The sequence below is a fragment of the Lutra lutra genome, chromosome 4 (assembly GCF_902655055.1).
Source record: "Lutra lutra chromosome 4, mLutLut1.2, whole genome shotgun sequence".
NCBI classification, from domain to species: domain Eukaryota; kingdom Metazoa; phylum Chordata; class Mammalia; order Carnivora; family Mustelidae; genus Lutra; species Lutra lutra.
Window position 1 is genome coordinate 188,308,925 of NC_062281.1, and position 68,836 is coordinate 188,377,760.

The following is a 68,836-nucleotide window of genomic DNA, read 5'->3' on the forward strand; positions in this document are numbered from 1 at the left end:
TTACATGTATTAAATTTAAGGACCCAGGATCTACGACACAGCCTAACCGCATGTTAAGCTTCAGGAAGAGGACAGAGAAGTGCCATCTCTTAGGGAAAGCAAGTCTTCTGACACACAAGCGGACAACCGTGTGTTCCAAGTAGGTGCCCAATCCAGCCATGTTCTGGGGAACTGCTTCCCTCACTTCCACTGGACTTTTAATTATTAAAAAAAAAAAAAATGTTTCATGTCCGCTTACACAATTTTCCCCATGGAAGCTTTTGTCCCAAGCAGCCCCATGCCCTGAATACAAAGTAAATACGAGTGAAAATGCAGATAGACGCAGCCAGGAATCCAGTGGCTTGTTCTCTCCCCGGTCATTAAGGTGCCACATGAGGCAGAACTAAGTCCTGGTTTGCAACTGGCTCTCCCTGCTTGAAACAAAGAAGGGGGCGGGGCAGGGGTAAAACCAGGCTTTCATGGGCGGCGGTTCACTGAAGCCTGCCTTGCTCCCAGGCACCTCTGATGGGAGAATGGACGCGGTTCCCTTGAACTTCCAGCAGCCCCGGCAGCTCTGTGAGTGGGCGTTTCTCCTGTGCCAGGAGCGGGTAAGGGACTGTGACTGCACACTTGAGCTAGCCAAGAGCCCTCCCTGTTCTCTTCCTCTGTCTCTGGGGCTAGGTGGACATCGCTAGTTTTCTGTCAGAAAAGGAATGCTCTCTTAACCATCTCATGGCCATTCTTAGTTAGAAACTGTAGCCCGAAGAGGTTAACTGACTCACCCAAGGGATGACTGCTGTAAACTAGAGAATGGCACTCAAATCCTGTTTATATATATGTAAATTTCTGCTATGCTCCACCAGTTACGAGACAGGCAATTCCTGACGTCTGCCAAATTCAACAATCCTGACTTAACAGAAATGGAGCACTATGGGGACAGCATGCTGCTAAGGGCTCTCCTGCTCCTGGCATCCAACATTTAGGAGCAGGGATGGGGTTGGCTGGGAGAAGACGGAGGGTGTGGCACGGGAGTCCATGTGGAACAGTGTAGGTGGGGAAGCCGCAGGTAGACTGCCAGAGAGGGACAGAGGGGCAAAGGCTGAGTGCCTGCCTGGCCACTACGGTCTCCAGACCAGGCAGAGCTCTTGTAGCCAAGGGCCGTGGAGCAGCGAGATGTCCTAGGAGCAGGAATTCCGGAAGGACAGGCTACCAGGACTGGCAGGAGCAGATGTAATGGCTCCCTGCCCCGGCTCCCATCCAGGGCAGGGAAATCAGGAGCCAGGCAGGACCTTGTTCACCCTTGGTCACCAGAGAGCAAAAGAAGTACCAAGGTGCCACCTTATCTCATCCCATGCCTCAGCTTGACTTTCACCTCTCCACTCAGGCAGAGCCCTACATGAAAGACATAGTTGTATATCTTTCCAGTGGATCTATTTCCTGTAACCACTTATAATTCGCTCCCCATCAAGTGAAGAGGCAGAGGTTTCCACGACTGATAAGATTCTCTAGAAATGTTCGAAAGCGTGACCCAGAAGGGATCTTTCCAATCAAAGGTCGGACTCATGGTTATACGCAATCATCTGTTTTATTTCAAAACACGTCTATACTGCGTGGAGCACCAACGCAGATGTGACCAAGAAACCCACGGTCCTGTCCCAGCAGGCAGCGGGTCCAGTGTATGACTTGGGGTGGACGGTTGTTGTTCACAGTGAGAGGAGAAAAGAAAGGACACGCAAGACAAAACGGACTTTGTCCCCGACTCCCGTTCAGGAGTCTGAGCGTTGAAACAGACAGATACGTAAGCACACAAAGCCCTTCTAAAGCCCCTTCTCTCCATCAGCAGATGTTCAAATACGGACCCTGGGTTGGTGACCAGCCGGACTTGGGTAACAGAAGGGCATGCTGTTTAAGATAACATCACTGCGTTACTGCAAGAAAGAGGGGAATGGGAGCTGCTTTTCCAAAGGACAGTTTACTTTTCCATACAAGTGGAGAGGATAGAGGCCTGCACAGCCACCATCATGACTGAGCTCGTCAGCTCAGTATAAAAACTTTGTGTTTAGGGGGGAAAGAAGGCAGCTGACCTATGGGAAGAAATGTACTGAGCAAATGGTGCCCACCCCAGATGGCAACGTGGGCTCCTTTACCTTGAGGACCTTTTCAGTGATGACCCCACGGAAATGCGTGGTATGTGTCACAAAGAATGGGAATTTCTTTTATTTTTACGTCCAGTCTTTAAACCCACATGCTTTCTTAAAATCACTATCTTACGGTATTATTTTCGTGTCCCACATGTTTCCTCTGAAGCAGAAGGTAATGAGGCCAGAGGCATGCACAGGGTTTCCTTCTGTTTGGGGACCATGGTTCTTGGCTTCTGGAACATCTGAGCCTCAGGCACCACTGGGCCTCCATCAGTCTCCACGGTTTGGACTTCCATATTCCAGAACAAAGCAGCCAATCTGGAGGGCTTAGGTCATGGGAAGAGAAAAGTCTGCTCCGGGAGCTCTGGCTCCTCGTCCTCTGAGGGAAGAGAAGATGGCAGGTAGGAGCAAATCTCTGAGTCACCAAGTCATTGCTGGAGAAGGCAATACGCCAGCCTAGAGCCTGCCCGATGAACTTATTGTGAGAAACAAAAATCTCTTCTCCAGACTATAGACTTCCTGTTTATAACCTAACATGGGTACCTTTGAAATGATTCGTCTGGGCCAGTGAAAGGCAGTTGCTCATGACATTAAACAAGTTAAGATTTTCTACTTGATTATTCACATGAAATTAAGGCTTTTAAAACAGACCAGACTAGACTGGAATGTGTACATTTCAACAGAGCGGAAATTGCACAATGCTTATGCTACTGACGAGCATGGCACCCACAGATCTCAAGGACTCCATTGGTATAAATATTCCCAGACTTGATTGCATTTTAACAATACCAGAGAATGGTCAGAACGGAGACAGGATTATAATTTCTAACATCGATTAAATTATATTGCCTTAGTTAAAAATCAGTTTACATGGCTTTTCTCCATTTTCTATGCATTTTGTCTTTTTAATCATCTTTTACAAAATTTGTATTTAAAAATATTTTCAGAAGACAAATGCCTAGAGGAGCGAGTCTCGTGAATTGTCTTTCCTTGGGTTACTTTTGGTAAGCGGAGGGATCACCATGGATTTGGAATGGGACCGCCAAGTGATTTCCATGGGTCATCTTCTCCCACATGCCCGGGGACGGGGAAGTCGGAAATTCTCTTTCAAACATTTTGGTAGAAGGGCACAACTCTTCAGCTCTTTAGGGCCTGTGAAAACAAAGAAAAAGGTGACTGTCACTTCTCTTACTGGCACTGTAAATAGTAATCCTGTGAGTCATGGTCCTATTGTCCTTTTGTATAAATCTGGGAGTTCTGGAACCTGGAGCTGTTCTCCTGTCCCTGCTCATTCCTCTTGCATGCCTGGCCCTCACACCATCAGGGGCAGGTTCCCAGGCATTTCCAAGCATGTCAGTCTGAGACTATATTGTGGGATATGTCCCTCAACCCTTACTTGTCCTCTCTGCCACCCCCATCCCCCATTATATATCATCTCCCCAACAGAAATAAGAAAAAGTGTTCCCCTGGTTATGAGTTTGAATCTTCTGAATTTTCATAGAGAGACAGAACTCCTACCCTTCACCCATAATCACTGCTAGGAGTTCACTACCACGTGTGGGTATGTGCAGGGCAGAAGTGGAGGGAGGGGGACCCCTACAGCAGAAGAATTCTCGTCTGAATGGTGCCTGGGCTCTGCAGTGCCCATTCTTCTGAAAGCCACCTCCCTCCCTCTGATGACTGGGGCAAGGCAATTAGGTATCAAGTTGAAACTTGGCTGGGGTTTTCTTTCAAGTTCAGTTTGTTGAGAAACTAGGACAAGAGGCCAAATTTGGTTAGATCTCAATAGGAGTCAATTAAATAGCCATCTTTGACTCTAACTCTCTTTTCTTGGAAACTTAGAAGGGCCAAGTAGATGCCTGTTCTCCTGGGGAAACTTCAGATGTAGTCCTCACGGAGGTAAGGGGCTGCTGAAATTGACTTTTTTTAAAAGTAAACTCTACACCCCATGTGGGGCTCAAACTCACAACCCTGGGATCAAGAGTTGTCTCCAACCACTGGGCAGCTAGACATCCCCGAACATGACCTCTAGTTAGAGATTTCAATTAGCTCTAAGGTTGGAGATCTGGATATGCCCGCTCTCATTTACCTACCACAGGCCTGTAAGATATTTACTTACGAGTACCTTCCTGACATTTTTCGAGCAACCACAATGATGATCCCACCAATGAATCCAATGGCTAGTAAGACTCCAACTATAATTCCAACCAGGGTCACTGTCGCCAGACCATCTGAATGAGGAGAGGGAAAAAAAAAGCACGAGACCCAGATAAATGATAGGCCTGTGATAAAATGTGTCATTTATAGACAATACCACCGCCCCACTGAAGACAGCAAATGAAGCACTAATTTGCTTCTGCTTTTTCAGTGGGAATTCACCTGAAGGAGATGAAACTCTGGGCTACTTTCATTCCCCCATATGAACGGAAAGATTCCTAGGTCTCATCTGTCCAGCATACCGTTCATACTGGGTGGCTTCACTGTGAATTATTAGGTAGCGTTGGTACTCAATGAGCCCCTACTTTCATTCTTCATCACAATAAATTGTGATATGACACCATTCTCCACGGTTGTCCTTAAGTGATGAGACTCATTTGTGGTTTGCGTGTTTTCAAATACAGGCAATTTTCTTTTCTCCCTTTAAAGAAGTTTGAAACCTATTCTCAGAGGGTTCTGTATTCCTCTCTCTCTCTTTTTTAAAAGATTTATTTGACAGACAGAGATCACAAGTAGGCAGAGAAGCAGGCAGAGAGAGAGAGAGGAAGGGAAGCAGGCTCCCCGCTGAGCAGAGCTCCGGATGCGGGGCTTGATCCCAGGACCCTGGGATCGCGACCTGAGCAGAAGGCAGTCTTTAACCCACTGAGCCACCCAGGCACCCCCTGTATTCCTCTCTTGTTGACTACAATCTAGGAAAGAATGTAATTCATCACAAGATTTGTTTCAGAGAAGTTTCTTTTTAAAAACCCCTATAAAAATATTTTGATAACAAAATCTCACCTACCTTTTTCAACTGTTGTCTCTGTGTGAACTGTTGTCTCTGTGCCTACTTTCTCTGTAAAGAAAGAGATGTAATGATACAGAATTATTAGGATATAATAACTATAATTTAACAATTGGCAAAAGATGAATTTACCTTAAGTGGAAGGTAGCACAACAGAAGCGAAGAATGTAATTTCTTAAATAAATTGGATCAGAGGATTTTTAAGCACGTTCTGACACGATCTTGTCTTCAAAACTGTTATTACTGAATTTATGAACGCTCTTCACACCTATGTGTGCATAGTACTTTGGTGTAACTTACTGTTTTCTCATCGACTTTAGAGAACAGAGTCAGGGAAATTGGCCCACAGAAATGGGCTTTGGGTAACCAAAGAAACCAAAGCTGTTGATTCTTGGTCTAATATCAAGACCATAGAAAACTCATCCATTGTTATAAAGTTTATTTTGAAGGATTTTGAGAGCGATAGACTCTAGTTCTAGAAGGTGGGATTCTTCTAGTTCTAGAAGACTGATTTGTCTTATGACAGCAATTCCCTGTTTTTATCTTTAGTAGCAAAATCCGTGCTTTATAGGGCAGCAACATGCCCAGCCAAGTTTAATTAGGGAATATACTCTTTGTGTTTATGTCACTATTATGTTAGGATTTCTCTCTGCAGCCAGACCTAGTTCAATAGTTAAAACGTAACTACTCCCATTTACCTATGGCATCGGTCTGAGTTAACTCACAGCAAGTAAACAATTAGGTTGTGAGTTTCTCTCAGATAATTTTACACAATGCCTAATTTAAGAGTAAACGTTTTTGGTTTGGTTTTGTTTTTCCCATCACCTTCTTTTCATACCAAGTCTTTAACTCTTTTGGGTGGTGGTCGTTTACCAGGTTTGCCAACAGAGGAAAAGTCAAAGGGCTTTCGTTTACTGAGACAAGGGAGAGAAGTCAATCAATCAGGTCCCACCTTAGAACTATAGTTCATAACTTGCAAATACCGCAGATAACCAAGAGCTTTTCCAATCAAAGGTGAAAGCATCATCTACAAATGCTTACTTTTTCTAATGTGTGGGTTTGAAAGAAGTCTTTGTACCAAGACCCTTAAAAAAAGGGCACCTTTTCAAGATGGCCCTAGGACAAGGGTCTCTGAACCCACTTCTGCCAGCATGAGCTGAAGCCATGGCTCTGGGGCATTTACATGGAGCTCAAGCTGATGGTGTTGTCCCAACACACACACACACACACACACACACACACACACACACACACACACACACAGATGGCTCAAAGACTGGTGGGTCTGAGGCCAGCCTGAAACAAATGTATCACAGAATCGCTCCTAAAAGGTCATCCGTTTAGCTGCCAACTACCAGTAGAAAAAGTCAATTGTTTGTTTATCGTGTCCTAACATGGTGGCTGTTGAGTTCCAGAATTCTCTAACACATCATTCTCACCATCAGTGACACCATTGGTCAGAAAACATATTACCAAAAAGTGTGGAAGATTCATTACCAAATTAGAACTTATTAGTTCTATCCTCCCTAACACCACCCCAATTATACTGACTGTAGTCATGAGAGTGTGTCATGTATGTGAACATCATCGTACTTGGGTGTTTCATGGGAAAGACATCTGCTGCCCTAATAAAATCACCTCTTAAAAAACCAAGTGCTTATAATGACATTTTAACTCATATGTGAAAATTTCTTGGGACACTGATGTATTATGTGGAAATGGGCCATAAGTCATACTTTTTGTGACAGGGTGGGGCAGGAGACAGGATAGGAGGGGAATCATGAGTATTTTCCAGAAAACTGAGGATTTTGTTTTAAAGGATAGGAGAGGTATCCTCATGTGATGGGAAGAATACTCAACTTGGGACACTCCATTTTCAGCAGTTGATGCGCTGTCAACTTATTTAACAAATGATCAATTCTTCTCCAAAATTTTGAAATGTTTTCCAATGACAAATTTTATCAATGATTCTTTCTTTGCTTAGCCCTATTTGGCTCTATTGGGTGTTTAAATGTTCACCGTTTCTTTGTCATTTCAGAGTGACCTTTATTTAGGCTTTATTTTCAAAGTACTTCATAAAGATCCCCCCCCACTCCCGCCATTGTGGTAAAAGACACGTAACATAAAACTTACTGTCCTCATCATTTTTTAAATAGACGTTAAGTGGCATTAAATACATTCAGTCTTGGGCAACCATCACCACCATCCATCTCCAGGACTCTTCCTGTCTCACAAAATTGACACCCCATCCCCATTAAACACCAAGTCCCCAGCCATTTCTCCCTGGCCCCTGGCACCCACCATCCTACTTTCTGTCTCTATGAATTTGACTCTTCTAAGTGGAATTCTACAGTAGTTTTCTTTGGGTGACAGGTTTATTCCACTTAGCATAATGTCCTCAAGGTTCATCCATATCCTAGCAGGTGTCAGGATGTGCTTCCTTTTAAGGGCTGAATGAAATAAATATACCACATTTTGTTTACTCATGTCTCTGTTGATGGACATCTGAGATGCTCTTATGTTTTAGCTAATGTGAATGATGCTGCTATGGACACTGTGTGTACAAATGTGACACAATTTAAAAAAAATTTTAAATAGGCTCCATGTCCAATGCAGGACTCGAACTCATGACCCTGAGATCAAGAGTCTCATGCTCCACCAACTGAACCAGCCAGGTGCCCCAAATATAAAGCAATTCTTAAAAAATCCTCAGAAGTGCAATAGAGTTTTTAAAACCAAAGTGGTGGGGCACCTGGGTGGCTCAGTGAGTTAAAGCCTCTGCCTTTGGCTCAGGTCATGATCCCAGGGTCCTGGGATAGAGCCCTGCATTGGGCTGTCTGCTCAGTGGGGAGCCTGCTTCCTCCTCTCTCTCTCTCTCTCTCTCTCTCTCTGCCTGCCTCTCTGCCTACTTGTGATCTCTGTCTGTCAAATAAATAAATAAAATCTTTAAAAAAAAAAAAACCCAGAGTGGTGGTTGGGTCTAGAAATGTGTATTGAGCAATAAAGTAACTTTCTAGGTGTTTAAATGTGCCACTGATTTGAGGAACCATCAATTTAGGCAAGGTCTTTATGTTTACTAACATTAAAAATGGAAATTCCTACCTAGGGGCACTGGGTGGCTCAGTCATTAAGGGTCTGCCTTCAGCTCAGGTCATGATCTCGGGATCCTGGGGTTGAGCCCCATATCGGGCTCCCCACCACTTCTCCCCCTCCCTCCACCCTTCCACGACTCATGCCCTTTCTGGCTCTCTCTCTCTCTCTCTCAGGTAAATAAATAAAATCTTTAAAATTACTCATTAACAAGCATTCATTGCAGTTATAGAAGGATTAGTTTATTCCCTCTCCCTCTCCCACACTATTTATTACAAAATAAGGCAATTTTAAATTTTAATTAAAAAAATTTAAAATAAAAATCCCAAACAGCCACATTTCTCATAAGAAAGCTCTAGAAATAGAAGGCTCTCTCTCTTTCCATTGCTAAGTTGTAACGGCAATGATTTTTCCTCATTCTCAGTGATGGTCTACACCTCAAATAATGACAAATACCCAAGGCAGTGGTCTTTGACACAGCTGGAGGTGCCAACTATGAATCAAAGTGCAGCCCCCAAGAATAGATTCTTCTTCCGTGTGTGCAGACATGAACTCAGGGTGAGATGGTGAATATTAGTATAGAATCTATTACAACATAAGTAGGTTGGTCAAGGTTCCTGCTCTTGAGTATCAACAACAAGTTCTTAATGTAACATTGTATCAATTTACTATCCCCAACATGATGCCAGTAGCTAACTTGTCCTTGTGGGGACATGATCACTAGCTGTCATTGAAAGGGGAGAGCTTTGTTCAGCAACTCAATAAACCAAATTCAATTTAGCAACCCTATACATTGAATCTGAACCTAGCACATAAGGCTTGGTTCAGAACTCGCTCTTGGCATTCCAATACTACTAATAAATAGCTTTGTTCGTGGATATTTGTATGTACTGATTATACAAAAGTAGATCAACCTATAGAGTTGACCTACTGAGTTTCTTACCTATGGAGTGACTAGTCACTACATTCAATACAGTTGTGGTACTCTGGCTTTCTTCTTTGGCATGGACTGTGCTTTCTTGAGTTGGCCCATCCTCTATGCGTACGTCTGTTACGCTCTCTGTATTTACTGGCACCTATTAGAGAAGGAAATGAGACAAAAGAGAAATAAGATCTAATGTTTTCAAATATATACTCAACCTTATAATATAAGATTTAAAGCGGCATGAATATATAAAATATATGAGGACATAAATTTAAAGTGGAAACAAGAAAACAAACAAACAGAAATGAGAGACTGGGGACAAGAATGAAACCAAATGTACTCCAGAAATAAATACTAAATATTTAGCATGACTAAATTGACTAATCTAATCTAATCTAAAAAGATGACTTCCTAGGGTTTTAATTATTCAAAAAATACCAATTCACTGGGCTTTAATTCTTTCTCTCCCTTGAACGTGAATGGCATTTTTTCCCCTGTAAGATTTATTTGGTACATATTATGTTGTATCATCTTTCAGTGCCCTCCCTCCTCCAGTTAGCACAATAACTTGCCTTTATGAAGAGCTTACTGTGTGCTAGGCCCTTTAAAGACCTTCTCCTCTAGTCTATAAACAATCCTGTAACATAAATCCTATTAATAGTTCTATAGTCTGAATGAGGCCTAGAGAGATCAGACAACATGCCCAAAATCACACAGCCAACAAGCAAGAAGACTTGGAAGTGATTCTGTTGACTCCAAAGTTCATGCCGATGTAACATTCAACAAATATGTCAGTGAGCACAGGCAACAAAACCAAAATTAGATGAATGGGACCACATTAAACTTAAAAACTTTGTGCCTCACAGGACACAATCAGCAGAGTCAAAAAGCAATCTATGGAATGGGAGATAGTATCTGCCTATCATATACCTGATAAGGTTATGAACAACTCCCACAACTTACAAGGGTATGAACAACTCCTACAACTTACAAGGGTATGAACAACTCTTACAACTTAACAACAAAGAATCGAATAGTCTGATTCAAAAATGGGCAAAAAGGAGACACCTGGGTGGCTCAGTTGGTTAAGTTGGTCCAACTCTTGGTTTTGGCTCAGGTCATGATCTCAGGGTCATGAGATCAAGCCCTGCATTGGGCTGCATGCTAAGAGTGGAGCCTGCTTGAGATTCTCTCCCTCTCCCTCTGCCCCTCCCCCCAGCTTGTACACGTGCACGCTCACTCGCTTGCTCTCTCTCTCTCTCTCTCTCAAAAAAACAAACAAACAAAAAAAACCCCCAAAACAAAACAAACTAAAAACCAAAAATGAGCAAAAGGACTGGCCTAGACCTTTCCCCAAAGATGATATCCAGTCAATAAGCATATGAAAGATGCTCAGTACCTCCAGTCATCAGAGAAATACACATTAAAACCACAATGAGATTATCACCTCATACCTGTTAGGATGGCTAGTCTCAAAAGAACAGAAAATAAAGTATTGGCAAGAAGGTAGAGAAACCGAAAGCTTGTGCACTGTGTGATTATAAAATGGTGCACCACTATGGAAAACAAGATGGAGGTTCCTCAAAATGATTAAAAATAAAACTACCATAGGACACATCCATCCCCATTCTGGGTATATACCCGACTGAAAGCAAGGTCTGGGAGAGGTATTTGCACACCCATTTTTACCGTAGCACTATTCACAAGAGTCAAGAGTTGGAAGAAACTCAAACATCTAATGACCAATGAACGGATACACATCATGTGCTTGGGACATACCATGGAACTACCAGCCTTGAAAAGGAAGGACATTGTCACAGGTGTTACAACACGGATAAACTGTAAGGATATTATGCTAAGTGAAATAAGACAGTCATAACAATCCTTGCATATGATCGCATGCCTATAGAGCAAACTCCACTCTTCTTGGAACACTCACCAGAGCTGTTAAGCCAGACTCATAAGGCTCCTCGCTGGTGCCTGTGGTCATCACGTTATCTTCAGCACCTAGGGTCACCATGCCGTCTTCTACACCTGTTGTTATGTCATCTTCTGGCCGGACTGTGCTGGCTGAAAAAGAAAGACTGGGTCAGGGCTTAAGGTAGAAATTGTGTGGCCAGACCTAACTGGCCAGCTACAATCAGATTATTTTCTTTACCATTTCTTTTGGGGATTTTTTTTGGGGGGAGGGTCACCTTTGCAGCTTACCACAAACCATTCTCCTTGCTGTACCTCCATCGCATAAAATGGCCTGGTGGTCTCCATAGAAAAGCAAAGAGGGATAAAAATGCAAAACAATGAAGCTTCCCCCATCCCCCGCCTCTGCCGTGGCAGGGTGACAAAGGGATGTATACTTTGCCTTTTCGGTAAGGAACCAGATTTTTCCTAATGCCATTTCGCACAACTCATACAATAGTGCATTCAGGTTAATAGAACACCATTGAAGGACACCTAGGGGCTCAGTAGGTTGAGCGTCTGCCTTCGGCTCAGGTCATGATCCCAGGGTTCTGGGATCAAGTCCCACATGGGGCTCTCTGATCAGCAGGGAGTCTGTTTCTCCCTCTGCCCCTCCCCAGTGCCCTGTCCCGTTTGTGCTCGCTCTTTCTCTTTCACAAAAATATTTTAGTATATGTGCTGCTGAAGCGAGCACATCTCTCTCACAAAAATAAATAAATAAAATCTTAAAAGAAAATATCATTTACACCTGGAAACATTCTAAATTAGAGTCCCTGGAAAGATTTCTAAAAATTCTGATTTGCTGGCTCCATCTTAAACATACCAAATCGGAATGTCCAAAAGCAGATCCCATCTCTTAAAAATCAAGCTTGCTTTCCATTTAATTTTGAACCTGATGTTTTCTTGAATGATGAGAACCGTTGGCTCTAACCATAGACCTCACAGGTACAGTCAACCTCTGATTTTATAGTTGAGGTTACTATCTATGGGGGAAAGTCAGTCATGTACATAACGGTGCTGAGATATCCAACAGAAGTCTTAGTACGTGGAGAGCTATGCTAATAAGGGACCTCAGTGTCCCTTGCCTGGGCTTTTCTGCATTAATACTGAATGAATGACCCTGTTGTACCCATGAGAAAGGTTTCCAGAGGATCAGGGGATGGCTGGAGTTGAAGTGGCAGGTTGAATTCCACACGAAGCTTAGAGTGAGGGAAGCGGGACAGAGAGCAACAGTGGCCTTTTCTTTCACCTCTGTTGCAACGATCCAAATGATTCACGACCAAGCAGGAGCATCATCTCGGCTCATCAAATAACCTTTTTCACGAATTAAAAATCTGAGTCATTGGCCATGGGCCCCCTCCCCATCCTCTGGAAATTCCATGACTAAATACACTTGCAAACTAAGCAAGCATACACATACCAGGGGCGAGACTGGGGGAGGTGGGGTCATGCTTGGAGACTTAGTTGTGTAATTGAAAAGTAGATGTTTGTGTCCGGGCAGTGCTCAAGTCAGCAATCCAGTCCTCGCCTTACGATACCGTATTTCTCCCTGTGCTTAAAAAGCCCAGCCAAAGGCACAGCTAATAAATATTTGATCACAACTTCTTTGCTGATGCACAGAGAGAGAAAATCTTAAGAGTAAATTCACTGGTTCTGGGAGCCTTCTCTTTGCATCTGAAGTCCTAATCCAGTGATATCAATCAACGGCTTTGGATGAGCTCCCTAAGCAAATGCATTTCTTTTTTCTTCTGGGGGAAAATGGCTTTCACCAGTTAGCAATAACTGAATACTTTCAGTGCATGCAAAGTGTTGGCTCCCCTCCTAGCAGCTGGCTGGGGTGGGGGTGGGTAGCGAGGGGCTCGCATCAGGATTTATGACCGCGATGTTAGGCAAATGTTGAATGTATTTACCGCGCTCAAGGGGGAAATATTCCTTTGCTAGGGAAGTAGTCCTTATTAAACAGACAGACAGACAGACAGACACACACACACACACACACACACACACACACACACAACCTACATCCCGTTTTTCTTTTCTTCCCCTCCTGGTTTGAACCGTTAACAAATCATCAATTTTAGCAACATTTTCTGGAGGCTGCTCAGCGAAACCATGTATTACATGGCCTTCTCCAACTTTACAAAATGAAACAAAACACCCTTGCTTAAAAAAAAAAAAAAATCAAGTGCTGAGTAAAGCTGGTCTGAATTATTTCAAACAGCATTCAGCTCATCGATAACGTAACTTGATAAAAATTCCTTCCTGCACTTGGCCCCCTGAGCCAAGGACTAACATCACTGAGAGTAGACAAAGGGTGTTTTAAGGAAGAATGGCACTCATGATTAAGATGCATAACTTTTGTCACACTGCCTTGGCATTCTTTTTGCTCCATGGGAAAGTTGATCTCTAACAAGAGATCTTCAATTGTCCGTCTTATTTTTTTGGTTGAAGGCTTTCCCGGGTGAAGAGCTCCTTCCTACCAGCCCAGCTGCCTGAGTTTCCAGCCACCGATGGACGCCCTGTTCCTTTGACCGGTGAAATTAAAATTGTGCATTGATGCCTCCGTCCTCTGATTCTTTTTCCCTCTGAAGACACGTGCGTGTGCACAGGGCACACACGCAGCTGTTTACATAAGCACAATGACGAACCTACAATAACAGTGTCCCTTCTGGCCCCGGTGCCCTCATCATGCTCACGTGAACACCTTTTCCTGTCTCAACCAGCCTCACCCAGCCTGGGGGTTAGAACCAATGGAAGTTTCCAAATAAGGTGTCAATCCATCCATCTGCTTTGGAATTTGTGTGTAGGTGTTATTCTTTCAAAAGCTGGGCCAACCTCTTCGTTAACTGTGAAAAGATGGGGCAAATCAATTTTACCTTCAGCTTCTCAAGCTTAAGAACACGTAAGAACTGAAGAGATGTTTATCGTCTGAAAGTGCTAATTGGGAACTACTTTCCTCTTTGCACTGAAGCCTGATCTCTCTAAAGAAACTATTCCAGTTTACCTATTTTTATGGGATCCCTTCCTTTTAAAATATTTTAGAGTTTAGAACTGTTACTAGAATAGTAATAGTCCCAAGGTCTCGATAAAAAAAAATTTTTTTTAAAGATTTTATTTATGCATTTGACAGAGAGAGATCACAAGTAGGCAGAGAGGCAGGCAGAGAGAGAGGGGGAAGCAGGCTCCCCACTGAGCCGAGAGCCTGATGCGGGGCTCGATCCCAGGACCCTGAGATCATGACCCGAGCTGAAGGCAGAGGCTTTTTTTTTTTTTTAAAGATTTTATTTATTTATTTGACAGAGAGAAATCACAAGTAAGCAGAGAGGCAGGCAGAGAGAGAGGAGGAAGCAGGCTCCCTGCTGAGCAGAGAGCCCGATGTGGGGCTCGAACCCAGGACCTGGGATCATGACCTGAGCTGAAGGCAGCGGCTTAACCCACTGAGCCATCTAGGCGCCCCGGTAAAAATGTTTTAAATAAGTGTTTGCAATCTTCTGGTTTTATTTACATTCTTGGTTTAATGGTGGTGTGTTGTTCCATTAATTTTTTGGCCATTAGAAAGGTCTCCTTCTGCGACCATTTTTCTCTGATGGCATTCATCTCTTTTACAGTTTCGTATGTGTTCTTTATACCTTAGGAAATATTCTTTGTAAGCGCTGCAACAAACATTTTTATTTTGGACGAGCTGGCATTTACATCTCTCTTGTAAGTCCTGAGCTCAATCGCCAATCAAACATTAAACTTGCTTTCCCCTTGGACGTGAAACTTACAAACCCTAACTCAAGCCTCTGTGAATACTCACTAGATTGCCCTTATGGTTTTGTTCTCACACTGAATATTTCTCCTCGTCTTGTGTTTCTTTTGAAGTATGATGTAAAATGGGGATATATGTTGATTTCCCCCCAAAAGATTGACCAGTTGGTCCCAGTAAACCCTCTCTCCCCAACTGCTTCAAAACTAGCTCATTGAGACAAATGTCTTCTTTCAAATACCATGCTGCGGTCATGGGAGTAAACCTTCAGTATGAGGACCACTCAAATGGCCCAAGCACTACCTTCGGCCCTCACTTCCATACCATTCTCTGCCCGCAGATTCTTCCAGAACCGATTTCTAACTTTGTGCTCCCCTCACCATCCGGTCCCCCTTCCTCCTCAAGTCCACTAACCGCAGCCGCGTGAATTCAGCACCACGGGTGTAGGCGTGTAGAGAGAGTGAGCAGGAAGAGTAGGTAGGCCACTTGAACAGAAGTGCACTGAGGTCTTTCCAAGTTGTAGGTTCTACTTCACGTGGGAGGCCCAGCTTATAACAACCCCCCTCATGGGGACCGCATAGGGTTTGTTTATTACCCTCTGACCGACTTCATTTCAAAATGGCCCCGTGGGTGAGTTGCATTGGCATCAATGTCCCTTTTATCAGATTTGGAAAGTGAGGCCGACAAAGATCTCTCCTTGACCAAATTCTAGTTGGGTTTCTTTGTCCATCCTTACAAGAGTCTAGTTTCAGCAAGAACCCTGCTAAGTCAGCTGAGAGAGAATGCTCCCACCTGACCAAGTTCCCCATTCCAAGTCCAAGTGGAGGTCCAAGTGAAGGCTCGCCTTTAGCAAGAACCCTTGCTACCCTTGATGTGTTCTCTCTGTACTTTTCCATCCCCCCTCCCCCATACTGTTCCTTGGTTATAATTCCCCAGCTATCGTTGCTGTATTTTGAACCATCTCTCTCCCCTATTACAGTAGTCTTAAATAAAATCTTCCAGCTGTTTTAACAAGTATCAGGATAATTGTCTAACATTGGAAATTTAATGATTTGCCTAGTTCACCTGGTTAGTGAGCGGACACAAAGCCAAGTGTTTTAACGGCTCATCCATGTACTCACCAACATAACAAAAGACATCTTTGTGCCCCCATGAGCCAGAATACCCCCTAGCCCCTTCCTGGGTTCTGACACCCTTCCTCGTCACCACCTCACCCTTTCATAAATTATAATCCTGGTTGTCAGAAGCAACCGCTTCCTCTTGCATCACGTGTCCTCCTTTATGAAATCCCACCTGGTTAGAATCTTCCAGTCCAATTATTTAGGAACCAGAATCTCAGGTTCCTTAAGCAAGCCCCTTCTAGGACTAAGCTTTCCAAAGTGGTAGATTATAGAAGGCAGGTGTCACCTGCTTTCTAAGAGCGTGCTTCCTTCTCTTTCAGCAGCGGCTCTCCTTTGCTCTGCAAATTAAGGCAGCAGCAATGATCAAGATTAGAACCTTCCCAAGGCTCACCTCTATATCCCCAAATAGTCCCTGTTTACCTAGGTGCTGGGCCCCATTCTGGGCACTAGAGACAGAGGTGAGATCTCTCGTGATTTTAGGTACTATTGTTGGGTGGGTGGGTGGGGGTGTCTCATAATAAGCAAACAAGGAAAATCTCAAGATAGCACTCTTTTACCCCCTTAGATCCGTCCTCAAAGGGCACTTTCATGTGGTGGCCTCCCCCCCGCACAACTGAAATCAGTACCTCCCCCACACACCCTCACACATGTGCCAGAATACTCAACCACTCATTGTGCTATATCTTCCCTACTTGGCTTCTCCCTAAAATACCTGGCCCATAAGATACACTAAGTAGCTGATGAATGAGCAAGTGAACTCCAGGTGGGAAGAAATGACCTAACTAACCCGGAAGCCCAGAATGAGCTTGGGGCAGTGCACACTCAAGAAACAGAGAGTGGTGGGTGAGGCTGGACGGAAGAAACGAGATCGAGGAGGTATGGAGGGCCCATCTGGTGGGGTTCTCCTTTCAACTGGAGTGTGAAGGGGAGCTAGGAGATGACGTCACCTGAGTCGGAGTGCCATGTGAATGCGGTGTGTGTATCGGGGAGGGCGCTGGGATTAGACGGAAGCAGGGGGACCACTCGGGCTACCCTGCTATCCTGGCAGGAGTGGTTGACGGTTGCACCAGGACAGTGAGGTGGCAAGGGGAAAACAAACAAATAAACAGACAAGTATTGACCAGGATATGTCTAAATTCATCACCCACCAACGATCAGAGATAAATACCAGGGGCACCTGGGTGGCTCAGAGGGCCAAGCGCCTGCCTTTGGCTCAAGTCATGATCCCAGGGTCCTGGGATCGAGTCCTGCATCAGGCTCCCCGCTCAGCAGAAAGCCTGTTTCTCCCTCTCCTTCTCCCTGCCTCCCCCTGCTTGAGCTCTCTCTCCCTGTCAAATAAATAAATAAAATCTTTAAAAAAATAAAAAAGAAAAGAAAAGAAATACCAAACCTTGGAACTGAAAATTCATTTTCCGACCTGTTACAGCTCCATGGAGACACAACATTCAGGGTACGAAGGGATGTACTGGGAATATGACACTGGTCCTTTCCTGGACTTCCCCCTTGTTTTATGAAGAGAGCCACAGAAGTCGCCTCCCTAAGTTGAAGAGCCTCTGCTGTTTCCCTGTCCATGTGAGGGAGAAGCTCCCTGCTGTCCTCTTTCTGCTGACTCGAAGCCTCAAAAATCAGACAGCAGAAGCAGCTTCCATAAAATAAGCATTTTATCTTAAAACAGAAAAGTTGATTTTATTTTTATGTTTTACCTTTCAATGTTTAGTTCTAAATTAACTGTAGTTTTTCCGATAATATACTTCTAACCGTACTTTCTTTTATGCCTTTTTTAAGGTATAGTTTAACATTTTAAAATTTAAAATCAATTAATTAACATAGAGTGTATGATTAGTTTCAGGGGTAGAGTTTAGTGATTCATCAGTTCCCTGTAACACCCAGAGCTCATTTCATCACGTGCCTCCTTACGGCCCATTCCCTAGTTACCCCCTCCCTCCAACGCCTTCCCCTCCAGCAACCCTCACTCTGTTTCCTATATAGTTAAGAGTCTCTTATGCTTTGCATCCCTCTCTGATTTTGTCTTATGAAAGTTGTTTTTAGGGGTGCTGGGTGGCTCAGTGGTTAAGCCTCTTCCTTCGGCTCGGGTCACAATCTTGGGTCCTGGGATCGAGCCCCGGATTGGGCTCTCTGCTCAGTGGGGAGCCTGCTTCCCCCTCTCTCTGTCTACTTGTGATCTCTCTCTCTCTGTCAAATAAACAAATAAAATATTTTTTTTAAAAAAAGAAGAAAGTTGATTTTAAAAATAAAGAAGTCACAAACTGAGCTATCCTCGGGATTTTCAAAGAAAACCTGCGGCGTCAGCCAACTGATTGAGGCAATCTTTCGTGTTGCCTGAGGTTTTCTAGCATCTTCAGCGCTCCGGCATCTCACTGCCCAGATAAGCTTTGAAGACGGATGACTACGTGGCCGTGGAATGGGTTTTGTGGCTGTTGAGAAAGAGAATGCTCTTTTTTTTTTTTCTTACGACATCCTAGGAAGTTCTGGTTTTCCCCTGTAGGAGTAACTGTAGGATAATTAATAAATAATTAATCCTAGCATTTCCACCCCCCTCGCCTCCCAATTACATTTGGGATGAAGCAATACTTTTGGAGAGAGGTCAAAACATCTGTTTGGAAAACACAAGCAAAAATGCCTGCTCTTATTCCTTTGCCCTGACACAGGCTTGTGCCTATCACCTTTCCATCATGTCTCAACCCTGCTCTCAGAAGCCTGAAAACAAACACACCTAGAGCCGTGGGAAGGTGCCAGCTCCAACATTTCCTAGCACCCCATGGACCACCCACGTTGATGCTCAGATCTTCGTAGGGTCCTTCATCTCAATTCAAATGGCCCAAATTGAACTGTTTGATGCTGCTCCCTTAGTTACCAGCAAGTAGGCTTCTGCAACCAGAAGAAAGGTGTTAGGACCTTTGCTTTTATTTACCACATCTTTTGAATCAATCCTCTCGCCTACAGGCTGGCCCATCCTCTGACCTTGTGAGGAAGCCTTTCCTTGGAATTTTGAAAACCACTTGCTGACCCAGAGCTGTGTGCCGGCCTTCAGCTCCTGGTAGACACTGGGCTGCGACCAGTATGATCACTGATGTGGCCAGTGAGTTCCCCTCGACACCCACCCTTCCTGTGGCTCTTGGTAAATTGCTTACTGGATCAAAAGTGTGGCCATGGAAAATCTAGGCGGATTCTTGAGGGCTTGGCCCAGCCACTCAGTATCCCACAGTATCCATAATTTTCCTCCAGGATGCACAGTGCTACCCTAAAGCCCACACTGCCCCATATTCCCAGTGCTTGGCACCATGGTAAGTAGTTAGCAGATGTTTGTTGAACGACTGAATGAACACACCGACACTTCTTTTGAATTATCCCTTATGTTGCAATATTCTTGCTACTGTCCACAGGGCTGCACTCAAGAGTTATTAAATAGCTTCCCCTGAACTTGGCTGATAATAGGACAATCCCCTCTGTGGATGAGCTCCATGGTGTTGCTGTTCAAGGTGTAGTGAGCAGCAGCCTGTCCACTTGTGTGTCCCATCCTGGCAGCCCCTGCAGGCCCAGGCCGATACTGAGCTGTGATCACCCACTGTCAGCACCGGGGGCATGTCCCTCTCCCATGAAACTCAAGAGAGACGTGTCAAGACTGAGATCAGACAAGTGTTACTTGTTCCTCGGGAGAAAATCAGGAGAAATGCTACAGATTAAGATTTGGAGCCCTGTTCCCGGACTTCAAAGAGGGGGGGATTAGACGTCATGCCCCAAAGACACAGCATTCAGAAGGTCTCTGTCACTGAACATGAGCAGTAAAGAAAGGAGAGGGGCCAGGTGACTGGGGACTCAGCTTTCAGGTCCCTAGCAAGACCCCCCAACAGGTTACCAGTAGGTGGAGGGAGCAGGACACGGAGTCCTCTCGACAGGACACCAGGCTTCCCAGCCACCTGTCAACTGAGGCCCGCTGTGTGCCTTTCACAAATCTTCAAGGTTATTTTCCATGACCACCCAACAAGGAGGTATTTTATTTTATTTATTATTTAATTTTTTTCAAGTCCACTATAATTATAACAGTGTTATATTAGTTTTAGGTACACAATATAGTGGCTCATAATTCTACACATTCGTCAGTGCTTGTCACAATAAGGACACCCTTAGTCCCCTTCACCTACTTCCCCCATCCCCCCACACTCACCACCCCTCTGGCAACCACCAGTTTGTTCTCTATAGTTAGGAGTCTATTTTTTGGTTTCTCTCTTTTTTCCTTTGTTTTGTTTCTTCAGTTCCACAGAGGAGTGAAATCATACAGTATTTGTCTTTCTCTGACTTATTTTACTTAGCATTACACTCTCTAGCTCCAACCATGTCGTTGCAAATGGCAAGATCTCATTCTTTTTTAGAGCTGAGTAATAGTCTATTGTCTATATCTACCATTCTTCTCTATCCATTCCTCTGTGGATGGACATTTGAGTTGCAGCCATATCTTGGCTATTGTAAATAATGTTGCAATAAACACAGGGATGTATATATCTTTTCAAATTAGTATTTTCATTTTCTTTGGATAAATACCCAGTAGTGGAATTACTAGATCATATGGTAGTTCTTTTTCTTTTCTTTTCTTTCTTTTTTTTTTTTTTTGAGAGAGTGAGAGTGCAAGCAGGGAGGAGGGGAAGGGGCAAAGGTGGAGGGAGAGAGGGAGAATCCCAAACAGGTTCCATGCCCAGCACGAAGCCCCACCTGGGGCTCAATCTCAGGACCCTGAGATCATGACCTGAGCTGTAATCAAGAGTCAGACGCTTAACCAACTGAGCCACCCAGGTGCCCATGTTGTTCTATTTTTAATTTTTTGAGGAACATCCACACTGTTTTCCAGAGTGGCTGTACCAGTTTGCATTCCTAAGGAGGTGGGTATTGTAAAAATGGTTGTTATTTTGAATTTATTGGAGAATGCCCAAAACATGGTGCCAAGCGCTCTTTACAAAAGCCTTACAAACTCAAGTTGTTCTCATATTGAAACCAAGGACCATGAGGCTGAGAGTAAACCGCCCACATAGCCAGAAAGTGGTGATGCAGGGATTAGACATCGGGCCTCTTAGACGCCTAACCCCGCTCGAACCACTGTGTCATGCAGGCTGTATATAGGCCTGTCACTTTTCTGCAGCTCCCCTCATAGGCTCTCTACTCCACCTGGCCAGGGCTGGGATGGCACCAAAGCTGCTCTGTGGGCTTCTGGATGCCAAGGTCACCTGCAGTTTCATCCTTCCAACTCCACTGCCCATCTAAACCCTACCTACTCGTCTACCTGGCCGAGGTGAGAGGCTTCTTCCCTTCACGCCTTCCCAGGGTGCCAAGAGAAAGCAATCCCCCTAAACTTGAACGAGGCTTGATAACACCAACACTGACTACTTTTGCTCTGCTAGTATCCATAAGCTTCCTGGAAGCAGCATCCCATTCTGCTATAGGTTTGTGGCCTAGCCTCCGGCCTGGTCTCCGAGAGCAGAATGAATGAATACATGGACAGTCACACTTCTCAGCATTCACAGAACAGCTTACCCACTACCCACCCCCACAACCACAATCTTGGGGCTCAGAACTCCTCAAGTGTTAAAACTCAAGGCTGCTGATTACAACCTCTACCAAGATTACTCAACCTGGGGAGAGGTTTTTTCTGTTGACCAAGAGCAGAATGTTCTCAGGAAAAGAGGAAATGAGTTCAGCTTTGTAAACTGCAATCAACACCTCGGTTACAACTTTTCTGGAACTTACTGTGTCCAGCGGCCCTTTGGAAAGGCCACCTCACAGAACTGTTTCGTACATGAAAAACCAAATGACTAAAACCTGTTTTAGAAGTCCTGCCCCGGAGCAGAGCATCTCAATGGGGTGGCAGAGTGTTTGGGAAATCGCGCGCCATCTGCTCGGAAACCGAGCTTCTGATTCACTCGGCGCTGTCAGCTGAGCAGGCCCCGATTTTGCAAGAGTGAAAAGAGAAGCCCCTTTGGCTCTGACCTCACCATCCACCCATGTAGCTCACAGACAGCCCAGCTGTGCACCGAGGAGGACGAGGCCTTACAGGAATGTGCAGAATGTGGCCGTGTTTCCATTAGCTGCCCTTGGCCTTGATCCTGGGCCTGGCTCGGGAGTTTGAAGTGTGCTTCGGTAGATTTTTAAAAACAATCGTTCTTAGCTGGGGTGAATCTCTTCTGACCCTCCTTGCCATGTTTTTCCCCTTGTTCTGATGAATGGGGAGGAGTTCAGGCAGCAAACTGTGTCTCTAGGGTGTACCTCTGATGTCGTTTTGATTATCTTTCCAGGTACCCATCAAATACATCAAATTAGATGTCCTACTATTACCTCCAAGTTCCTGCATCTAAAACAGAATGCATGAACTTGAACTCCTCCTTCTAACACTGGTTCCAAACCTATCATCCCTCCAACCTGATTTTTATATTTCTATCACCTGCTTCTTTGTTGTTTCTGCCCAAAGTCTGGGATCTTTGTGTTTCCTCCTTCTTCCTCCTGATCAATGTTTACTGTGTACCAATCATGTGTCCTTTCAAGTGCTGAGTAAGACATGGGTACTGCCCTCTTCTCTAATGGGCAAGAGATACACAAATAACAAGATACAGTGATTAATTGAAGCAATCTTGAAAAAGAACAAAGTAGGAGGACTTGCACTTCCCAACTTCGAAACTTACTCCAAAACTATACTTGTCAAGACTGTGTGGCATTGGCATAGGGATAGATGTGTAGAAAAATGGAATAGAATTGAGGGTCCAGAAATAAGCCCTTCCATTTATGGGCAGTTGATTTTTGACAAAGGTTCCAGGATAACTTGCTGGGAAAGAACTACCTTTTCAACTAATGGTTCTGGGACACCCGACAGCCCCATGCAAAAGAAAAGAGTGGGCCCTCTACTTCATATCACATGTAAGAAGGAACTCCAAATGAGTCAAAGAACTAAATGTAAGATCTAAAACGACACAACTTTTGGGAGTAAACTAAGAGTAAATCTTTGTCACCTTGGATGAGGCAATGTGTTCTTGGATATGATACAAACCATATAGGCAATAAAAAGAGAAAAAAAAAAACCAGATAAATGGGACTTCAAAAATTTTAAAATTTTTGCTTCAGTGGACACCATCAAGAAATTTAATGGGAAGAATATTTGCAATTCCTATGGCTGATAAGGGTCTGGTATCCAGAATATACAAAGACTTCAACAATAAACAGACGACTCAATTTTAAAAGGGGAATAGGATTTGAATAGACATTGCTCGAAAGGAAATATGGGGGCACCTGGCTGGCTCAGTTGGTGGAGTATGCGACTCCTGATCTCCAGGTTGTGAGTTCAAGCCCCACGCTGGGTGTAAAGAGTACTTAAAAATAAATATTTTTAAAAAAGAAGATATGTAAATGGCCAACAAGTACATGAAAGGGTACTGAGCATTGTCAGTCATTAGAGCAATACTAATCAAAATCACAATGAGATACCCCTTCCCACCCATTAGGATGGCTACCATCAAAAAATGAAAAGAAACAAAACAACATGAAAATAACAAGTGCTAGCAAGGACGTGGATAAATTGGAACCCTTCTGCATCATCGATAGGAATGTAAAATAATGTAGCTACTTTGGAAAACAGCTGGGCAGTTCCTCAAAAAGTTACACATAGTTACCATATGATTGGCCAATTACATTCCTAGGGATATACCTGAGAGAGATGAAAACATCCATCCACATAAAGATTTGTACATGAATGCTCCTAGCTACACTATTCGTATAGCCCCAGAGCAGAAGCAAGCCAAATGTCCATCAATCGGTCATGAAACAGATAAATAACAGATTGAGTATTATTCAGCCATTGGAGTTTAATACAATTCTGACACACACACTACACCAAGCATGAACCTTGAAATCATGCCAGGTGAAAGAAACCAGGTACAGAAGGCCATATATTGTCAGATTCCATTCACGTGAAATGTCTAGAATGGGCAAATCCAGACAGACAAAAAAGTAGCTCTGTGGCTGCCAGGAAATGGGGGCGAGGGGAAAGGGGAGCAACTTCTAATGGTTTGATATTCAATTTGTTTCTCCATTTAAGATTTTATTTTTAAGTCATCTCTACACCCAACGTGGGGCTCGAACTCACAACCCCGAGATCAAGAGTCGCATGCTCCACTGACTGAGCCCTCCAGGTGCCCCTGCATATTCAATTTCGAACAGCTAATTTTGTGATCTGTGAATTACCTACTAATAAAAAAAAATTAATAACGTTATGTTGTAAGAGGTGAATAGTAGGGACTCAAGAAATGAGAGAATAAGAAATCAGGAAATTCTAAGCTCTAAGTCATGCTGGCTATGATTCCCCCAAATCTGATCTCATCCCCCATTATGTGGTCACCACACGTAGTCACTCATCTCCTAACCCCCACCCCACCCCAGTGATCCCCTAAACTAGACTCAATCCCATATGGTTCTTGTCATCATTTTTTTTCCCCGACAACTGCCATTCATGGCCCCCCCTTACTCCCATGTGCTATTATTGCCTTCTGCCTACAGAAAAAGGTTCAGCTCTCCCCCTTAGCAGGGACTCATCCTTCTTCCCAACTACTCCCACCCCAACACCAGTGAGCCTGCATGAATCTTCTCATACAAACTCCAGATTGTTCTAACTTCTGTGCCTTTGCTCAAGCAATCTCTCCTGCCTGGACTGCCCTTCCCTTCCCTGCCACCGTGTCCAACCAATCCTACCATTTTTCACAGCCAGGATCAAGCCCCATCTGCTCCCTAAGACTTTCTCCAGCCAACAATGGCTTAAAAATCTCATTGCCAAACTCTGGGCAGCAAAAATGGCCCTTGCCGCTCAGGACATGCCATTTTATGTTGTCTCCTATGTTTTTTATACACGTACACCACACACACCTGTCTTGCCTCTCTCTCTGAGCTGCGATCCCACTTAATGCTTCTCTACCTCTTAAAGTTCTTACTAACGTGTATGCCCTGTATATGCTTAAGGGGGCAGGCCCATGTCCTTCAGTTCGGTACCCCAATGCCAGCCTCATTCTTCAGTCTGAAGTACGCATCTAACAACTGTGGTATTGCTGCTGTAAGAGGTACTTGAAGAAATCAACTGGCTGACTTTTCTGGTGTCCTTGGAAGCCTTGAGGCCAGGCACAGGAGGTCGTCGTGCTGAGTGGTTAGGAGCATGGGCTTTGGGGTTGGGCTGCCTGGATTCAACAGTCTCACCATTCCTGCTTACTACCTATGTCTGCGTGTAAGTTCCTGAACCTCTCTGAGCCTCTACACTGGTCTGTAAAATACAAATAGTTCCTACCTCGTAGATCTGTTGCACAGATTAAATGAACCAGGTTTTGGAAAGTGCTGGAAATGTGTTAAGCCAGTGGATGTTAGCCATTATTACATAGTTACTACTGTTAACATCACGCATGCAGAATCTAGTTCCCTTAGCTTTATAGTTTGAGAAATTTAATCTTATTACCGGGTGATCCAGCTCACATGATGCTGTTTCACATTAGCCAAACTTACAAGAGGCCAGGAAACCCAATAGTTTATTTATAACAGGAAATGTGTTTCCAATGTTGTACGCTTTGCTAAGCAAGGCACTGCCCTTCGAAAGATTGGAATACCTGGTGTATATACAAGGCAAAGGGTGGGGCTCTTAGATGGAATCATTTCCAGACTGTGATGGAACAGGGCTCCCTGATTCATCGTAGAACAGTCACCGTGACTGAGATCAGAACACCCAAGGCCACCTTGTAGGACATCTCGCATACTAGCCATAAGCCGGGATAACATGTACCTTGCCTGACTCACAGATCAGTCACTCAGTATGTACTTGCTAAATAAATGAATTCCTTGGGCAGGGCAGCTTTACCGTCATCAAATTCTCATCCCTTTTCTCTCCCTTTCTGGATTCTATGCAAACAGACACGTTTCTTCCTCAGGCAGGATACTATTCATTAGGTAACAGCTTTTTCGGTCAGTTATAGTCATGTTTTATTCTCCTGGATGGAGACATTGTAATGAATTGTAGGAAATACTGCATTCTCATCAATAATGTGTTTACTTATCTTCTGGAGCCTTTTCCCCCCTTCCCATCTGTAGTCTGTGTAACGGACATCCCCCTGCAGGTTTCAAACACTAACAATGTCAATTATGACCCCATGTCTGCAGTGACACCGTCTCCACTGCCTGGGGGCACTGGTAGCCTTATCCGCCTGGATACAGGTGGACAGCCCATCTTCCTCTGCTTACTGATTTTTGTTTTTTCTTTCTCCCTGCCTGAAATTGAGGGTTGCCCTAAACAATGTCAGTTTGCAGCTCCTCCGACAACTAGTGAATGAGGGGGTCAGGTCTGCAGGTTTCCTTCTGGACCTAAGCGAGATTCCCCTCAAACAGCAAACCCACCTCCTCTGAGCAGTTCCCTGGGGAAAAGCACCTGGCCAGACAAAACGAAGGGAGAGCCTGCTCACCCCTATCTTTGAAGCTCCAGGGAATGCTTGCCTTGGACTGGCCAGCCCGCCGGGAGCCAGTGGTTGGTGGGGCCTGGAGTGCCGCAAGGACAGAAGCGGCCACCTTGTTTTCTCCGCCCGTATGAAGTTGGCAGAATTCCCGTTGTTCCCTAACCCGGCTCCATCTCCTAGCCTGCGGAGAAAATGCCTGATCTCTTTCCTTTCCCAAACAGTTTGATGAAATCAGCAAGGAAAGGATTCAAGATTTCTATCCAGAGTTGCTTTTATCTCTTGCCCACCCCTGCGGGAATCCTAAGACTTATCTCCCTAACTGTTGAGTTATCTATAGAAATGCTCCCCACCCCATCCCCCCAATCACTGGATTCTCTTCCAACATATCGCCCCACTGAGAATTTCCTTGAGGGACTTCCTTGGAGAGCCTTGCAGAATCTTCCTGAGATCGCTCCAGTGAGTTTCAGAAGGGCACTGCTAGGTATCTGAGCCTCCCGTCTTCCTACGTCCTCCCCTGAACCATTTCCATACATTGTAGCCTGGCATGTCTGTTCTTAGAGCCAGAAATATGACAAATATTCAGATAAGCCAACGGAATGTAAAGCACAGGTCCGTTGCTCTGCTGGCGAAGACTTCGGGGAATGCTTTGTAAAGTTAGGCGTGCCTCTCTCCAGAGTGCACACAGCTCAAATCCTGCCCCTGGCTCTGTACCAAGAGCTCAGGAGATGCTGGGTTACCTTTTGGGGAATGAATTCATGGACCCTATTTTAATGCACTATGACATCTTCATTCTTATAGGAATAACACGGCAGATATTTAACATAAAGGACTTTTTAAATACCTTTAACATTTCTTCCTTTTTTTTTTTTTAACTTTATTCATTTATTTGAGAGAGAGACAGATAGCAAGAAAGAGTACAAGCAGGGAGCAGAGGGAGAAGCAGGCTCCCTGCTGAGCAGGGAGGCTAATGAGGGGCTTGTACCCAGGACCCCAGGATCAAGCCCTCGCCAGAGACAGACGCTCAACCCACCAAGCCACCGAGGCACCCCAATTTTTTTGTTTTCATGTGTAAGGAGCTTAAAGTGACATTAATCTTTAATTTCAAGTGCAACCTTTAGTTTTTCATGCGGCTTTGTCCTATATTGGAAAGAGCTTGGGGTTTGGAGTTAGACTCATTTTTTTTTTTTTAATTTGTCAGAGAGAGAGAGAGAGAGCTAGTGAGCACAGGCAGACAGAGAGGCAGGCAGAGTCAGAGGAAGAAGCAGGCTCCCTGCCGAGCAAGGGGCCCTATGTGGGACTCGATCCCAGGACGCTGGGATCATGACCCGAACCGAAGGCAGCTGCTTAACCAACTGAGCCATCCAGGCGTCCCTAGACTCATTTTTTAATCCTAGTTCTGGCATATTCTGAAGATTATGATGTATAATTGAAGGAGATGATTAAATGAGGGAACGGTGACATTCCCAGCACATGGTGGGGATGGAAATGGGAGTGAGGTGGTGTCCTCCCTACTCGGCCAGACCACTTCCCATCATGCCAAGGTTTGGGGTCCTTATAATTCTCTGGTCTGGAAGGACTCATGGACCATGCATGTCAGAGGCCAGAGAAAGAGAGAAGGCTCGGCCAGCATTCTGCCTTACTCACCATGTCCGGACTTCACCTTCTCATGCTTGGATACTTCTTAAAAATGTGCTTTTACTCCGTTAAATTCCATTTTGGATCTCATACACCAATGTAATGGATAGACCTCCCTCCCAAAGACTCGAACGGACCTGGTGTTTATTCAAAGGCTTGGTAGATGCCTTCAGAGCAACAAAACCCCTTAGCAACTCCTGAAGACCTCAGGGGCACCGAAACTGACTGCCAAGAATTTCGGGGAAATCACAGGGAAATGTGTTTGCCGCATGATGAATCCTGGGTGGACTCATCCCAGAAAATCACGTGCGGGCTTGCAGCAAGTGGCCGCCTGCAGAATTTTACAAAATAAACCAACTAACGGAGAGGCCCCGATGTCGGCGTTTTGGATGGAAGTTCAGAGCGAGGGCGGGGGCCTGACAATTGAGGAAAATGCCAGATGTGTGGACAACAGAGCTCCTTTGAATCCACTCAGTTCCAAAGAGACAGACACATGGGACCAGATTACAAAACCGAACCAGATTATACACGAGATGAGGGAAACCCAGTGGGGGAGTAGGATCCTGGGAGAAGGATAATAAAATTCATCACCATAATTACCCCCAGCCCCAGGAGCCACAATAGCTCAGCTCAATGAAGTTATTCATCCATATTCTCTGCACTGCGGTCATTATCCTCAGACAAAACCCCTCCTGGGCCTCAGCTGCTTGCCGCCAGCCCAGCAACTCAGCATCCACACACAGCCAGCACCCCCCACAGCCTGGGGAGGTGGGGGCGGGAGATGGGGGGGCTGGCTCTGTCTTTAACAGCCAGTTTCTAGCACCGACTAGCAGCTGGTGGTTTTGTTTTGTTTTGTTTTTTTTTCCAGACCAGATTTATAGATGCCTAGGTCAGTTTCCCCACTCCTGCAAACCACTCCAGATAGAGGACCTCTGACTTTCAAACACTGGCTTAATGATGATTACAGTCAGCCCTTTCCTAGGAGGACACAGAGGATGCTGCCTGCCTTTCCTTAGCTGACCTGGGATGTGGCTCAGTCTGGGGGTCTCTCACACCTTGCCCCAGGGAGCACAGAATGGTATCATCTGCATGCTGTCTCGCCAAAAGGGAAATGTTAAGTGCAGAGCTGTGTGTGTTCCAAGGGAAAGAGAAGTTCCAAAGATAGGACGGCCACAAATAGCCCATGGCCCTATAAAGATAGTTGCTCGAGTCCCTCGGAAGCCTACAGCCCGGCAGAGAGTCATACACCCTGTGTAATTTCCCCAGGGCTGGGTATTATTGTCTGCGCACGGAATTATAGATGCCTGGGTCAAGTCTACCCCTCCCGCAATCACTCCCTCCAAGAAGGATTTTCCTGGTACTCAACCCACCTCTATCCTCAATTTGGAAAATGTAGGAGTTTACCTTTCAGCAGCCTCCAACCCCAAAGATCACTAGTGAGCTTACAGTTCCTTCCACCCGTATTTAGTGAGCAAATACTATGTGCCGGATATTGTTCTGGCCCTGGGGATCGAGGCTAAGACAGAGCTCTGTTCTTGGGAGCTTATATTCTGTTGGGGAAACAGATAAAAATAAAAGCCCAAGAAAAATCAAATCAAATGTTGACAGACAACAGAAGGAAGCAAGATGGGAAGGGGAGGTAGGAGTCAGGAAGGGGAAAGGGCCAGGGGAGCCCCCACCATCAGATCATATACAGGAACGGTCTAAGGTAGACGCGAACACTCATTCAGTCATTGATGTTGGCCAAGTTCAACACACGGCCCGAAACCAACTTAAACGGCAAGGTTCACAACCATCCTCCCCTGCTTCCTGATACTCAGGAGCCCGCCCCCGCCCCCCCCCCCCCACCCCCGACTCCAGTCCTTCTGTGCGCACTATCTCTCCAGGGAGGATAACGGAGGCCTCTTCCAGACCATCCCATGGATGGGGCCCTGAGGGTTTCCAGTGTTGGTGCGCAGGGTGTAAGACCTGGCGGCCCCCATAGGGAAACCATCGCTGAAAGTCCCCCCACCTCCATACAGGGGGCCAACTTCTTCTGAGGCCTTTCTGCATTCCTCAAAACACAGCCCCATAGGAAAGCCCAGCCCAGCCAGGGGAAGGCTCCTTCCCCTGGAGCCTTCTACCCTCTATCCTTCTACCCTATGTCTCACGAGCTGAGCAGGGGGTTGCTGGAGGTGGGCTGCCCTGGAAGGAGGTCCCCTCTGTTCCCCTCCCTTGCTGCCTGTGGGTGAGATGCGTGGGCTCCTCCTCCCACCCCACTCAGCCATTGCTTTGGCACCCAGCACCAGCCAAGCCTCTGTCTCTCCTTCTCCAGGTCCCCTGGACTCAGGGGCACGCACACACTTCCCAGCTCCCCTCGGCTCTCCCAGGCAACCTCAAATACCAGGCCCAGGCATTCCAGCAAGTCTCAGCTCGCTCATCTCCGCCAGCAGTGGTGGCAGGGAGCCATTCTGCTGGGTCTTACCTCCTTCTGCTGGATCCCAGAGCCATGAGCTTCCCAAAACCAAGAGCAGAACTGGCACCTTCCACATCTTCTCGATTGACTTGCCCTCTGTGGGACCGAGCCCTTGGTTTCTGTGCTGGGGGTTAGATGAAAAAGCTCTGTAGTCAGAGGCCCAGTGGGGCCAGAGAACAGGGGCTGGGAGGCGGGGAGCAAAAAAAATAAAAAAAATAAAAGCAAAACCCAGCACAGGAGGGATCCCCAAGCTTCCTTCTCCCTCTGCGGCTGAGGAGCAAACTTTGCAATTGGAAACTTTGCGAGGAGTCAGCATTTATCTCTCCCTACGAGGGCGGGGAGCTGCTGGCCCTAAGGTGGTCTCCGTCTGGGGCTCACTAGGACCGCCCTCTGCCTCTGTTTGGCTAGCGCTAAAATGATGACCTCAGGCCAGGTTTAAAGTTACAGGGCCACAGCTGCCGGGCTGCCCCGGGACTTGGGAAGAGCCCTGAGCCCCAACAGGAGGGGAAGGGGGAGCTTCAGTGAGCAATTTATTTTATTTTTAAAAAATATTTTACTTTATTATTCTGGGGTTTTGTTTTTTGTTTTTTGTGTTTTTTTCTAAAGAGTAAGGCACAAGGCTTTTTGTTTGTTTGTTAGGAGAAGTAAACTCTTCCTTGTATGGCCAGTAATTTTACAACCGAGCCTGGGATTGTTCTTGTAAATATTGAATTTGATTTTTTTTTTTTTTTTAAGTGTCCGTCCTCATCTGGGTGGGCCAGGGGCGGATTGGGCTGGTAGAGTGGCTCTGGGGTGGGGGTTGGGGGCTGCCCCCCCCCCCCCCCCCCGAGAGCTGGTGGGGAGTTTGGCGGACTCTCCAGCTCTGACAGTTTTAGAAAAAAGGTTGTTGGAGATGGGCTTCTCCTCACTTTGGATGCAACGTTGTGGTGCTGAATGGACGAACAGATAGATGGACAGATGGACGAGCAGACGGACAGCCACGGGCAGTGAGTGAGGTGCCACAGCCCAGGGATGGCCAAGGACCCACCTGATCACCAAATCTGTGTTTGCTTCCATCCCTTTTAATCCTGGAATGTGGTCCCATAATCCCCACTTTACTGCTTTAAACAATCTTGCCCTGATCTCAGGTACTGGGTGTTAGCAACAGATAAACTTGTGGGGTTTTGGGGGGGGGCGTTTAACTTTTCTTCTGAACTGTTGGAATTCTTTTAAAAAGAAAAAAAATTTTTAAGGTTTTGTTTATTTGACAGAGCACAAGAGAGCATAAGCAGGGGGAGCGGCAGAGAGAGAGACAGAGGAAGAAGCAGGCTCCCGGCTGAGCACGGAGCCTGATGCCATGCTGGGGGCTTTGATCCCCAGGACCCGGGGATCATAACCAGAGCCAAAGGCAGCTGCTTAACTGACTGAGGCACCCCGGTGTCCCAAAAAGAAAATTTTTTGAGAAGAGGCGATAGGGTTGTGGTTTCTACCCCTTCCCAGATGCCACAAATTCCATTCCACAGAAAGAACCTGAAGACATAAAGCCCCCAAACCCCTGGCTGGAATGAAAATTCGTTATTTTCAGATCCTCATCCCAGACCCTGATTCCAAATGTATTGTGTCATAAAAATCACAAGGGGTTGGTTGCTTTAAAGGCTCAGATTTCTGGGCTCCACCCCCAACTCCTTAAATCAGGCCCTTTGGGAATGTTAAGTCAGGATTGCAGGAGAACTTGTCCACAGGGGTATTCAATAAACCCTATCCTCTGGCCTTGCTTCTCGAACCGCGTGTGAAACACCATGGTGTGGTTAGTGCAGGTGCACTCCTGTGGGTCTCCTGTGGGGAGAGTCTGCATTTTTGAAGATCTAGACAATGTCTTATCTTGGGGCTACAGGATAGGAGTTGACATCTGACCTAAAGGGTCCCCAGGGTCAAGGGGTCGAAAGTGTAGAGATAAAACAAAGAAGATAATCAGGCTGCCTCCCCCATCTTTTAGTAGCTAGTTATTACGGCATTATCAGGAATGTTTGTTCACAGATGGAATGATACAGCCTGTTAGATGGAGAAAAGATGCAAATCCATTCTAAAGTTAAAAAAAAAAAAGATTGAATAAAAGAAAGAAAAAGACACTGTCTTCACTTGGAAACGGGGATGGAATGAAGCCTGGGTGGGAGAGAATGGGTTAAAATCAGCTAATCTGGAGGGTGCTCGGGGCTAGGTTATTACTCAAGGAGATGCCCCTCTCCCCACCTCCACTACCAGGCACCTGCCTGCGGGGATAGGGGGTTTGGGGGTTGGGGAATGAGTCTAAATTCTACAAGGTTGGTTACTTGACCTTCTGGTAGAGGATGGAGGAGCGGGAGGGCATAGGGAGTGCGTCGTGTTGGAGGCCATCTTGGGGAGGGGGAGAGGGACAGGGACAGGACCAAAGGAGTCTATGGACATGGTCCAGATGCTGTTGGCTTGAGTAACGGGAGGGAGGCTGTGGGAACTAGTGGACGGACCTTCCTCAGCAATGCAAACAGCTGAGGAGAGAGAGGTGATGCTGGTCTCAGTCTCGGGCATAGGGGTCGGAGCCGGCTTGCCTCTGAGTGACTCAGGGTTAGGCTAAAGAGCCTTTGATAAAGCGTATCGGATTGGGAAGCCTGAGACCAGCCCAGATGAGAGGAAGAAGGAAACAAGCAGAGAGGATTTGCCAGGACATTCCTCCGTGCTTTGAGTTTGGGCCCCCCAAAACAGCGACTGGCAAGGTAACAGTGACATTCACCCCGTTCACCGGGAACTCTAACACCATCTCATTTAATCTTCAAAATAATCCCTGGGGTAAGAACACTGATAAAACCCGTTACATAAGGAAACGGGTTCCCAAAGTGGTTTCCAAAGCAAGTGTGTACCAAATTTGTGTGGAGGACTGGCTGCTTAGAATTAAGACCTCGAGGGGCTTCTGGCCGGTTCATTCGGTGAAGCCGTGGAGCACACAGCTCTTGAGCCCAGGACCCTGAGTTCGAGTCCCACAGTGGGCATAGAGCTTCTTTAAAAAAATTTTTTTTAAAAGATTTTATTTATTTATTTGACAGACAGATCACAAGTAGGCAGAGAGGCAGGCAGAGAGAGAGAGGGGGAAGCAGGCTCCTTGCTGAGCAGAGAGCCCGATGCGGGGCTCGATCCCAGGACCCCGGGATCATGACCTGAGCCGAAGGCAGAGGCTTTAACCCACTGAGCCACCCAGGCGCCCCCCAAATTTTTTTTAAATTAAGACACTGATCTGGGCCCCACTCCTGAGTTTCTGATTGTAGATCAAGAGTAGGCTCCGAGGGTTTGCATTTCTAACCAGTTCCCAGGTGACACATGGGTACCGGGGCCCTACTTGGAGAACCACTGCTTTAGAGACAACGCAAACAGTCCAGGGTCATCTGAAGCGAGTGGCAGGACCGCTGTCCTTCTATTGCACAACTCAAGCCTATTGATAGGGCTGTGTTTTGCTTAAGGATCTAGAGGGAGAGGTCTCCAAGTTGCTTTTTGGGAGCAGGATGCCCCTGCAGAAGGAGAAGACGCAGAGCCTACCTGAGAGCCTCCATGCAGAGGGATGCTGGAGAGTAGAAGTCAGGATCTCTCATTCCCCCTGCCTGCTCTGGGGGCCCCCTCAGAGTCCGAGAGCTTCCCCATGCTCTCTGGGAAGCTTTCTCAAGCATCTTCTCTTACTTCTCAACACACACTGCTCCAGATGGCATCTGATGTCAAGGTGAGCTCTGTGACTCGGGAGTAAATCATGCACTTAGATGTACAGTTGGGTCCAAAATGTATTTAGCAGGAATGGGATGAGGCTGAGAGTGGGGAAGGCAGGTGGGGAGTGGTGTGGGGCTGTAGGAACTCACAGCAGCTTGGTTTGCTGGAAGGAGCCTCAGTGTTTTAGAATCAGTTCTAAGACAGATTCAACAGTTCAGCTCCATGGTGGCCTCGGGCAATGCAAGTCTCAGTTTCTGTATCTTTAAAATGGGCGTGCTATTCCTACTTGGAAGGACTCTGTGCACAACCAACACTGTAATTGCCATGAATCCTATGATGGTTGTTTCTGCCAGGCCCTGCCTGATTCTCAGCCTCTTGAATCCTCCAGCGCCCACCTGTGCCCCCCTGTGCCCGCTGGAATCCTCAGCCAGCACCTCTGTCAGAGGTTCTCCGCATGGGCCCAGTGGAACTGGTTCCTTTCCACCTTAGGACACCCAGCTGGTCTGGTACATGAGGACTAGGCATCAGCTTGTCCTCTGTAAGGTCCAGCCCTCACCTTGGGCCTTATCCCTAGGAGCCCTCCAGGATCCCTGTCCAGGGTCCCCCAAGGACCCCTCTGGGAAGCCGGATTATGTCCTAGTTCTATGCAGGAATGAGTGCTCGGCACCAGGACCCTACCTGGAGGCTGGATCCTGCCATTCCAAAAATGATGGAGAGCTGGTTTGGATTTCTATTTGCCAGAACTCCCCTAGGGGTCTCCCCAAGGCTGACTGCCCCTTCCAATGGTCAGAATCAGACTCATGCCCATTTCATTGGGGTGCACACAATTTTGCTTGCAGACCCCCAAAGAGAATTTTGAGAAACAAGATAACAGACATCTTTAATCACAGAGTTAAGTAAGTATATGCTTAGCAGGAGGTAGAACATACTAACTACTTCATAAAAAGGAATAAGGTGAAGACGGACTGTCATTGGAAAAAATACTCCATGATACAATTTGTTAACATTGAATAAGTGCTGACCATGAAAAAGTTATATGAAAACTTTATCTATGAGTTTTAATCCATATGTATGGGCATTTTTTGATAGAAGATCTAGAAAACTTTCCAGTTACGCTTAAGAGAGTGAGCCTCCCTAACAGATACTCTTTTCTAAAATTTATTTTTATTTTTAAATTATTTTTATCTATTTATTAAATTTTTTTATATATAAACTCTATACCCACCATGGGGCTTGAACTTACAACCCTGAGAGGAAGTCTCATCCTCTACTGACTGAGCCAACCAGGCAACGCCAGAAATTCTTATTTTAAAAAATGGTGTGCATTTATCAATTTTTCATGATTAAAAATATATATTCATTAAAGAAAATGCGGAAACCAGGAAAATAGAAAAATTTTTATGTGTCCGGATTTCCTTGTGTGTTTGCATTTTTTTTCTTTTGACCTAGTTTCAGATTTATCTGGATTCACCTCTTTGTGTTCTGCCCTATTTGCTTCTTTGTCGTTGTTACCTCTGCATCTAAAATGTTTACATGTGGGTTTTGATTGGAATCGCTTGAGAGTAATGGAGGTTCTGCCCTGTAGCCTTAAATACTTGGACCTGAATTCCCTAAAGACAAAGACCTTTTCTTTTGTAAGTGCTGTGGGATTGGCCAAAGCACAGAATCTAATATGAATACAATACTATTATCTAATCCACAATCCGTATTCAAATTTTGACGGCTGTCCCAATTGTATCCTTCACAGATTTTTTCTTTTTTTTCCAGAATCAAATCCAAGGCCACACATTGCACTTGGCTGTCACGTCCCCAGAAGATGTGGGAACACTGCCTTTCTTTGTCTTGCTTGAGCTTGATGCTTTCCGAAGATGACAGGCTAGTTACTTTGTAGAACGTCCTTCAGTCTGGGTTTATCTGATCTTTCCTCATGATTAGATTCAGGTATGTATTTTTGGATGGAGTAGGCAGAAATGACCGGACTTCTTTTCGGTGCATCATGGAGGAGGCTCAGAATGGCAGTTCCCAACACAGGCAAGTGTTAACTTTGATCCCGCGTATAAGGCATTCTGATCGGGAGTTTAGGACGAGCCAACCTGGGCCATGCTCTACCCTGAACAGGACACATGCGAAAACAGGGAAAACCAGTGTATACCCTGGGCCCCCGGGGCTAAAGCATATTTTTTTCATCCCAGAAAATGCTCCATAATAAAACTGGGGCTTGCATAAGGAGCTGCCTGTCTTTTGTAAACAGGAGAGGGGTTATTTGTGAAGATGCTGATTCATCTGTCCCTACGGTTTTAGAGGAACATTTATGGATGTTGAGGATTTGAGAAATCGCTCCCTTGCTGGCATGCCCCTGGGGAAATCTGTGTGTGTCCCCAATTTAAAGACGCTGCCCTGTCCCTCTGCCTGGCTGGACCTCCTCCCAGCATTAGGACCACCCAACCCCATCCCGCTGTGAAGGACTGAGCCCAACGTCTTCTAAGCGATGGTGCCCCCCCCTTCCCGAGGCTAAGCGATGCTGCCCCCCTCCCCGAGGCTATCTGGAGCTCCCCGAAGCCAGGGGCTTACTGATCTATTCATCTTTGTAGCCCTCGCCTCCGGTTTGTGCTTCATAAATTGTTGCAAAAGGAAAGAGATTTTATCTGGCCTGCTGGAAGATTCTCACCATCCAGGACACACACACACACACACAAACACACACGCACACACCCCGCTCCGGCCCAGCCCAGAGACTGAATCAATGGCACATGATACGCCACAGGCCTGCCTGTCTTTGCAAAGAAAAAACCAAGAGCAGGTCTTGCTCGCGCATCCAGGGGACTGGTTTCTTGGAATTTGCCGGGAAGGAGGAAGCCTTGGGATGCTAAAGACACATTTTACCCATTTCGTCATTTTATTCGGTCTAACAGCACTCAGGATGCCATCGCTCATTTACTATCGTAACCGACTCCCTCATTCAAAAAACACACACGGATGAGTATAGCCTGCCCAGCTCTGCCAGTGGCACACACGGGGTGCGGCACACCTGCCACATCTCCTGGGTTTGGTGGGAGCTGGCCGTCCTCCGGCCTCCCCTGGGGCCAAAGGTCCACGTTCACCCCTCATTTTGGTACGGGAGCCTTGACTTTTCACGGGCTGGCCGGGGCCCTGTGCCTTCTGGGGACAAGGAACCAGGTGTGTTGGTCCATTTTTCACGGGTCTATTAAAAGCATCAGGCGTTTGCTTGAAGCAAGAAGGAAAACATTCAACTCTGTGAATTGACAGGCTTCTGTGTGCTTTGTTGTCCCGGGGGAGCCTTGGGCCTCTCTCCTGGGTGCAGGGTGAGGTCCTCAGACGCTGGGAGAACGCAGAGCTCTGCCCTGGCCAAGGGCGTGAACGTCCCTTTCCCCGGGGAGGTGAAAAGCCCCATTTCATCAACTAAATCTGTTGCTGCTTCCACATCGCAACAAAGAAATGCAGAAAGGACTCACTCGGGCCACTGGTAATTTTTTTTTTCCACCACAACACATCACTTATTTGCATCCTGCCCACCCCCCACCCCCCAAACAAAGAAAAAAATGGCTGAATCCACCAGCCGATTTGAATTCCGGTATTCGGGGTGGTTGGGAGGGGAGGGTCACGATTGCTTTTATGGGTTGGGAGCATAGTCGGTTTTTTGTTTGTTTTGTGTTTTGTTTTGTTTTATATGTTTTTTGTTTTTTTTTTTTTTTTTCTAATCAACACTGAGTTTTTAATGGACAGACAACCACTGGGGAAGAGGGAGGGCGACATTTTTTTTCAATTCTGACTGATACACACAGAAAGCTCCTTTCATTGGTGTGCTCAGAGAGCCCTTCATTATGGAGACTCAGCACTGCTTGGAAAACAATCTGAATGAATGTGTCTCAGTGTGGGAGGCTGTGAAGTCGAGTAGGGACAGGCCTGAGAGGCCAGTGTTTATCTTACTGCTCTCTCTAAGGCTGGTGACCTTGAAGACATCCATTTCCCGCTTTCTCTCCCTCAGTGTCCCTGGGTGGAAACCAAAGCTGGGCTTGTGGAAATGTCGGTGATGAGGCCCCTGAGTGTCAATGAGATCAATGACCTGTGAGGCATGGCTGTGTGCTGAAGCCTTGAGCAACCTCCTCCTGCATCCCACCAGCTCCTGCTTGCATGCTGAGGGCAATGACAGCAAACCCCCAACCACAGACCTTGTGTTGTCCCAGCCTGGAATTCCCTGCCCAGAACTGCTAGTCCCCTCCCCAAGGATGAGGTCAAGAGGCCCAGAGGATAGGCCTCCCCCTCCCCCACCGCCTCCCTCCAATGGGTACCATCCCTAAGGAACAGCCTGGATTTTGCTGGTATTTTGAAATCTTTTGTTGAGGTCCCAAATCAGTTTTCATCACCATTCGGGAATCTAATTAAAAAAATTCAGACATTAGTGTCTGCCAAGAGGTGGGTCTGTCCATGATAGAAAAACAGGAAAGGGCTTAAAACTTAATAAAGCTGGAAGAAAACAGATTTAATGTTAGCAGTCCAATACCCAGAGCCCCGGCCCCCCCACCCTGTCCTCAACTGCCTTCTGACAGAGCAAGGACTTCTCTTGCATCAGAGCAGCATGTAAGCGGGCATCCCGAGGTGTGTGAGAGGCACAAAACAGTTTCCAGGAGATGTTACTGGAGGGATTTAACTGTTTTCCTTAGCAGAGCTAGGGAACCTGATCACCTTTTAATGACTGCCCCCAACAGCAGGCAGTTACAATACAGATGATGTATTCCTTAGTTCAACAACCACCTATGGGACCTGCGACTGTGTGCCAGGCAGTGTCCTGGGCTCCAGGGACATGGCAGGGTCCAAGGCAACCGGGTGGCCGTTTCTGAGCCTCTCACGTTCTGTGGGGGAGACGGATGATAGGTACAGAGGTAAATGAGGTATGTGGAGGTTGTGGGAAGGGTTATAAAAATGATAAAAGATGTCAGTGGAGCAGAGGGACAATCTTGCATGGGGATTGGAGGGGTGCTGACCCTGGGGTGACAAACATGGGCAGCAAAGTTTAAAGAACATCAATTTTCAAATTCTTAGCTCACTTGTGCTCTCGTGGCTAACTGCCCTGTTTGTCGTTTTTCTTCCAATTTGCTGTGGAAAGACGATCTCTTAATCACCCTTAATTGTACAACGGTGCACTGTCTATGGGCTGTAGAACCCCTCCAAGGGCGAGGAGGTGACCACTTGAAACGGGGGTGTACATGCAGCCTCCTTTAAGCAAAGAGGGCTTTCTGTCTTTTTTGTCATATGGATATTTCTGTGAAAAGTGAAATCTAGTTTTAGAACTGGGGTATTTGGACCTGGGTTGGGTTATTCTGAATTCAGTTATGGCGAGCGACGACAATTTGATTGTATGGCCCAGACTCTTCCATACTTTGGCTCTTGACCCAGATGCATGGCTCTGAGGGAGAGCTCTGGGAGAGCCATGCAAAGAGAAGACAAAAAGAAAGAGTGGAGGTTAGGAGGACATGATGGATGTTTCTGACATGAGACGGAAGAGTCAAGACACGCAGAAGGAGGAGAAAGGGAGAGAAGATGTTGCCTGGGTCCCTTGCGGCTCTGCCTAAGGTTGGGGGTGATGGCAAGAAGACAGAAACCCCAGACAAGTTGAGGGCACATCCCAAGAACACATGGACCAGTTTCTGCTTCCAGAACCAACAACATGGTGAGAAGGAAGAAGTGTGGCACAGTGGAGGGAGGTGTCCAGCTTCCAGAGAGGTGACCATGAAATGGCACAGTTGGCGCCCCACGGTGAGAAGTCCCTTATGTCTTCCCAGAGGGGAGAGGGATGCTAAGAGGATCACAGGTCTTAACAGAAGCCTGACAGGGAGACCTCACATGGCAATGACCTCAGATCAGAGCAAGTAGCAGAGCCGAGAATCAGCGATGATAGCAGATGCCAGCTCATGGCTTAAGAGCAGGCGGCACCAATGACGTCACGAGGCAATTCAGCAAGGATAGAGGTCAAGCCCAAAAGCAAGGTAGATGCCCAAGGACAAAGCCAGAGCTGTCACACTCTGTCTAATAAGTACAGCATTTCACCACTACTCCCATACTCCCCTGTATGCCGATATTGTTTAGAAGAGAGGTCCTGAAGAACTAAGCCTTTCTATTTCTCACTCTCTCTCTCTTTTAAAGATTTTATTTATTTGGGGTGGAGGGGCAGAGGGAGAGGGACAAGCAGACTCACCCCCTGAACAGGGAGCCTCACGCGGGCCGATCCCAAGACCCTGAGACCATCACCCAAGCAGAAGCCAGACATTAAACTGATAGAGCCACGCAGGCACCCTAAACATTTCTCTTTTTGGAATTGATGTTAGGGGACTGTTCTAAACCAGAAGAGATCAAGTGAGGGATACTGAGAGGGTTTAAGTTCCTCTAATACCCAATATCTGGATCAAAGTGAAGACATCTGTGAAAACATCTATAAAAGAATTCCTCGGGGCACCTGGGTGGCTCAGTGGGTTAAAGCCTCTGCCTTCGGCTCAGGTCATGATCTCAGGGTCCTGGGGTCCTCTGCTCAGTAGGGAGCCTGCTTCCCCCTCTCTGCCTGCCTCTCTGCCTACTTGTGATCTCTGTTTGTCAAATGAATAAATAAAATCTTAAAAAAAAAGAAAAAAGAATTCCTCATTCTCCACATCCCTGCCAAGAAATGTGTAATTTTTCATACCCACACAAAGTGTTTTCCATTCCATTAAATAATAATGAGAAAGTTATTCTCATTTCAATTTGCCTTTATAAAAATTATTGAATAAGGGACATGTGCAAAAAATAGATAACATAAACATGAACTATAAAGCACTATAATCAAATGAACTGCATAACTTAAGAACAAAAAACATCACCAGCGCTATAGGATTTCCCCCCAAAGTCTTTCTGCCAACCTCCAAAGCTAACACCATCACAAATTTGGTACTTACCTTTCCTTTGATTTTCTTAAAATAGTTTTATCACATATGTATATATATCTAAACACTGATTAGTTAATTTGCTTGTTTTTGAACAACAACAACAAAAAGTTTCCCAAAAGTATGTTTTTTCTCTGCAACTTGCTTTTTTCATTCAAAATTAGGTTGCTAATATTCATCTCTATTGCTGTGTGTAACACAGGTCATCTGTTTTTCAGTGCTGTGTAATATTCCACTGTAAGGCAATATCACTATTTTTTTATTTCTTATTGATGGACTTTTGGGTTGGGTTTTTGGTTTTTTGCTGTCGTGAACAGAGCTACTATGGACATTTCTGTACAAGTCTCTTGGACCCCACTTTGGAGAATTTCTCTAAGCCAATTACTCTTAAAATGTTGGCTCGGGACCAGCATCACTATCACCTGGGAACTTGTTAGAACTGCAAATTTGGGGGTCCCACTCCACACCTATTGAATCAGAAACCTGAGAGTAGGACCTACCAATCTGCATTTTAACAAACACCCCCAGGCAATTCTGATGCCCACTACAATTTGAGAACCACTAGCATACATCTAAGAGTGAAATAGCTAGATTATAGGGAACGTGCACATACATAGGCACAGCTAACTGCCATAGACTTAATGTCTCTGTGTCCCCCAAATTCATATGTCGAAACCTATTCCCTCAATGTGAAGGTGTTTGTATGCGGCCTTTGGGAGGTCATTAGGTCATGAATAGGATTAGCATCCTTATAAAAGAGACCCCAGAGAGTTGCCTTGGTCCTTCTGTCATGTGAGGGCACAGTGAAAAGAGAGCCATTGGTGAACCAAGATGTGGGCTCTCACCAGACACTGAACCTGCCTGTGCCTTGACCTTGGACTTCCTAGACTCTACAACTGTAAGGGATAAACTTTCATTGTGAATAAGCCACCTGGTATGTGGTGTTTTGTTATAGCAGCCAGAAAGGACTAAGACATTAACTTTGTAAGATAATGCTACATTGTTTTCCAAAGTAATTCATTGTTCTAATTGACACTGGACCCGCTAACTCCAGCAGCCCTTCCAGTTTCCAAACCACACCCCCATCACTTAACGTCAAATGTTTCAATACTATAGCTAATCCTTACATAATACTATGTGTCCGGCATTATTCCATATTTTACATATACCAATTTTCATGCAACCTTCACAAACTTAGGAATTGGGTACTACAGTAAAAGCCTGCTGTAACTTCATAAACGAGGTCTTCAAAACACAATTGTTTAAGATATTAGATGGCATTATTGTGAGGTTAGTGGAACAGAATCAAGGGCTGGGTAGATGATGGGAGCCAATATTCTTTTTTTTAAAATAATTTTTAATTTTTTTTTATTAACATATAATGTATTATTAGCCCCAGGGGTACAGGTCTGTGAATCACTAGGTTTACACATTTCACAGCACTCACCATAGTACCTACCTTCCCCAATGTACATAACCACCCTCTCCTCCTCCCCCTGGCAACCCTCAGTTTGCTTTGTGAGATTAAGAGTCTCTTATGGTTTGTCTCCCTCCCGATCCCATCTTGTTTCATTTTTTCCTTCCCTGCCCCCCACAACCCCCCACCCTGCTTCTCAACTTCCTCATATCAGGGAGATCATATGATAATTGTCTTTCTCTGATTGACTTATTTCTCTCAGCATAATGCCCTCTAGTTCCTCCACGTCGTTGCAAATGGCAAGATTTCATTTCTTTTGATGGCCGCAGAGTATTCCATTGTATAGATACACCACATCTTCTTTATCCATTCATCTGTTGATGGACATCTAGTTTCTTTCCATAGTTTGGCTATTGTGGACATTGCTGCTATAAATATTCGGGTGCACGTGCCCCTTCAGATCACTACATTTGTATCTTTAGGGTAAATACCCAGTAGTGCGATTGCTGGGTCCTAGGGGAGCTCTATTTTCAACTTTTTGAGGAACCTTCATGCTGTTTCCCAGAGTGGTTGCACCAGCTTGAGAGCCAATTTTCAATAAGGCTTTACTGGGCTAACGCTCCATTTTGCATAGAGGAAACTGAGGCTTGAAGAAGTGATTGCCTTCTCAAGGCTTAGAAGAGCCAGTCTGGCTCTAGGGTCTGTGCGCTTTTACCTCCTGCACAATGCGGATCTAGATGGTGTAAAATAGCACAGTTCACTAGGGTTCTATATGCAAATCAGTACCCCATTATGTTTATCCATCATATACATTTTCTCTTCTGTAAAACTCCTGTTTGTATCTTTTGCCCATTTAAAAAAGATTTTATTTATTTATTTGACAGAGAGTGAGAGAGAGTCCAAGCAGGGGGAGCAACAGGCACAGGGAGAAGCAGGCTCCCTGCTGAGCAAGGACACCCGCCCCCCCCCCAAGTTGCAGGACTCCATCCCAGGACCCTGGGATCATGACCTGAGCTGAAGGCAGCTTAAGCGACTGAGCCACCCAGGCATCCCTCTTTTGCCCATTTTATTATTAGGTTGTTCACCTTTCTCTTATCAATTTGTTGTAGGAATTTAATAGATGTATGTTTTCTGTCTATGCTACTAGTCCTTTGTGCTGATATGTGTGCAAATATATCCCCCAATTTGTCACTGGCTTTCTCTTTATGATGTCTTTCGGTGAACAGAAAGGAATAATGTTAATGTAGCTCACTGTGTCAAGTTTTTCTTTCTTTCTTTTTTTTTTTTTAAAGATTTTATTTATTTGACAGAGAGAGATCACAAGTGGGCAGAGAGGCAAGCAGAGAGAGAGAGAGAGAGGAGGAAGCAGGCTCCCTGCAGAGCAGAGAGCCCGATGCGGGACTCGATCCCAGGACCCTGAGATCATGACCTGAGCTGAAGGCAGAGGCTTAACCACTGAGCCACCCAGGTGCCCCCAAGTTTTTCTTTTTAAGTCTTATATTAAAAAAATTTTCCTTATTCCAATGTCATAAAAATACTCTTTGATATTTTCTTCTGAGGTTTCAAATTTTTGCCTTCACATTTATGTTATTTATGTTGCTGACCCATGTGGAATGGATTTTTAAAAGATTTTACGTATGTATGTATATATGCATGTATGTATGTATTTAGAGAGTGCAAGTGGGGGAAGGGGCAGAGGGAGAGGGAGAGAGAGAAACTCAAGCAGACTCTGTGCTGAGCACTGAGCCCAATGCAGGGCTTGGTCTCTCAACCCTGAGATCATGACCTGAGCTGAAATCAAGAGTCAGATGCTTAACTGACTGAGCCACTCAGGTATCCTACACAGAATGGATTTTGTAGGTGGTGTGAGGTAGGGGATCCCCTATCCCCACCCCAGGTGGGTAATCAGTTGTCTCAGGATTTGTTGCCTAATCCATACTTGACTCACAGAACTGCTGTACGTCCTCTTTATGTATCAAATTTGCAAATAATTGAGGATCTGTTCTGCTACATTGGCTAGTATGTCTGTAATTGCATAAATATCACACTGTCTTAATTACTTTAACTTCATACCACATCTCGATATGGGATTAGGCAAATTCCTCCCCCTCACCTTTCAGTCGGCTTTTCTTCACCTAATGCCTTAAAACACCTGTCATATGTAAAATAACTTCTTCCCTAGGCCTCTAGAATAGAATTGGTTACCCTTATCCTTAGGACGATTGAGAACATAATTACTAATTTTCTGTGTTACAGGAGTAACTCTACTGAGAAAGGCTGTACTGAGCCCACTGTCCTTCTTTCATATATGTTTTGGAATCAGCTTCTCAAATTTGTCAACAAAAAACAAGCAAACAAATGCCAAAAAACCCAGTTTTGTTGGAACTGTTGGAATTATGACTGAAATCACATTGACTCTATAGATCAGATTGGAGAGAACTGGTAACTTTGTATTGCATATTTCTATCTAAATACAGTATTTGGGCTTTAAAAATATCTTTCAAGAAAGTTTTAAAATTTTCTCTATCAACTTCTTGCTCATCTTTTGTTATATTTATTCCTCAGAACCTTCTTTTTTGTTGCTATTGTAAATAACATCTTCTAAAATACTATGTTTTTATTTGTTGCTTGTATATAAAGATGCAATTGATTTTGTATATTGATCTCATTTTCAGCCACTTTGCTAAACGCTTTTTATTAATTCTAACAATCAGGTCTGAAAATCTTTTTGGCTCTACCTTTTCAGATAAATCATATCATCTAGGAATACTGACACTCTTGCTTTCTAACTCTTTTTTTCTTTTTAAAGATTTTATTTATTTATTTGACAGACAGAGATTACAAGTAGGCAGAGAGGCAGGCAGAGAGAGAGGAGGAAGCAGGCTCCCTGCCCAGCAGAGAGCCTGACGCGGGGCTCGATCCCAGGACACTGGGATCATGACCCGAGCCGAAGGCAGAGGCTTTAACCCACCGAGCCACCCAGGCGCCCCGCTTTCTAACTCTTAAGCTCTTGTTTCTTCTTCTTGCTTTATTGTCCCGACTAGTACCCCCGGTGTAATAGAAATAGGGATGGTGGGCGTCCTTGTCTGGTTCTTGATGTAAGAGGAAATGCTTCTGATGTTTCTCCATTTAGAATGATGTTTGCTGTTGGCAATTCCCTTCTATTCGTCATTATTTTTTAAAAGATTTTCCTTTAAAAAGAAATTACTTATTTCTTGAGAGACACAGAGAGAGCATGAGAGAGAAAGAGAGCAGGAGTGGGGGAGAGGGGCAAAGGGAGAAAGAGAAGCAGGCTTCCTGGGAGCCTCACATGGGCTTGATCCCAGGACCCTAGGATCATGACCTGAGCCAAAGGCAGAAGCTTAGTTGAGCCACACAGGCACCCTTAAGATTTCATTTTAAAAAAATTTCTATAGCCCAATATGGGGCTCTAACTTAGAACCCCAAGATCAAAATTTGCATGCTCGGTGGGTTAAGCCTCTGCCTTAGGCTCAGGTCATGGTCTCAGGGTCCTGGGATTAAGCCCTGCGTCAGGCTCTCTGGTCAGTGGGGAGCCTGCTTCCCCCCTCTCTTTGCCTGCCTCTCTGCCTACTTGTTCTCTCTCTCTCTCTGTCAAATAAATAAAATCTTAAAAAAAAAAAGTTGCATGCTTCACTGAATGTGTCAGCCAGGAGCCCCAATTCCTTTCTATTTTTTTAAATATATTTTAAAAAAGATTTTTATTTATTTATTTGACAGAGAGAGATCACAAGTAGGCAGAGAGGCAGGCAGAGAGAAAAGGGAGGGGGGGGAAGCAGACTCCCCGCTGAGCAGAGAGCCTGATGCAGGGCTCGATCCCAGGACCCTGAGATCATGACCTGAGCCAAAGGCAGAGGCTTTAACCCACTGAGCCACCCAGGTGCTCCTATTCCCTTCTATTCTTAATAATGAATGTGTATTAACTTTTTCAAATGATTTTTTGCATCTACTAAGATGATATTATTCTATCCTTTAATTTGTTAACTTGACAAATTGTGTTTATACATCCTTCTCATGTTAATCTATGCTTTCTTTTTAGATTTCGCCCAATTTGGTCTTCCTTACCCTCTTGTAGATTGTTGGATTGAGATGGGTAATGTTTGGATTACAATTTTTGCATCGATGTTCCTAAATGAAACAGCCCTATAATTTTCCTTTCTAGCATTATTCTTGTCTGGCTTTAATATAAGTTGTGTTTGCCTTCTAGAATAAATTAGAAAATATTTCTTCCAACAATCTGTTCTTTGAAATTTTGGTAAGCTTTGGGGCCCCTGGCTGGCTCAGTTGGTAGAGTATGTAACTCTTGATCTTGGGGGTTCTTGAATTCAAGCCCCATGTTGGGTGTAAAGCATAATTTAAAAAGGGGGGGGCGCTCCTGGGTGGCTCAGATGGTTAAGCCTCTGCCTTCACCCGGGTGGTGATCTCAGGGTCCTAGGATCGAGCCCCGAATCGGGCTCTCTGCTCAGCGGGGAGCCTGCTTCCTCCTTTCTCCCTGCCTGCCTCTGCCTACTTGTGATCTCTCTTTCTCTCTGTCAAATAAATAAATAAAATCTTAAAAAAAAAACCCAAACAAAAAACAAAAACAAAAGTTTGGTAAGCTTTACCTACAAATGTCTCTAGGACTGGTGTAATATCTTTGGATCAATTTTTAACTATTAATTCAAACTTCTATATCCTTAATAATTACATGATTGCTTACATTTTCTAGTTCTCCTTTAGTCAGTTTGATAAGTTATGATTTTTATTAGCTTGACCATTCTAACTATATTTTCCAATTAATTGGCATAATACTTACTGTATACTCCAATTATTTTCTTAATCTCAATTGCATCTACAGTTTCCTATGTCAGATTTTATTTATTTAGGAAGTCTCTTTTTTCCTTGACTTTTCCTTGAAAATTATCTTGCCAGAGATTTTACGATTTTTTTATATCAGTCTTTTTGAAGAACCAACATTTGGCTTTGTTGATACTAATTGCCAGTCACTGTTCTAAGTGTTTTATCTTTATTAACTAATTTAATTGGGTGTATATAACACTTTCTCATTACATCTTCCTTATCATTCATATTTTTCATCTCCTTGTCTGTTTGGCATTCTGGATACTTTTTTCAGATCTATCTTAGTTCACTCATTCTTTTTTTTTTTTTTTTAAATGATTTTATTTATTTATTTTAGAGAGAGAGCAGGGAGAGGGCAGAGGGGGAGGGAGAGGAAAAAGATGACTGTACTGAGCATGGAGCCCCATGTAACCTCTTTTTTTTTTTTTTAAAGATTTTATTTATTTGTCAGAAAGAGAGAGGGAGAGGGAAAGAGAGAGAGAGTGCACAAGCAGGGGGAGTGGCAGAGGGAGAGAGAGAAGCAGACTCCCTACTGACCAGGGAGCCCGACACAGGGCTTGATCCCAGGAACCTGAGATCATGATCTAAGCTGAAGGCAGATGCTTAACCCACTGAGCCACCCAGATGGCCCTAAAGTTTTTTTTTTTTTTTTTTTAAGAATTGATTTATATATGAAAAATGATTCAATTTAAAGAAGATGTTAAGTAAATAGGAGACAGGCTGTAACCAAATGTCACAAAAATCATAAGAGAATGAGGGTTGGGAAACACTTGATTGTGTCTTCCAGGTTCCTCAGATCCACGTCCTCCCTGAAAGGTTTCCTTCTCAGGCCAGCCCCAAGTGCTTCCTTCCTCCTCCCAGTGATGAAAGCACTGGGGCCAGTGCCTTTCAACATCTCTCCCCTACTTACCACTGTATTCTGAATCATAACCCCTAACTCACTCCAAAACTCAAACAAGCTCTTTGAGGACAGTCAAAACAAAACAAAAAACAAGCAAACAAAAAAATCCAAAAACAAAATCCAAACCCAACTCCCCACAGACAGAGTAGTATCCCTTATGCTTCTTTGTCTCCCCAGGAAACCTCATTTTCCCGTGCCCCCTCATGAGACCTTATCTTCTCGTGTCTCTCCATGAGATCAGTTCATCTCCCCACATCTCCCCATGTCCCCCAACAAGACCTCATTTCCCCAATAAGAACTTGTCTCCCCACAAAACCTCATCTCTCTGTGAGTCCTCATCTCCCCACACCTCCCCACAAAAACTTGTCTCTCCACATCTCCCCAAGGAGATCTCATCTCCACACGTCCCCTCATGAGCTCTTATCTCCTGGGTCTCTCCATGAGATTTCATCTTCCTGTGTCTCCCCATGTCCTCTGGTAAGATCTTGTCTCCCACAAAACTTTGTGGTTTTGTTTGTACATGAAAAAAGTTGATGTAACCAGAGGGACACAGCTGGAAGCTGGTGTGGGGTCGTAAGAGGCAAGCAAGACACTGGTGGTAACAGCAAATGGGCTGTTGTTCCCAGACAGGCCAACAACTGGAGTGAAGGCATTAAGACCCTAAGCAGCTTGTCTCTTGGCCTTTCATTTGCTTGTCTCATAAACAAACAAACTTGGGGCTTCTGTTTCTTGGGAAGTCAGTACAAACACATTCTAATTTCCTAGTGCTCATTGCCAGGAACCCATCTGTACTGACCACCGTGCTAGCTGCCTCCAGTGGGCACTTGGGAAGGGTGGGGCGGGGGCTAAGTTCCTACCTACTCCTGCTTTGCTAAGGCCTCCCAGCAACCTTGTTTCAACCATGGATGCAATACTTACAGAAGTGAGTGGGAGTAAGAGGAAGCTCCAAGCTGAAAAGGAAGATACCTCCTGGCACATGCTTCTGCCTTTTGGAAACTAATTATTTAGTTTGTAAGATGTTGTTCCTTTTTTCCACTTTAAGTCTATTCCTAGGAACTGGAAAAAGTACTATGGGCATTAGGTTTTCTCTAGAATTTGCTATGGTTCAACAACTTTACTTATTTAGACTTTCTTTCCTTTTTTCAGGTCATAGTTGTTTTTGAATTCATTTATTTCAACAAATATTTACTGACAGCCTCTTTGGCTTAGAGTTTAAAAACAAGGCTGTGGATAGAAATGCAATTGATTTCTGTGCATTGATTTTATATCCTGCCACTTTGCTCAAGTCCTGTAGGAGTTCTAGCAATTTTGGGGTAGAGTCTTTTGGGTTTTCCACATAGAGTATCATGTCCTCCGTGAAGAGTCAATCCCATTTACAACTGCACCCAAAACCATAAGATACCTAGGAATAAAGCTAGCCAAAGAGACAAAGATTATGTACTCAGAAAACTAAAGAATACTCATGAAAGTTATCACTCGGCATCAGGGAAATACAAATCAAAACCACCATGAGATATCACCTCACACCAGTCAGAATGGCTAAAATTAACAAGTCAGGAAATGACAGATGCTGGCGAGGATGCGGAGAAAGGGGAACCCTCCTACACTGTTGGTGGGAATGCAAGCTGGTGCAACCACTCTGGAAAACAGCATGGAGGTTCCTCAAAATGTTGAAAATAGAACTACCCTATGACCCTGCAATTGCACTGCTGGGTATTTACCCTAAAGATACAAACGTAGTGATCCGAAGGGGCACGTGCACCCGAATGTTTATAGCAGCAATGTCTACAATAGCCAAACTATGGAAAGAACCTAGATGTCCATCTACAGACGAATGGATAAAGAAGATGTGGTATATATACACAATGGAATACTATGCAGCCATCAAAAGAAGTGAAATCTTGCCATTTGCGACGACGTGGATGGAATTAGAGGGTATCATGCTTAGCGAAATAAGTCAATCGGAGAAAGACAACTATCATATGATCTCCCTGATATGAGGGAGAGGAGATGCAACATGGGGGGATGAAGGGGTAGGAGAAGAGTAAATGAAACAAGATGGGATTGGGAGGGAGACAAACCATAAGTGACTCTTAATCTCACAAAACAAACTGAGGGTTGATGGGGGGAGGGGGTTGGGAGAGGGGGGTGGGGTTATGGATATTGGGGAGGGTACGTACTATGGTGAGTAGTGTAGTAGTAGTAGTAGTAGTAGTATGCTGTGAAGTGTGTAAACCTGGCGATTCGCAGACCTGTACCCCTGGGGATAAAAATATATGTTTATAAAGCTGTAAAAAAAAAAAAAAAGAAAAGAAAAAAGAAAAAAGAAAGGATGAATACCCAAGTTTTGTAGCAACATCGACGGGACTGGAAGAGATTATGCTGAGTGAAATAAGTCAAGCAGAGAGAGTCAATTATCATATGGTTTCACTTATTTGTGGAGCATAACAAATAGCATGGAGGACAAGGGGAGATGGAGAGGAGAAGGGAGTTGAGGGAAATTGGAAGGGGAGGTGAACCATGAGAGACTATGGACTCTGAAAAACGATCTGAGAATTTTGAAGGGGTGGGGGGTGGGAGGTTGGGGGCACCAGGTGGTGGGTATTGTAGAGGGCATGGATTGCATGGAGCACTGGGTGTGGTGCAAAAAATAATGAATACTGTTATGCTGAAAAAATAAAAATTAAAAAAAAAAAAGAATACTCATGAAAGTAATTGAAGAAGACACAAAGAAATGGAAAAGCATTCTGTGCTCATGGATTGGAAGAACAAATATTGTTAAAATGTCTATACTACCTACAGCAATCTATATATTCAGTGCAATCCCTATCAAAATATCATCAATATTTTTCTGAGAGTTGGAACAAATAATCCTAAAATTTATAAGGAACAAGGAAAGACCCCAAATAGTCAAAGGAATGTTGAAAAAGAAAACTGAAGTTGGTGGCATCACACTGCTGGACTTCATGCTCTATTACAAAGCTATAATCACCAGGACAGTGTGGTACTGGCACAGAAGCAGACGCACAGATCAATGGAACAGAATAGAGAACCCAGAAATGGATCCTCAGCTCTATGGTCAACTAATCTTAGCCAAAGCAGGAAAGAATGTCCAATTGAAAAAAGTCAGTCTCTTCAACAAATGGTGTTGGGAAAGTTGGACAGCCACATTCAGATGAATGAAACTGGACCATTTCCTTATACCATACGCAAAAAAATAAGCTCAAAATGGATGGAAGACCTCAATGTGAGATAGGAATTCATCAAAATCCTAGAGCAGAACATAGGCAGCAACCTCTGTGACCTTGGCCAACTTCTTGCTAGACACATCTCCAGAGGCAAGGGAAACAAAGGCAAAATGAACTATTGGGACTTCATCAAGATAAAGTCTTTTAGACAGCAAAGGAAACAGTTGATAAAACCAAAAGACAATCAAAAGAATGGGAGAAGGTACTTGCAAATGTCTTATCAGATAAAGCGCTAGTATCCAAAATCTATAAAGAACTTATCAAACTCAACATCCAAAGAACAAATCATCCAACTAAGAAATGGGCAGAAGACATGAACAGACATTTCACCAAAGAAGACATACAAATGGCCAACAGACACATGAAAAAATGATCAACCTCACTCGGCACTAGGGAAATACAGATCAAAACCACAATGAGATACCACCTCACACCAGTCAGAATGGCTAAAATTAACGAGTCAGGAAATGACAGATGTTGGCGAGGATGCAGAGAAAAGGGAGCCCTCCTACACTGTTGGTGGGAATGCAAGCTAGGGCACCCAATCTGGAAAACAGTATCAGGGGTCCTCAGAAAGTTAAAAATAGAGCTACCCTATGACCCAGCAATCACACTACTGGGTATTTACCCCAAAGATAAAAATGTAGTGATCCAAAGGGGCACCTGTACCCCAAGGTTTATTACAGCAGTGTCTACGATAGCCAAACTGTGCAAAGAGCCCAGATGTCCATTGACAGATGAATGGATAAAGAAGATGTGGTCTATATGTACAATGAAATACTATTCAGTCATCAAAATAAAGAAATCTTGCTATTTGCAACCAATTGGATGGGAGTAGAAGGTAATATGCTAAGTGAAATAAGTCAATCAGAGAAAGGCAATTATCATATGATTTCACTCATATGTGGAATTTAAGAAACAAAACAGAGTATCATAGGGAAAGTAAAATAAAACAAGACAAAATCAGAGAGGGAGACAAACCATAAGAAACTCTTAATCATAAGAAATAAACTGAGGGTTACTGGTGGGGGAAGTTAGGGGGATGGGGTAACAGGGTGATGGGCATTAATGAGGGCATGTGATATAATGAGCACTGGGTATTATATAAGACTGATAAATTACTCAGTCTTGTATAGTAATTCAGTTGGCTGAGTCTTGTGGCTCCACCAACTAAATTACTATATAAGACTGATGAATTATTGAATTCTCTGAAACTAATAATACATTGTATATTAATTAATTGAATTTAAATTAAAAAAATTTAAAAAGAGCAAGGCTGTGGAATTAGAATGCCTGGTTTCTGCCACCTGCTAAATGGGTGACCACAGACATAGACACTTCTCTGAGGCTGACTTGCCTTCCCCACTAAGTAGGGATACTAGTAGTACTTGTTGCAGAGGGTTATGGGGAATGGATGGGATCACTGCTGTGAAGGCATTAGCATGCTGCTTGGCACATGCTGGGCACTTAGTAATGTAGGAGAATGGTGCTGATGATGGTGGCATGTGTTGTGTACCACATCAGATTCTGGGAATGTCAGCAACAGAGAGAAACATCCCCCGCCCACAGGGCTTCTCAAAACACTCATCAGATGTACTAGGCAGGGGTGGAATAGCTAATCGTCTGGAATAGGGATGGTGTTAGTGAGAAATCCATTGCCTGGCCATAGGTTCAGGTGAGGGCATGTCTGTGAGAGGCGAATTCCCAGCCTCCTGGGAGAGAAGACGTGGCCTGGGTTGGGCAGCTGGGAGAAGCTGCTGCAACTGCCCGTTCTCTCTGCAGAATGTCTTGCTCTGAAGGTGGGTGCTCTGCTTCTCCACATAGTAAGAGGAGTAGTCAGGTAGTAAGCCTACCTGACCTGTTGTACCCCCACAGGGGGAGCCACAGCTGTGACAGGGGGCTCACTATGTGTGTCTGCTTCAGGGAGGATGGAGTACGAAGTCCCCTTGGGCCACACATCTTACGCCACATCCTCTGATGCACTTTTAAAGTTTTTTTTCACTTTATTTATTTTTTTAAAAGATTGTATTTATTTATTTGAGAGAGAGAGAGAGAGAGCACAAGCAGGCAGAGTGGCAGAGGGAGAAGCATACCCCTCCGCTGAGCAGGAACCCCGATGCGGGATTCGATCCTGGGATTCCAGGATCATGACCTGAGCTGAAGGCAGTGGCTCAACCAATTGAACCACCTAGGCACCCACTTTTTTAGTTTTAAAGCCATCATTTTGTTCTCCATCTTTCCAATTTCTCTGCGTACTGGTAGGCAGCCTCCAAGATGGCGCCAGTAATCCCTGGCTGCTGGTCTTCATGCTCTGTTGGAGTGCCATGTTGTATCAGGGGGCCATCTACGTGACCACTAACATATGGCAAAAATGGTGGTGTCACTCCGGGGCTTACTTTCTCTCTCCCCCTCTCTCATCAGTTGCTTTGGGGAAAGTCCAAATACGGAAGTCTGTATCACGAGCCCCCCTTCGGGAGAAGCCCACATGGCAGGGAATGAAGCCTCCCATCAACACCAATGAATGAGCTTCAAAGCAAATCCTCCAGCTTCAGCCGAGCTTTGAGCTGACCGCAACCCTGGCTGACACCCTGACCGAAATCTCTTTAGAGACCCTGTCTCATAATCACCCAGATAACCTACTCTCCGACTCCTGACCCTCCAAAGTTGTGAGCAACACATGTATATTGCTGTTTGAAGCTGCTAAATGTGAGGAAAATTTGTCACACAGAAACAGATCATTAATATAGTCTAATTCTCAATTGTTTGTACCCTCCTGAGGGAAGTAAGAGGTGTTATGGATTGACTGCCCACAATTCCAACAGATGACAGGATCTGCGGGATAACACCTCAGTAGACTCAGCTCTACTTTAGGAGGAAACAGTGCAGGCAGCTTGAGCGCACATCAGGCAGACCTGAGTTTGAATCCTGGTCTCTCCCACATGATCACGGGCAACTCATTTAACCATGCAAAGCCTCAGCCTCTTCATTTAGTCAATGGAGGTAATGGCTACCTTGTAAAGTTGTTAAGAGTGAAATGAAATAACGCAGGTTAAGAGCATAAGGGTAGGCATCCCCTCATGTGCTAACTATTCATGTGAATTCATGTCATCTCTTTTCTTATCATGAACTTGCAAGAGGTGCTGAAGGACATGCCTCTTCATTGCCCCCCCCCACCTACCATTCACCTATCTTGGAGTGGGGGAGGGAGGAAGACCTTGGTTTTGCAAGCTAAGTGAGATGCATTTATAAAATAGCAAATACTTATTTGCCTGTTGGAAATCACCCACACTTCACTTTAATTTGTGCAACCACAAAATAATGCCACACACAGGACGTGAATACACACAGACACCCAGCTCTAGTCACTGATTTGGTTGGAAGATATTTGGGATAACTGGTCCCCTTCAGAACTGGTCTTTTTTTTTTTTTTTCTTTTCTTTAGGGAGGATAGAGTCTGATTATTTTATCGAGAGTCCTTCTCAAGTGATGTCTCCCTAATAGACATCCAGGCGCTTGAAAGCAAGCATAATGCCCCGTATTAAGTTTACTTGGCTAATTTTAAATCTCTGGGCATCCATCATGTACTCAGCTCTAAATTATATGGTGGCTCTGGGTTTTTCTTAGGCCTCATCCGAGCAGCAGGTAAATAAAACAGCCCTGTGAAGAGACCATAAAAAGCCTTGTAAAGGCCCAGTGTTCTCTCCTCCCCTGGCAAGGGCTGCCAGTCTCCTGTCCAGGATAGCTATCCTTGTGCAGTTTGGCAGTCCTGGTTTGGGACGATCCAGGATAAATAAGAGCCCAGGTTAATGGAGGCCACTAGCCCAAGAGGCCCTCAGCTCCCCGAGCCTCCCTGGCAACTCACCCATCCTCTTGGCTAAATCCCCCATCATCGGAACTATCCGTCTCCCTCAGTCTGGCAAAATCGCTTCTGGGCTTCTGCAATGTCCGTCCTGGCCACGAGAGGGCGCCGCAGGGCAACACTGGGGGAGGACGCGTTTGGCCGGTTCCTTCCTGTCCCCCAAGAACAACGCCTGGAGACAGGACAAATATAGTGTAAACAAGCGTTGGAGGCTGTAATTTGCCTCCGATGACAGCCGCTTCTTTTTCTTTCTTTGACCTTTTTTTTTTTTTTTTTTGAAGACATCAAATGAGAGGGAAGCGTTCCAAATTTGGAAATAGAACCTCCTATTTCAGGTCAAGGTCTGGGCTCAGATTTGCTGGGCTCAAGGAGGGCCCTCTTTCTTCTAAATTAATAAACTCATTCACTCAGTCGACAACTAGTGATCACGCTTGAGCACCACGTGCAGGGCCCTCTGCAGGACATGGGCAACACAAAGGATGCCCCCATCCTGCTGGGGCACCTACCCAGGGGCAGGTGCTGGGAATGGGAGATGTGGGGGCGGGGGCGCCTGCAGGGGGCCTCACGGAAGAGGTGGCCTTCCAGATGGAGCAGAGAGAAGAGTGTGAGTGTGCAAGGAAAAGGTCATGAGGACACCAGGTGTGCTGGGGTCAGGGGGAGGGCTGAGGATGAGTGAGGACCATAAGGTATGCCCGTCTGCCAAGCCTTGGGGCTCTCACACTGGTATTCCTTCTCTCAGGGCCCATTTCTCAGGCCAGTGACCATGCAGTCACATAGCCCGAGCTTAGAGGGGCTCCACGGTTGGTTTAATGCTCTGCTGTCGCCATCTTGAAATGCTTCATAAGTTTGGAACCAAGCCCCAAGTTCTCATTTTGCCCCAGGCCCTCTATATCATGTGGCGGGTCCTGCCTCCACCTACAACACTCTGCTCCTGGCACGACTGTCTCCTTTAGTTGCTGGAGTCTTCTTGGCTCAGGTGTCACCTCCTCAGAGAGGCCTTCCCAGGCCACCTGTCCAAAGAGACCCACCTTTGGTCTTTCTTGTTCCTGGAACTGTTTAATTTCTCTCATGACACCATCCATGCCTGAAAGGACCTTATGGTTTTGTTCTTTCTGTGTTTGTTGTCTGTCTCTTCTTTTCATGCCGTCTGCCCACAGGTGTGCCCCGGCACAGAGCACAGAGCCGGCTCTGTGGGCACCGGGGCCCATGGGTTTTAGTGAAGGAGGGCACAGTGGTACAGGAGTTGGCAGGAGGTTAGATGGGCATGAGCCCACGGGAGGGAACACGAGGTGTCAGGGGAACTGGGCCACACCATGTGAAGAGGTGGGTAATTCTCTGTTCTTTTAAAATCTACCCTGGGTGCTCATGTGCGGGCCAGGCCAGCAAGCTTCCCTACCCAGCCAGCACTGTGTGTCCATCTTGGGGCCCACTCTGTCCAGGCATGGTCAATGTGAAATTCCAGACCAGAACAAGGGGCATGAACTCCCCTCTGACGTCAGAGGTTGATCTGCCCTGTGTCCTGAAGCCGGAGGAGAGAAGGAATGTGTGGCATTTTCTCTTCTTCTTGGCACCTCTCCGAGGTGATCCCTGATGTAGGGGGAGGGCCTACTGTCCAGACAAGCCAACTGATAGCTTCTGGGCACTCGGCAACTTGATTCCAGTTAAGACAGGCTTAAGTTATTGGCTAAATGGGGGCGCCTGGGTGGCTCAGTGGGTTAAGCCGCTGCCTTTGGCTCGGGTCATGATCTCAGGGTCCTGGGATCGAGTCCCACGTCGGGCTCTCTGCTCAGCAAGAAGCCTGCTTCCCTCTCTCTCTCTCTCTCTCTCTCTGCCTTCCTCTCCGTCTACTTGTGATCTCTCTCTGTCAAATAAATAAATAAAATCTTTAAAAAAAAAAAAAGTTATTGGCTAAATGTATGCATGTGCGACTCCAGGTTAGAATCATCCAGAACCTTCCAACGGTATCTGGAACGGCACAGATGCTTCCTCTGATTCTATATTTTGCTGAGGGATGGGGTCAAAAATTTTCTTCTGAAATTTCTCCAGTGTGTGGGGGGAGAAATGTCTGAATTAAGGCGCTGGCTTGTGAGACAAAGGGTCCCAACGCGTCTGAGTGCTTTGTCCTGTTCAGTTAAAAGATGGCTGTATTACCATGATTATTCTTACTGTTTGTTGTTGGTTGATTTGCCCGGAACTGGAGAGCAGGGCTGTCTCCCTCTTGGGAGAAATGGAGCCTCTCACTCAATGCATTGTAGAATCCTTGTTGAGCACCTGCTCGGTGACAAGTGGGGGCTGGGGGGGCTCGCCTGGGTGAACAGAAAGATGGTACCTGCTGCTGTGTAGGTGCCAGACTCTGAACTCGGTACAATATGTGTGTGTGTGAACTCACTGCGAGCTCCAGCCACTCTGGGGAGTGGGGGGTGCCATTATGACTCCCATGTGACAGCTGAGGAATGGGAGTCCCAGAGGGAGGGGAAACCACCTACTGGCTGGCTCCCTAATGACGTGGACCAGACCTGTCTGTGCCACTCCCGTGACCAAGCTCTTTTTTTTTTTTCTCTTTAAGATTCATTTATTTATTTCAGAGAGAGAGAAAGCACGCACTTAAGTGTGGGGAGGGACAGAGGGAGAGAGGATCTCCAGCAGACTCCCCGCTGAGGCTCCATCCCATGACCCTGAGATCATGATCTGAGCCAAAATCCAGGGTTGGATGCTCAACTGAGTCCCCCAGGTGCCCCTCCTGTGCCCAAACTCTTGACCACCACACACCCTCATGCCCTGCAGGTACTTTCCGGAGACAGGAAGAGAGAGGATGACCTAAACCCTGGAGCTTTGCCTGCAACCCAGCCCCAGTCCACCAGCCCCAGTGAAAACCAGCCACCAGGGGCACCTGGATGGCTTAGTGGGTTAAGCCTCTGCCTTCAGCTTAGGTCATGATCCCAGGGTCCTGAGATCGAGCCCTGCATTGGGCTCTCTGCTCCGCAGGGAGCCTGCCTCCACCTCTCTCTCTCTGCCTGCCTCTCTGCCTGCTTGTGCTCTCTCTCTCTCTCTGTGTCAAATAAATAAAGAATTTTTAAAAAAGAAAACCAGCCACTGTACCACCACCTCTGTCCCTTGTAATCTTCGAAGAGACTGCCGCATTCACTCTGCCCAGCAGAAAAACCTGGCATCAGGCCGTTTTCTGCTTCAGGCCTGGCAGGAACCCCCATAGAGCTGTGTGGGTTTTATACCCCACCGCAAAGGAGCGCCATTCACCAGACAGCTGTTCCCTGATGTATGCGATGGGCAAGCTCTTGAAAGAGAACAACCTGTATTAGTTTTCTTTGGTTGCAAAACAAATTAGCCCCAAACTTAGCAGCTTCGGACAACCAATGTTTATTATCTCACAGGTTCTGTGGATCAGGAATTCAGGAGAGACTTAGCTGTGTGGTTCTGGCCCAAGACCTCTCAGTAGGTTATAGTCAAGGTCAGATGGGGCTTTGGCCACCTGGGGCTGAGGCGTCCAAGCTCACTCCTGTGGTTGTTGGCAGGAGGCTTTGCTTTCAGGAGACCTCAGCTCTTTGCCACGGGGTCTTCTCTATAGCCTGACTTTGTGTCCTCATTGCCTGGCAGCTGGCTTCCCCAGAGAGAAGGATTTGAGACAGAGAGCAAGAGTGAGTGCCTGAAACAGAAATTTCAGTCTTTTCTTAACCAAGTTCGAGAACTGATGTGCTGTATTGGTCGCCTAGAACACCTCGGTAGAGTGTGGGAGGGGACTACACAAGGGTGTGAATCCCAGGATGGTTGGAGGGGAGCCACTGGGGGCCGTCTTGGAGGCCAGCTGTCACACGATGGCCAAGTGGGAACACTGACACCCTTAGAAAGTCACATTGTAAAGCCAGTGACTGGATCCACCAGCTTGGGCTTCCCAGACTCTGCAGCCCTTTGGGTTTTAGCTGTGGAGACTTTGACTCCTGATATGGGCTCTGCAGATGTGGCCCCCTCTTGTTCCTTTCCAGCTGAGCTTTGAGTGGTGGGGTCTTTGTCCTATCACCCATTCAGCATTGCCCAAGCTGTTAGGAAAGGCAACAGATTTCATGCATGGTTTGGACTTGAGATCCGAGCAGCAAAATGTGGGGCTGCTTTCTTACCCTTCTAAAGGACTCTTATGAAAGAAGCCTGTTTGAATATGGGGCTGAGATCTGTTTCATTTAGCAGTTGAGGTTGTTGTTGGGGTCATTGTTTATTTGGTGTTCTATTTTATTACTTTTTTTAAAGATTTTATGTATTTATTCGACAGTGAGAAACAGTGAGAGAGGGAACACAAGCAGGGGGAGTGGGAGAGGGAGAGGGAGAAGCAGGCTCCTTGCAGAGCAGGGAGCCCGATGTGGGGTTCGATCCCAGGACCCTGGGTTCATGACCTGAGCCGAAGGCAGCTGCTCAATGACTGAGCCCCCCAGGCACTCCAGTGTTCTATTTTAGACCTTTAAACTACATACCAGTGGTGGAGGGGAAAATACACCAATCCCAGAGCAGCCAGACCTGGGTTGAATTCTAGCTTCATCACTTTCCGTGCATGAACATGGGTAAGTGACTTATGCTCTGTAAACTTCATTACTGCATCCAAAAAAAGAAAAGAAAAGAAAAGAAAAGAAAAGGAAAGGAAAGGAAAATAATAATAATATCTAGCTTATAGGTTGTGTTGGGAATTGATTTAGATACAACGTAAAAATGTCTCTCCTGGTGCCCCAAACTTAGAAACTGCTCAAGAAATGGTGGTTGACATGGAAGTTATTGTACCATATGCAGAAATAACCCTAGCATCTTATTTCATGTTTTTTTTTAGTTTTTCAAAATGTATTTTTTTAATATAAGAAAATGGTCAGTTCCAAGTATAAAAGTGATAATGTTCGAAGATTTGCTGCAGTCTTAGCTGTGATTTTATCACATCCTAGAATTTTAGAATATTCTGAGGACCCATTTTGCAAGGCAAGTAATGGAAGAAAAATCATTCAGGCTATAAAAATTCCAATTTGCCATTGACTTTTCAGGAACACATCTCTTCCCTAAAGTGAGGGGTATGCATATCCAGATGAGATGAGAGGTCCCCTTGTCCCCTTTCTGTTCATTCATTCCTTCATAATCAGACAACGAGAGTCTTTTGGCAAAATAGCTGCTTGCCTACAGGTACATTCTCAGAAATAATCATCGTGAAATTTCTTTTCCTGAGAGTCTCATCTGCAAAGTGCTTTCTCATCAAAGATACATTCCTATTTCCAAGGCAGCAATAGTGCTATTTTCTTTTTTCAATATGCATTGTTATTCTGTGCAGAGAGCTTTCTCCCTACGTTCCACATTTCAGGATACTGAAAGTCGCCACAACTTCAAGGCAAGTGTCACCCATCAACAGCTCCCGAATAACTAATCAGGAGTGGGAGATGGTGAATCACAATGCAGAACACTCATTTTCTGCTCTTACAGGGCCTGTGATTAAGCTGAGAAAAAGGCCTCGATTCACCCTCTGTGCGTACGTGTGTGAACTTGAGCCTGGCGTTTGCCAGTGAAGGGTAGACCAGATGCCCAGAGGGAGTTTGCCCATCAGGCTGGGAAACAGGATAGGAAATGGGTAGTTAGGTGTCACTTCCTATGAGACATCCCCCATCACCTCTTCTCACCCTCTCAGGTGGTGAAATATACCGTCCCCTGAGGTCATTTGCTCTCTAAAGAATTAGACAGTTAGCCTCCTAATAGATACTGGAGAGTTTCCAAATTCAGCATCTCCAATCTGATTTGAGTGGCTCTGCCTAAATGCTTCTCCCTTAAACCCAGTGATGATTAAGAGCATTTCCATGATGAGCCAGCCATGAGAAGATTAGAGTTTAGTGACTGCTGAGAGCCAAGAACTCATGCCTATGGTCCAGAATTATGCCTTCCATACCATCCTCTCCTCCTAGGTACCGGGTCCAGGGCTGGTGCAGGACTCTTGTGTGCACACAGGAGGTGTTCAATAAATAGTGACTTACTGACATGTTTTCTGTATTTTTGTAGAAGAATAATTGACATACAATGTTTTAGTTTCAGGTATACAACACAGTGACTGAGATTTATAGACATTATGAAATTGTTGCCACCATAAGTCTAGTTACCATCTGTCACCATACAAAGTTGTTACAGTGTTATTGACTATGTTCCTTATGCTGTACAGTATATCTCAGTGTCTTATTTATTTTATAACTGGAAGGTTGCACTCTTAATCCCCTTTACCTCTTTCACCAACCCACCAACCTCTTCCATATGGTAACATCAGTTTGTTCTCTGTATCTATGAGCCACTTTCTCTTTGTTTTGTTTTTTTATATTCCACATATAGGTGAAATCATAGAGTATTTGTTTTTCTCTGTCTGACTTATTTCACTCAACATAATACCCTCTGGGTCCATCCATGTTGTTGCAAATGGCAAGATTTCATTCTTCATTTTCCTTTAATATTCTGTTGTGTGTATACGTGTGTGTATATCACATCTTCTTTATCCACTCACCTATTGGTGGACATTTAAGTTGCTTCTGTAACTTGGCTTTATTTATTTATTTTAGAGGGGCTGGGAAGAGGGAGAAGGAGAGAGACTCTCAAACAGAGTCAGTACTGAGCATGGAGCCCAGTGTAGGGCTTTATCTCATGATCCTGAGATCATGACCTGAGCGGAAATCAAAAGTCAGATGCTTAACCAACTGAGCCACCCAGGTGCCCCTATATATCTTCTTGAATTAGTGTTTTCATTTTCTTTAGATAAATACCTAGAAGTGGAATTGCTGGAGAGTATGGTAGTTTTATTTTTAATTTTTCAAAATACTTCCATACTGTTTTCCATAGCAGCTGCCTCAATGTAAATTTTCATCAACAGTGCACAAGGGTTCCCTTTTCTCCGCATCCTCACCAACACTTGTGTCCTGTCTTTCTGGTGATAGCCGTTCTCACAGGTGGGACGTGGTATCTCATGGTGGCCTTAATTTGCATTTCCCTGATGATGAGTGATGCTGAGCACCTTTTCATGTACCTGTTGGCCATCTGGGTGTCTTCTGAGGGAAAATGTCTATTCAGGTCCTCTTCCCATTTCTTAGTAGGACTGTCTTTCATTTTTATTTTTGGATATTGAGTTGTATAAGATCTTTATATATTTTGGATGTTAACCCCTTACTAGATACATCATTGTGAATATCTTCTCCCATTCAGTAAGTTGCCTTTCATTCTGTTGATGCTTTTCTTCACTGTGCAAAAGCTTTCTATTTTGATGTAGTCCCAATTGTTTATTTTTGCTTTTGTAATTCTTGCCTAAGGAGGCAGATCCAAGAGAATACTGCTAAGACTGATTCTAACAGCTTACTGCCTATGTTTTCCCCTAAAAGTTCAATAGTTTCAGGTTTTACATGTAAGTTTTTAATCCATTTTTAGTATTCTTTTATATATGAAAATGTAAGAGGTCCAGTTCCTTCTTTTGCATGTAGCTGTCCAAGTTTTCCCAACACCACTGTCTTTTTCCCATTCTGTATTCTTGCTGGCATAGTTCTTTACATGCAAAATTAGCTTATTTAGTTGAATCCAGTCCTTTCCTTGAGTGATTTTAGGCTTACCTGTGCTCACTCACCATTCCATTCCACTACCTGAGTACTTCTGAGGTCATGCTCTGTTCCATTCATCAACAAACTGAAATGCATCTCATCTGTAAAGTGCTGGGGAGAGAGCTAGTCTCTTGGCCACAGGAGAAGCCATGAATCATTGTCTCTTCCAAGCTTTGAGAAGCTTATCTGCTTCAAAGAGGGGCTGGGAAAAGTGCATGAGCCTGCAATGAGGCAGGCGATGCAAGGCTGGGAAGAAAAGAAAGTACCATTGACATGAGAACAAAGCCTTGTTTTGGGACACGACCCTCCCAGCACCTCCATATGCTCCCCAGCCCAAAAGCTCTGTGACTCACATTGTCCATGAGTTCTTACAGAGCTCAATCTTCAGCCTTCCTCCCCTCTCCAGAGTTCAGGCTTGGGGCTGAAAGTTCTGGTCTTTCTGGTGACTGTCCCATCCTGACGCTATCTAGGAGCCCCACCGTGAGTCATTGCATTGGCACAAACTCAGGTGGGATTTAAAGGGGTTAGTAATGAGTAACCAAATACACTCCTATCATTCAGGAAATGCCAAAGGTTTAGGAGCACTGTGCCAGGAATCAGGGACAAAGACCAAATATATTTTTATGTGAATTATATATTAATCATATTATATTAATGTTTATTAATTACACCACAGTATCCAGAGATGATCCTTCGGGTTACACAGGGGATGGGTTTTCTAATATTCCCAATGGGAATCCCCAGGACCAGTGGGAATCCCCAGGATCTCTTCAGATCAAAGGCACTGACCACAGCTGGTCTGAGATGGAAGCAGTAGTGAAGCTCTCATTCTCATGGAGGTGGTATCTTTTGTTTGCATTTTATTTTCAAGTTCCATGAGAAAGAAAACCCAGCTTAAACCAGAAATTGGCCCAAGAAAAAAACCAGGATTTTACTGGCTTGCGTAACTGCGAAGTCCAGAGGGACCACATACCTTTTCATAGGACCCTCCACTCTGCTTCTTCTTTCTTTTTTTTTTTTTTTAAGATTTTTAAAAATTTATTCATTGGAGAGAGAGAGAGTGCAAGAGAGAGCACAAGCAGGGGGAGGGATTGAGGGAGAGGGAGAAGCAGGCTTCCCACTAAACAAGGAGCCCGGCTCGGGACTCGACCCCTGGGATCATGACCTGAGCCAAAGGCAGATGCTTTTGGCAGATGCTTAACCGACGGAGCCACTCAGGGGCCCCTCCACTCTGCTTCTTTCTGTTTGCTCACAGGCTCCTCACTGGTTCAGGGCCCTGCACACAGGAGGTGCTTAGTAAATGCTTATCATGGCCACAAAATGGCCCCAGCAACAGCAAGCACCATACCCTCCTCACATCATAGTATATCAGTGGAGGGAGAAGAGGCTTTCTCAAAAGCCCCATCAAAACAGCTGCTGGCATCTCCTTGCAGCTGGGTCATGTGTTTAGATCTGGCCCCATTACCTGTGATGGGAAGGGATCTGTTAAAGAAAAAAAAGCCATGACACTTGTTAAATGGTAAGGCAGAATTTGTTCGAGACTATAAAAATAAGCACCAGGACAGCTCCAATGGGGCTTGCAGTAGGGGAGAGAAGTGGGACTTGACTCTCCATACAACAAGAAGTGGGAATTTATAGCCAAGGAGCAGTAGGTGTGTGTGTGTGGTGGGGGGGATTATTGTCAGTGGATGGAAAATTACCAAGAGGAAACATCAGGATTAAGGGGAAATTCTGGCTAGATTGACCCAGCAGGATTCTTTTTTTTTTTTTTTTTAAAGACTTTACTTATTTGACAGAGAGAGATCACAAGTGGGCAGAGAGGCAAGCAGAGAGAGAGAGAGGAAGAAGCAGGCTCCCTGCAGAGGGGAAAGCCCGATGCGGGACTCGATCCCAGGACCCCGAGATCATGACCTGAGCCGAAGGCAGAGGCTTAACCACTGAGCCACCCAGGTGCCCCAAGACCCAGCAGGATTCTTACTGAAGGTAGGCCAGGGTGGTCACAAGTCACCTGGGGAACGAAGAGGGGGATGCGGAATGTGGGCAGAGACTGAGGGTAGGGATTCTGGCTAAGCTGATGGAGCAGGATTCTTGCTCCAGTTGGACCCTTGATGACATGCCCCAAGGACTCAGCAGAAGGAGAGCTCAGAGGAGTCTGAGTAGAGTTTGGTCAAGGAGAGAATGTTCATCAGGTCAGTACCCAAAACACAGGGTTGAGAATGGGTGGGGGCTGAATCCACCAACAGGAAAACTGCTGGGGGGAGGAGAGACAGGGTGGAGGGGTGATCGTCAAAATACGTCCACCGGGCCATGGAGCCAATGACCCTAACCTGCAGAAGCACGTTGTTCAGCCCCTGAACTGCCGGGGTAGGTTACTGTGGGTTCATTTCACTTGTTTACCTGGCATGGCCACTAATTAGAGAGAAGCTATCCCAGGCAGGGAGGGACCTTAGACATCATCTAGCTAAGAGGCTCATTCTAGAGAGGAGACCAAAGACAAGAGAGTGTAGTGACCTGCTTAGAATGACAAAGCAAAGAAAAGACTGCACTGATCCCAGAATACAGATAGGCTGGTAGATGGTGACAACCAGCAGAATACTGGGGCCAGCTCCTGCCCACTCCCAAGGGCCAATCTTTAAATGTTCAGGAATGTTGCAGGTTGGTTGGCAACACAACCACCATCATCATCACCATCATCATCATCATCATCACTATTATTATTATTTTAAGTAGACTCCATGCCCAACATGGGACTAGAACTCATGACCCTTAAGTAGACTCCATGCCCAACATGAGACTAGAACTCATGACCCTGAGATGAAGAGTCACATGCTCTACCAGGTGCCCCAACACAGGTGTCTCACAAAACCATGATTAAAATGAAATTATAGGGGTACCTGGGTGACTCAGTGGGTTAAAGCCTCTGCCTTCAGCTCAGGTCATGATCCCAGGGTTCTGGGATCAAGCCCCACACCAGGCTCTCTGCTCAGTGGGGAGCCTGCTTCCTCCTCTCTCTCTCTCTGCCTGCCTCTCTGCCTTCTTGTGATCTCTGTCAAATAAATAAATAAAATCTTTTTTTAAAAAATGAAATTATATAAACTTACAATTAAGTTAATTATATTAAAAATGAACATCCTCACAAATGTTCATAGTAGTGCTATTCAGAATAGCTAAAAGGTGGAAACACTCCAAAGGTCCATCAGTGGATGAAGGGATACATGGAATGTGGTCTATCTGAACAGTGGAATATTAGTCAGCCACGAAAAGGAATGAACTACTGATCCACACTACAGTATGGATGAACTTTGAAAACATCATCCTAAGTGAAAGAAGCCAGAAAGGGGTACCTGGGTGGCTCAGTGGGTTAAAGCCTCTGCCTTTGGCCCAGGTCATGATCTCAGCGTCCTGGGATCAAGCCCCACATTGGGCTCTCTGCTCACCAGGGAGCTTTAACACACTGAGCCACCCAGGTGCCCCTAAATTTTATAGACTTTTAAAAGTGATGGAAAAAACAGGGGTGCCTGGGGGCTCAGTTGGTGACTTTTGATTTCTGCTCAAGTCATAATCTCGGGGTCCTGAGACTGAGCTCCGCATCGAGCTCTGTGCCAGGAGTGCAGCCTGCTTGAGACTCTCTCCCTCTCCTTCTGCCCCTCCCTGCCCCAATCAATCAATCAATCAATAAACCGATAAACTGAAAAGCATGTTCTGCCTGTGACTATTACATTGAGACTCACACAAAGTACTGAGGAAATATTCTAGTATTTGAGAACCGATTCAGAGAAGAAGTCGCTTGCATCATTAAATGAAGTTTCAACACCTGTGCTTTGCTTTACTCTTATTTCTCTCGCTAATGCAAATAAAGTGATCAATTAATAGGCATTATGTTGGAACGCCAGTCCATCATCAACAACATAAGCAACTTCTTTGCTGAGTCAGATCAACCAGGAATTTTGCCAACATGGTTGCGTTGCAACCAGAGTTTTGCTACAGATCAAGAGTTCTACAAAAATCAGTGAAAACATTTTGTAACAATCAGTTGGCTGTATGGAATTTACAATAAGTCTTCTGGGATTTGTTATTTGTAAGCTGTGTGCTATACCTCCTTTATGTCAGCAAAATGTTTGCTTATTTATGTGTCTAAGTCGTGGCGTGATTTTTCTGGAGACCCAGATGATTCACACTTAGCAGCACATCACGGGCTGTAATATGTCTCAAGCACGATGGGGCCCAACTTAATTGGGTAAATTGCTTCAAAGATCCCCCCCCAAATGTGACCATCCCGCTAGAAATGCCATAAATTATCATCAAGACCCAGAAACAGAATTGTGGCAGCATTGCAGGTAAGGGGGACTGGCACTTCATGGAAAAAGCAGGATAAATGAGCAAGAGACTTCTTGCTTGGAGCTGGTGTAATTTATTTCCATCTGCTGTGGAAATGAATTCATTTTCCCCGCTCAGAGACCAGACCACAACATAGACTTCAAATCTTCTTGTTCCCCAGAGTCCAGTCAGGCAACCGGGATGTTTGATGTTTGAAAGAATAAACAAAATGACACTTGTTTAGAGTACCTTGCAGAAAATTCAGAACAAAACCTCTTGGCACACACATAACCCAAGAATTCCTTGCAGGCCAGCCAAGAAACGCACATTATCTTCTGGGTAAGTCATCTGATAGGATTTCCACAAAAGCACTGGTATAAAGTGCACTTTCCTCAAACCCCAGAGAACTTGGGACTCATCTGATTTATCATGATATCTGAGAAACGGAGCATTCTCGGTGGAAAACAGATGCGTCTAAATTTTCTGCTCTTTCATACTTGACTGAAGGATGGGTGTGACATGGGCTTCAGAGGCACAGGAGAAAGAGGACCTCGCATTTGCAAAGCATTGGAGAATTTACCAGAAGCTTCGAAGGTATCATCCCATCTGATCGTTGCAGCAAACTTGAGAAGACAGTGTTCCTAAACTCCTAAGCAAGCCCGGCACTCAGTTGGAGAGACCACTGGCTAGTCTTACAGCTTCAGGCAAAGTCAGATTGGAACTCAGCTGGAAAACAAGCAAAAGCCAACTGATAAAAGTAGGAAGGAGATAACACCAGGGATTTTCTAACTATTACCACTGCCCAGAGAGGAAGAGGGTTGCTTTGGGGAGTGATGGTTTGAAAGGACACCTGAACAGCTTAGAGAAGAAAGGAAGGAAGGGTCGTAGTGTGTCCTGGTCAAGCTTGCAGGGAACAGACAGACAAAGGAGGAGGCATGAGTGAGACATAGTGGGGTTCGTGGAGGTCAGAGAAATACCTTCCTGCACCCCAACCAGGGTTCTGAATCACCTGAGGATAAGAGATCCATCAGTAGCCATAGGAATGGAACATTCTTTCTCTTTATTGCTAAGAAAGCTGACTTAGAAGAAAGACGGCTTAAATTTGAGCGCACACCCTGTGATGGAAACAGGAAGATGAGCGTGCCCCTTTCTAAACCAGTGTTGAATCTGTGTTTAACCCATAGCTTGTAATGTGCTCTCCAGGGAGCCAGAGTCCCTTCCCACCCCCACTGCCCCGTGAGCTAAGGAACACTCTGTCTTTCCCTACTCACTTTCTCCCTCTTCTTCGCCTTCTTGGGAGCGAGCTGTCATTTCTCAGCTCTTGAGATACCAGACAGGGACAAGGAGTGGGGGAAACAGGCAACAGGACAGGGGAGGACAGAGAAGGGAAGTGGGCGAGGGGTGTTCTGGAATAGCTGTGCAGATTCGAGAGAACTGGCCAGAAGGGAACCAGAGACAGAGTTGTCAAGAGTCGCCCTG

At 45.2% G+C, this 68,836-nt stretch overlaps 1 protein-coding gene across 5 annotated transcripts; it reads right to left on the reverse strand.

Annotated features, from left to right (window-relative positions):
• Nucleotides 1-1,545: 1,545 nt before the first annotated feature.
• PDPN (podoplanin) lies at nucleotides 1,546-30,900 on the reverse strand. 5 transcript variants are annotated; one of them, XM_047727471.1, is made up of 7 exons: nucleotides 30,507-30,900; nucleotides 27,213-27,224; nucleotides 11,076-11,201; nucleotides 9,155-9,287; nucleotides 5,122-5,172; nucleotides 4,236-4,351; nucleotides 1,546-3,272 (listed from the first exon to the last, which is right to left on the reverse strand). In XM_047727471.1, exons 1-6 carry the CDS (start codon nucleotides 30,840-30,842, stop codon nucleotides 4,236-4,238), a joined length of 774 nt encoding a protein of 257 aa, XP_047583427.1. In that variant the 5' UTR covers nucleotides 30,843-30,900; the 3' UTR covers nucleotides 1,546-3,272. The 5 variants fall into 5 exon arrangements, with proteins under 5 accessions (XP_047583427.1, XP_047583428.1, XP_047583426.1 ...); XM_047727472.1 differs by having other exon boundaries at nucleotides 4,246-4,351; nucleotides 30,507-30,899; XM_047727470.1 differs by having other exon boundaries at nucleotides 4,240-4,351; nucleotides 30,507-30,899.
• Between the last annotated feature and the right edge of the window lie 37,936 nt (nucleotides 30,901-68,836).

Excerpts from the sequence above, each read along its gene's own strand:
- PDPN (XM_047727470.1), bottom strand. The coding sequence starts at position 30,842 with ATGCTGACTCCTCGCAAAGTTTCCAATTGCAAAGTTTGCTCCTCAGCC. Across the intron at positions 9,288-11,075 it reads AGTCTGGCTTAACAGCTCTG|GTGCCAGTAAATACAGAGAG; the intron begins GTGAGTGTTCCA and ends CTTCTCTAATAG. Across the intron at positions 4,352-5,121 it reads AGAGACAACAGTTGAAAAAG|ATGGTCTGGCGACAGTGACC; the intron begins GTAGGTGAGATT and ends CTCCTCATTCAG.